General features: G+C 47.6%; 15 protein-coding genes across 15 annotated transcripts in view; 10 read left to right on the top strand and 5 right to left on the bottom strand.

The window, feature by feature from the left end:
• The window catches only part of YMR155W (uncharacterized protein), a gene marked incomplete at both ends in the record, with an annotated part of 1,807 nt that extends 541 nt beyond the window's left edge, over nt 1-1,266 (bottom strand). Inside the window, 4 exons of the mRNA XM_031152968.1 lie at nt 1-131; nt 178-1,013; nt 1,066-1,137; nt 1,186-1,266. The exon at nt 1-131 is cut by the window's left edge and continues 3 nt beyond it. Of these exons, the coding sequence (XP_031002749.1) occupies nt 1-131; nt 178-1,013; nt 1,066-1,137; nt 1,186-1,266 (1,120 nt within the window). The remainder of the gene's footprint in view (nt 132-177; nt 1,014-1,065; nt 1,138-1,185) is intronic.
• Nucleotides 1,267-1,768: 502 nt separating this feature from the next.
• On the top strand, nt 1,769-3,308 carry TMS1 (Membrane protein; the record flags this gene model as incomplete). Its single annotated transcript, XM_031152967.1, has 3 exons — nt 1,769-1,819; nt 1,869-1,948; nt 2,006-3,308. The coding sequence occupies 3 exons, from the start codon at nt 1,769-1,771 to the stop codon at nt 3,306-3,308; spliced, it is 1,434 nt and encodes a 477-aa protein (XP_031002742.1).
• Nucleotides 3,309-4,126: 818 nt separating this feature from the next.
• TOK1_0 (Outward-rectifier potassium channel) lies at nt 4,127-6,803 on the top strand (the record flags this gene model as incomplete). The annotated part of the gene is made up of 3 exons (XM_031152966.1): nt 4,127-4,299; nt 4,361-6,407; nt 6,483-6,803. Coding segments are annotated over 3 exons (2,541 nt in total), but the record flags the coding sequence as incomplete, so codon positions are not given.
• Nucleotides 6,804-7,333: 530 nt separating this feature from the next.
• On the bottom strand, nt 7,334-9,086 carry fol1_1 (Folic acid synthesis protein; the record flags this gene model as incomplete). The annotated part of the gene is made up of 3 exons (XM_031152965.1): nt 7,334-8,330; nt 8,381-8,589; nt 8,703-9,086. Coding segments are annotated over 3 exons (1,590 nt in total), but the record flags the coding sequence as incomplete, so codon positions are not given.
• A 436-nt stretch (nt 9,087-9,522) lies between these two features.
• LHYA1_G008043 (putative nitronate monooxygenase) lies at nt 9,523-10,772 on the top strand (the record flags this gene model as incomplete). Its single annotated transcript, XM_031152964.1, has 4 exons — nt 9,523-9,535; nt 9,594-9,855; nt 9,927-10,572; nt 10,626-10,772. 4 exons carry the CDS (start codon nt 9,523-9,525, stop codon nt 10,770-10,772), a joined length of 1,068 nt encoding a protein of 355 aa, XP_031002746.1.
• A 2,439-nt stretch (nt 10,773-13,211) lies between these two features.
• APO1_1 (Aromatic peroxygenase) lies at nt 13,212-14,578 on the top strand (the record flags this gene model as incomplete). The annotated part of the gene is made up of 3 exons (XM_031152963.1): nt 13,212-13,460; nt 13,518-13,717; nt 13,768-14,578. 3 exons carry the CDS (start codon nt 13,212-13,214, stop codon nt 14,576-14,578), a joined length of 1,260 nt encoding a protein of 419 aa, XP_031002745.1.
• A 961-nt stretch (nt 14,579-15,539) lies between these two features.
• Nucleotides 15,540-16,254, top strand: LHYA1_G008041 (uncharacterized protein; the record flags this gene model as incomplete). The annotated part of the gene is made up of 2 exons (XM_031152962.1): nt 15,540-15,743; nt 15,874-16,254. 2 exons carry the CDS (start codon nt 15,540-15,542, stop codon nt 16,252-16,254), a joined length of 585 nt encoding a protein of 194 aa, XP_031002744.1.
• Nucleotides 16,255-20,186: 3,932 nt separating this feature from the next.
• NDT80 (Meiosis-specific transcription factor) lies at nt 20,187-21,626 on the bottom strand (the record flags this gene model as incomplete). Its single annotated transcript, XM_031152961.1, has 1 exon — nt 20,187-21,626. One exon carries the CDS (start codon nt 21,624-21,626, stop codon nt 20,187-20,189), a length of 1,440 nt encoding a protein of 479 aa, XP_031002743.1.
• Nucleotides 21,627-35,587: 13,961 nt separating this feature from the next.
• Nucleotides 35,588-37,363, top strand: LHYA1_G008039 (uncharacterized protein; the record flags this gene model as incomplete). The annotated part of the gene is made up of 2 exons (XM_031152960.1): nt 35,588-35,606; nt 35,685-37,363. The coding sequence occupies 2 exons, from the start codon at nt 35,588-35,590 to the stop codon at nt 37,361-37,363; spliced, it is 1,698 nt and encodes a 565-aa protein (XP_031002755.1).
• Nucleotides 37,364-50,184: 12,821 nt separating this feature from the next.
• Nucleotides 50,185-51,215, bottom strand: styx-a (Serine/threonine/tyrosine-interacting protein A; the record flags this gene model as incomplete). Its single annotated transcript, XM_031152959.1, has 2 exons — nt 50,185-51,051; nt 51,108-51,215. 2 exons carry the CDS (start codon nt 51,213-51,215, stop codon nt 50,185-50,187), a joined length of 975 nt encoding a protein of 324 aa, XP_031002756.1.
• A 573-nt stretch (nt 51,216-51,788) lies between these two features.
• On the bottom strand, nt 51,789-53,129 carry spo7 (Sporulation-specific protein spo7; the record flags this gene model as incomplete). Its single annotated transcript, XM_031152958.1, has 1 exon — nt 51,789-53,129. The coding sequence occupies one exon, from the start codon at nt 53,127-53,129 to the stop codon at nt 51,789-51,791; it is 1,341 nt and encodes a 446-aa protein (XP_031002754.1).
• A 914-nt stretch (nt 53,130-54,043) lies between these two features.
• LHYA1_G008036 (putative cardiolipin-specific deacylase, mitochondrial) lies at nt 54,044-55,624 on the top strand (the record flags this gene model as incomplete). The annotated part of the gene is made up of 1 exon (XM_031152957.1): nt 54,044-55,624. One exon carries the CDS (start codon nt 54,044-54,046, stop codon nt 55,622-55,624), a length of 1,581 nt encoding a protein of 526 aa, XP_031002751.1.
• Nucleotides 55,625-59,524: 3,900 nt separating this feature from the next.
• LHYA1_G008035 (UNC93-like protein) lies at nt 59,525-61,310 on the top strand (the record flags this gene model as incomplete). The annotated part of the gene is made up of 4 exons (XM_031152956.1): nt 59,525-59,818; nt 59,906-60,220; nt 60,314-60,957; nt 61,013-61,310. 4 exons carry the CDS (start codon nt 59,525-59,527, stop codon nt 61,308-61,310), a joined length of 1,551 nt encoding a protein of 516 aa, XP_031002753.1.
• Nucleotides 61,311-62,264: 954 nt separating this feature from the next.
• Nucleotides 62,265-64,150, top strand: LHYA1_G008034 (uncharacterized protein; the record flags this gene model as incomplete). The annotated part of the gene is made up of 7 exons (XM_031152955.1): nt 62,265-62,588; nt 62,637-62,772; nt 63,075-63,274; nt 63,371-63,676; nt 63,762-63,811; nt 63,900-63,946; nt 64,041-64,150. Coding segments are annotated over 7 exons (1,173 nt in total), but the record flags the coding sequence as incomplete, so codon positions are not given.
• Nucleotides 64,151-68,706: 4,556 nt separating this feature from the next.
• Nucleotides 68,707-69,190, top strand: part of end3 (Actin cytoskeleton-regulatory complex protein) — a gene marked incomplete at both ends in the record, with an annotated part of 1,324 nt that continues 840 nt past the window's right edge. Inside the window, 2 exons of the mRNA XM_031152954.1 lie at nt 68,707-68,946; nt 69,002-69,190. The exon at nt 69,002-69,190 is cut by the window's right edge and continues 840 nt beyond it. Of these exons, the coding sequence (XP_031002752.1) occupies nt 68,707-68,946; nt 69,002-69,190 (429 nt within the window). The remainder of the gene's footprint in view (nt 68,947-69,001) is intronic.

The raw sequence follows: 69,190 nt of genomic DNA, 5'->3' as shown, positions 1-69,190 counted from the left end.
TGAGAAGACGTCCGATAAAACTACAGACAGAGAGAATGGAGACGTGCATCGCCTGACGCTTCTGAACAAAGTCGTCGGTCACAGAATCATCGTAGTGGCGCCATAGGGCGTTGGCATCGTTGCCAATATTGCTATCACAAGTTAACGAGATATCATGAATAGATGGACATAACTTACTTTATAGTCATCAGGCCAATTCCCGTGAGAATTCCCATCAATGAGAATAATTGCCAAAACTCGAGCATGGAAAGCATTTGAAGACCCCGAATATCTACACGATGGGCATGATCCTTAATAAAAATTTCTTCAGATACCACGCCATCACCACGGACTGAGGAGGAGGAGGATTTGGACATCAAGGAGGAAGTCTCGTCTGTTTCGGATGTGGGGTTCAAGTCCTCGTCAGGTGCTTCGACTTCTACGTGATGTTGATTTAGGGCGTCTCCTTGGTCGAGGTGCTCTACTACAAATTTGGACGTACCTGGTTCTGGCTCTAATGCGTGCTCTCGTCGGTGCTTGCTATCCTCCGACTTTGTTTTGTGTAATCGATTGCCTGACGGAACGGCGCTGTAATGAGAGTGTGGTAGTACCCGGAGGAAGAAGAAAGAGACAAATACCAGCCCAAAAGTTCCACAGGCCAATAGAAAGAGAAAGTCTCCAGTACTTCCTGGCATTACAAACTGCTTGAACATCGAGAAGAAAAAGGCACTTAAACCGAATGCCGCCAGGGGAAACCCTGTAGCCGTCCCTCGATGGTGAGGCCAGTTCAACGCAGATGTCTTGACTGCAGCAGCAAAAGCTGCACAACCGCCCAGACCGGTAAAGTATGAGAACATGCACAGTATTGGTACTGGCATAGATTCGAATCCTCTATCGTATGCTTGGTGTAGGGGAAAGTAGCCCGCGGCGAGTAGGACGGCGCCCACCATAGTAGCAATTCGTGGTCCTTTTGCGTCGACCAACATGCCAATAGGTATTCCCAGCGAATACATGCCCAGGTTGGCAGACAATCCCTATCTATGTCAGTGAATGATCAATAACTGGGGTGGGGGGGGATGCTCTTACAATCATGTTCTGCTGGGTTGACGAGAGCTTGAGCTTCTCGGCGAATTGAGGACCCCATGCCGAATACACATACTGATATTGTCAGAACTAGCTGCTGCAAGTCAAAGTGAGCGAACATACATTGGTTCCGCAGGCCAACGAGATACAGGTTGCTGCAATACTCGAGACAATCCTCGCGGTGAGGTGCGACCTGTCCGACATGATGATAGCTGGAAGGGAAGGGTGGGATTGGAATGTAGTCGAGGTGTCCGTTTCAGTTCTTGATCATTGCGGATGGAGTGGATGTGGAGCTGGATTCCTCAAGATTGAAAAGCCATCGCCACTCGGTTTGGGAGATTCTGATGGTGCACAGGAGGGAGCTGAAGATGAAGAAGGTTGGTTGAACGATGTGTGTGGAACAAGAAGGAGTAAGTGGAGGTGACAATGTGACGATGCGTCGCCATACTCCATAATATTCAGAGGATCCTAGCATTCCGTTATCTGCTTATCGGGTAAGTAAGGGTAATGGTAGTAGGCTCGGCTCGGTAGGGTAGGGATAGGATGATCGCGGAAAATCGGCATTTACCATTCACGGCCTAGCGTAAACCTCAATAACTACGCAGCCGCATCGCCTCCACCATCAACAGCAAACTAACTGCTAAACACCACCTTGCCTTGCTCTGAAGCATTCATTGCGCATCTCTATCAGACAATATCCAACATTATGGGTGCTCTACTATCAATCCCATTGTTAGCCATACCCAGCGTAGGCACAGTAAGTCCTCTTCACAACTCAGCTGTTACTAGCCACTGACATCCCCCAGCTCTTGACATTCGGAGCAAGCTGTTGCGGTGCAGCTACTTGCTCAGCAGTATGTAGTGCTTGTGGTAAATGTGGGAATAGGTTAGTAGTTATACAGGCATATACATACATCTTACCCTCATACTGACTACTGCCTAGCGTTGCCACTCGTATCGCATATGCCCTCATCCTCCTCGTCAACTCGATACTATCATGGATTATGCTCACGCCATGGGCCATCAAGAAACTACAGCATTTGACCCTGGATTATATGGAGATCAAGTGTCCTGATGGGGACTGCTATGGATGGGTCGCAATACACCGCATCAACTTTGCGCTCGGCGTCTTCCACATGATAATGGCCGTCCTATTGTTAGGAGTCAACTCTTCCAAGAATCCTCGAGCTGCCATACAGAATGGATTCTGGGGCCCTAAAATTATCGCCTGGTTGGCTTTAATCGTCGTCTCGTTCCTGATACCCGAAGCGTTTTTCATGGTCTGGGGAAACTATATCGCTCTTATTGGGGCTACGCTCTTTTTACTACTCGGCCTGATCCTCCTTGTCGACCTGGCGCATACATGGGCGGAGTACTGTCTTGAGCAGATTGATGCAACTGATTCTCGGGCCTGGAGAGGAATCTTGATTGGATCAACGCTGGGAATGTACGCTGCTTCGTTGGCTATGACAATCGTCCAGTACTACTTCTTCGCCGGCCATGACTGTTCTATGAACCAAGCTGCTATCTCAATCAACTTGATACTCCTCATCATTGTCTCGGCGGTCTCCGTTCATCCTGCCATCCAGGAGTACAACCAGAAAGCTGGCCTTGCACAATCCGCAATGGTCGCAGTCTACTGCACCTATCTGACCATGTCCGCTGTGTCTATGGAGCCAGATGATAAGAACTGCAACCCTCTCATTCGTGCGCAGGGTACAAGAACCACCTCGATTATCATTGGTGCTATTGTCACCATGTTCACAGTCGCCTATACCACGACCAGAGCTGCTACGCAAGGAGTTGCTCTTGGGGGCAAGGGCAAGAGCATCAGACTGCCAGAAGATGATGAGCATGACTTGGTCACCCAGCAACCAGACAGCCGCCGTGAAATGCGCGCGGCGGCTCTCCGCCAAGCTGTTGAGGAAGGAAGTCTTCCAGCAGATGCCCTTTTGGACGATGACGATGATGAAAGCGACAGCGGTAACACCGCGAAAGACGACGAGAGAAGTTCGACACAGTACAGCTACGCACTTTTCCATATAATCTTCTTCTTGGCGACTACCTGGGTCGCCACACTCCTTACCATGAACATTGAGGAATCGACAAAGGACGGAAACGACTTTGCACCTGTTGGAAGGACATACTGGGCCAGTTGGGTCAAGATTGTTAGCGCTTGGGTTTGTTACGGTATCTACACCTGGACCCTTGTGGCACCTATTGTGCTTCCCGACAGATTCGAATAAGCGGATCAGAAAACGTTTTCTATTGATTAGTGTACTTTAATTGTTACTGTATTTGTTCAGGCATGGAGTTATGATGGGCTTTCTGGGCCGAGTTGCATTGCATATGGATATGAATAAGACATGGTCTCGATATCTCCTCTTGCAAACTTTGCAGGTGACTGATCTAATATGCGCCTATCTTCCGCTCTAACGCCTATCTCCACAAACTAACCACAGAGCGCCACTAAGTATATATCTCAGCTGTGCTTTCTTTACGTTACTGTGGTAGAAATTGAGATCGTGTATAGTAAAAGTGGGGAGATCTCATATTACCTACCTACGTATGCTTGTAGGTAGAGCATATCATGTGGCACGGAGTAACGGAGTACGAAGCTTATTTCACCCACATTTACAGGGATGCTGCAGGGAAGGCACGAAGCTTGACCGATGGCCCGCATCGGTGGCTCGGGTGGTTACGCAGAAGCTTCCAACCAGCTTTTTGTGGCTTGTACATCACTCGCGCGCTCCGCAATCTTCTGTCTGCACTCTCATTCCTTCTTCTGTACATATATACATGGTCCATATTTTCCCCATTTAGTAATATATGTTTTCGTCTGTCATCCGTGAATAAAGAGTCCAGCGGGATTTTTTTGGAGCAGCTACCAGGAGACTGAATCGAGTATCTACACAACAAACTCAATAATTACACTGCAGAACCCACTCTCTTCGATCCAGTAAAATACCTAGGCATTGGAACCGGGTGTGCTGGCCAGGTTCATGATGCATAGATTCGCAGTCTGGAATCGACAAAGCCAGGGCGCTCAAGGACAATAACCACAATGGCGGAAAACTCGGGAGTGGCGACAGAACGGAGCGACGACAATGCTTTGACGAGCCGCTTCACAGATGATATCAACAGGAGTACGAGCAGTTCGAATACACTAGAGAGAGAAGATCCGATAACTCGGGTTGGGAGGTTCAAGTTGAGGGGGAAGACGGATGATTTACCTCAGTGGGTTCTCCTGTACCTACATTGCTTTGAAGGAGAGCGAAGGCTGACAACTCATTTATAGAGACTGGTGGTTTGCATCAACCGCCATTCCCCTCCTAGCTGCAACACTTGGGCCCTTAGCCAACGTTCTATCCATCGCAGCCCTAGTGTCCAAATGGCGGGTCACCCTCCCAGACAACGGTCAGCTACCCGAAGGAACGGATGATGCTGGCATAGATATACCCGATCCACACTGGGAGATTGTTCTGAATGCCGTATCCCTAGGCCTTGGATATTTCGGCAACTTCTGCCTTCTGCTGAACTTCACAAGACGTGTTCGATATATCATTGCGCTTCCCGCTACAATTATAAGCTGGTACATGGCTACGGGCATTCTGATTAGTATTATTGTGGCTATGAATAAATATGTACCGCCCGTTAGGCCAGGAGAAACGTATTCTCAGGGCTTCTGGCACGCTATTATTGCTGCCTCGCTATATCTAATTGGCTCGATGATTCTGATGGTCAACATGCTGGGGTACTTCTTAGGGCATTATCCTCAGCATTTTGAACTAGATGATGACCAACGGACGCTTATATTGCAGACCATGATGTTTTTCTTCTGGCTTGCCGGAGGCGCTGCTGTCTTTTCTAAAGTCTGCGGGTGGAACTATGCCGATGCCCTTTATTTCTGCGACGTCACTGTGCTGACTGTTGGCTTCGGTGATTTCGTTGGCAACAACAATGCTGGTAGGGGATTAGTCTTCCCTTATTCGGTTGGGGGTATCATATTCCTGGGTCTCATGATCAACAGTATCCGGAAATTCACATTAGGGATGTCCAAAGATAAAGTTATCAGGAAGCATCAACTCAAAGAGAGGCAGAAAACGTATGGCCGCTCAGTCACGAGTGAGAAAGAGCTTCGGGAGCGACTCGGCTTGCCTCCCCGCAGAGATCCAGTCTTAGATGTCCGGCGGTCTTCTTTTGCTCTCACCCGGAGGTCATCATCTGTTGCCTCCCTGAAGAATAGACGGGAGTCTCTCGAGCAATATGGTCATTTTGACATCCACGGGCGTAGTATTACCTTTCATGAAAAAAAGAAACCCACAGGAGGTGGTGGGCGCGGCGGTGCAGGCAGAAGGCACAAATCGCAACCGGCTCTCAGTCGCGACGCGAAAATGCAACAGCGAGCAGCAGGAAGAGGTCCTCAATCGCGACGCGCATATAAACGAGAGAAATTACTTATGCTGAAAGAGGAAAAGGATCGTTTCGATGCTATGAGGGACATACAAGCACGTACCCACAAGTTCGAGCAGTATTTCGCCCTTAGCATGTCTGCATTGGCATTTAGTATCCTCTGGTGCGTAGGCGCGGTGGTCTTTATGGTGGCTGAACGCCGCATTCAAAACATGTCCTATTTCGAATCTTTGTATTTCTGCTACGTCTCCCTTCTTACCATTGGCTACGGCGACTTCAGCCCCAAATCCAATGCCGGGAAACCATTTTTCGTCGTCTGGTCACTCATTGCTATCCCCACCATGACAATCCTTATCTCCGACATGGGCGATACTGTCGTGTCTGCAATCAACCGTGGCACTTTCACGGTTGCAGATTGGACGGTGATGCCGAAAGAGGGAATTTGGCGTGATTTTCTCGAAAGTCACCCTAAGCTTCGTTCGTGGTTGGAGCGGAAGACGAAAGAGCGGCAGGCGAAGAAGAGGGTTGAACATGGTTTTGAGCTACAGAATCCGGATGAGGAATCTACACTTGAAGGAAACGGGCACGGCAATAATCCCCTCACGCTGGAAAACCTAGCAGAGGAACGACCAGAAGCCACCGAACATGAGTTAGCGAGAAAACTCGCACTCGCTATTAAACGCACGGCGAATGATTTGCGCGTTGATCATGCGAAGAGATATACTTATGAGGAATGGGTTGAGTTCACGCGGCTGATCAAGTTTAGCAGCATGTCGCCACAGGAAGTGGAGCGCGAGGAAGATGAAGAAGGGCTCGTGGAGTGGGATTGGATTGGAGAGGATAGCCCGATGCTGGCAGATGTTACGGAGAGTGAGTGGGTGCTCGATAGGCTTTGTGAGAGTTTAAACAGGTATACCAGGAAGCAGGCGGCGGTATGTTCCCTTCTGCCCTGTTCACTCATCCACCGTCTCCAAATTAGATTCTAGCGGACTGATTGTTTTGATTAGAAGGCAAAACAACTCACACTTCAAGTCGACAATAAAGACTCTCACCACCATCATGGCCACGGCGACGAAAACCATTACGATCATCCCGAATACCCCGCACATCCCGGGCGCCGTCACCCAAACACTAATAGTCCGGTCCTGTCCCGTGGTCCTTCGGGCGATATCGAAGTCTTGCCTCTAAACAAGGCCCGCGAGCGAAACAAATATAAAGATAAAGAACCAGAGAGGATCATTAATATCAATAGGCAGCTTCCCAGTACTAGCGGCAGCGGTGAGAGTAGCGGGACTGCTGTAAATGATGGAGATGAGATTACTATGCTTGAGTAAGTAGGAAAGGAACCGCGGAAGGAGTTAGAGATTGGGACACCGGGACGCGAGGTTAGAGATTGGGCGTTCAAGGCTAATTGATGATGGGACGGGCAGGGGTATGTGAGGTGTTTACGGTTGGCGTTTTAGTGAGTTTTGGGTTTTGGTATATGGATTTTGGGCCAGGGGAGAACTATGATACTAGGGATATGGAATACAGGATGCCCTATTAGGGGAACGTACCTCCGTATATTTTCGGACTAGACACGATATAACAATAACAATAAATATTCTACAATAACTGGTTCTTGAGCACGGTAATAGTATTGCTATTAGTAAGAAGAGAGAGACTGGTTCTGGTAATGGGTCGGATGGGTGGTGTCGCTATACGGATGGATAGCTTTGCTGATGATGCTGCATATGCTAGAGAAAATGTCTATTAAATGAGGCAATGGTTTGGTCATTTTTCAGTTTGGAATGCTCATCCGAAGATCATAGCTTGTATATTACCGAAATATACAAAGCGATGAGACCGCGTACTTCTATTAAGATCGCACTCTCCATATTGCATCAGCCACCTTAGCCACTTTCGCCATCTGCCCAACATCATGCACCCTTACAATATCCGCACCCCCCTGTATAGCAGCCGCCACCGCAGCAGCAGTTCCCCAAACCCTATCTTTAGGATTCCTCACATCGGTCAGGGTGCCTATAAACCGCTTCCTACTCGCGCCCACGAGCCACGGCAACCCTTGCAAGCCAGGCCAGTCACGCAGCTCATCCAAGCGACGCAGTATCTCCACCGCGTGCAAATTCGACTTCGCGAATCCGATTCCTGGGTCTAGGATTATGCGCCAGCGACGGATGCCCGCTGCTTCTGCTTCTTGCACGCGGGCTAGGAGCTCGGTGGCGATGCTGGGGATTAGACCGTCGGGCGAGTAGGTGGTGTAGATACTTTGCTGCATGGTGGTGGGGGTGCCGCGCATGTGCATGAGGATGACGGTTTTTCCTAGCCGTGCCATGAGGGGGAGCATGTCGGGGTCCATGGCCCCGGCGGAGATGTCGTTGATGATATCGGCGCCTGCGTTTACGGCTGCTTCGGCGACAGAGGCGCGGTATGTGTCGATGCTGATTAAGCCGTTGAAATCGGGGGACTTTTTGAGTAATTTGATTGGGGGTATGGCTCGAGATATCTCTATTATCGCTTTGACTTCTTTGTTGTTTGGCGCGCTTGATTGGCCCCCGACGTCGATGATTGTGGCACCGCGGGTAGCGGTGAGTTTAGCTGTCTCTTCGAGGTTTGGGAGCATCAGTTCTTTGTTGTGAGAACCGATACCTTTATTGGAGAAAGAGTCTGGTGTGAAGTTCATGATTGCCATTATCTGAGTCTTGCGCTCGGAGGACAAAGCTCGGATTGGTATATGCGAGTCTCCCAAAGCAGTGAGAGTAGTCGTCTCGGATGTGGGTGGTGGAAGGGCGTTTAGATAGTCCACTGTGGTTTTCCACGGCGATGCAGGGTTTAAAGCCTTTGCTGGAACGAGCCTAGAAAGGGTTAACATCAAGTTGATAGAGAAGGGGAAACTTCATCTTACTCTGCGAGTGGCCGTAATACGAATTCTCGCTCTAACATGAGTGCGTGAGGGATTTTCAACCTCTCATGGTCTACCACTTCATCGTCGTAGAGTAAGATATCAAGATCGATGTTGCGAGGACCCTTGTCAATCAACTTTTTTCGGCCAAGAAAGCGCTCGATACCCTGAAGGGTATCTAGAAGCTCGATTGGCCCAAATACAGTTTGAACCTATCATAATGGTCAGATCTATTTGAAAATGACATCTCTATGGACTGGAGTTGAAGGCCGTGGTTCATCGAGTCCTTCGTGTCACGTGTGTGAAATGGGGGCTGAAAACTCACTTCGCAAACACCATTGGCGAATTTGTCTTGATCGGGCACATACATAGGCTCTGTTTCCCAAAGACTACTTGTTCTCAAGATCTTGATTCCTGCATTCGTCATTTCATTGCATGCTTGCTCGATCCAGTCTATCCGGTTTCCCATATTACTCCCAAAGGCAATGTATGCTAGGTGGGGTTCTGCTTCTGCTCGTGTGAGTTCAATCGGCTCGGTTGAGAAGACCTGGGAGTTGGGGAGGGTATGCTGAGTCCAGCTTGAGATTGCAGTCTTCACATCCTGGGCCAGAGAACTTTCATGCCGCCTCGAGGGCAAGGAGGTCAAGTTGTCGATGCCGCCTCTGGGCGATTGTGTTGGACGGACATAGCTCGATGCCAAGGCTCTCACCTTAAGATGAGGTCTTGGGTATATTCTTCTCATTGACCACCAATATTAAATAGTATAATCTGGAAGTCTTTCATTGATATTGATAATGTAGAGTTACGAGGATGATTTTAGATCATATTAGTCAGCAGACATCACGTGTGCTTAGTAGTCCCAATAAGGCAAGGTAGACTAACGTAGTCACATGAGGGAGGCTAAGGTACGTATTCCGCCAAGGCCGAGGCAACTTCCCCAGATAGATCATGGTTGCCGGTGCTAGTCGCTAGTCGAAAGTCCCTCTTTCCTTCTGATAAATCCCCTCACACATTCTATTTGATTCCCTTCAGTCCTTCTTCATTACTTGTTCGGTACTCTTTCATACACATTCTCTTGCAAGCAACTCCTCCTTTGTTGCTAATCACGACAACCATATCCGTCAAACAAACACAACATCAACACCATGGCTTCCCCACGTATGTATCACATGCAAGTCCTGATTCTTCAGCATACGCATACTGACAAGAATGCCAGAACAACTCCGCACAACGGTCACTGACCTCCTCAAGATCAACCACCCCGTTCTTCTCGCTGGGATGAATGTCGCAGCTGGCCCCAAGCTTGCTGCAGCTGTCACAAATGCTGGAGGCCTCGGTGTCATTGGAGGAGTGGGCTACACACCAGATATGCTCCGGGAGCAAATCGCGGAATTGAAGTCGTATTTAACAGACAAGAATGCTCCTTTTGGTGTCGACTTGCTCCTCCCACAAGTTGGGGGCAGCGCACGGAAAACCAAGTAAGCTCTCACATGCCGAGGTGGCAAACCCTTGATTACAACACATTTGCTTACATTTCTCTTTTTTGCAGCTACGATTACACGAAAGGAAAACTTGGTGAGCTTACGGACATCATCATCGACAGCGGTGCTAAGCTCTTCGTCTCCGCCGTCGGAGTTCCTCCCAAGGCTGTTGTCGACCGTCTCCACAAGGCCGGTGTCCTATACATGAACATGATCGGACACCCAAAGCACGTTAAGAAATGCCTCGAGCTCGGTGTTGACATTATCTGCGCCCAAGGAGGTGAGGGAGGTGGACATACTGGTGATGTTCCTACAACGATTTTAATCCCAGCCGTTGTAGAACTTGTCAAGGGCAAGACCAGCCCAATGACTGGCAAGCCCGTTCAGGTTGTTGCTGCTGGTGGTATCTATAATGGACAGACTGTTGCTGCTGCTCTTATGTTGGGCGCCAGCGCTGTCTGGGTTGGAACTCGATTCATTTTGACTGATGAAGCCGGTGCACCAAAAGCACACCAGGAGGCAGTCCGTACTGCAGGCCATGATGACAACGTCCGAACCATTATCTTTACCGGGAGACCACTACGAGTACGGAATAACGCGTACATTACCAACTGGGAGGAGAACCGTGCGGCAGAGATCAAGGAGCTCACTAGCAAGGGTGTCATCCCAGTGGAGCACGACTTTGAAAATTTGGGTGATGATATTGACGATGATGTAAGTTGCATACATTTTAAGTATATGTGGATTACGATGTTAACATGGGACAGACAATGGACAATGCCCGCCCTTGGTTGATGGGTAAGGCTGCAGCGGTTGTCAACGAGAAGAAGAGCGCCAAAGCTGTTGTCGATGAGCTGGTTGGCGATGCAGTGGAATGGATCCACAAGGGAGAGAAGTTGGTTGCGAAGTTGTAGATGGAAATACGTCAATTTAGCGAGTTTAGGCCATTTGGAAAGTGTATATATTAGACTGGTTATTGCATTTTCAGTGCCTAGGTGGCATTATCATGAAATATATTTCCGTTTGACAGAGTCTTTATATCTTCATACTCAAGTGAGTGATTTGGCAAGGTGGCTTCGTCATTTGTTTATTAGAAGAGAGAGCAAGATGGAAAACCTGCTTCAGGAGCCTTGTTCGCAGACTTGATATATGATTGTCGCTTAATACAGGATGTGTTCTCATCTGTGCAGTTCGTATGATATACTAAGTGTGGTGTCTGGTGCGTGGTGTGTGTATATTCAACTATCATACGACGAATTTCCTATTATCATGAGCTTTAGGTTGCGAGCTCGTCCGATTTATTTTTCTTGGAATATTGATTTCGGGCAAGCTGAATCTCGTTATTTTACCTAATTGTCAAAAGTTTCATCGTTCAGTGGCCTACGCAACATAGCTTCTTAATAGATGAATCAAGTCGTGGAGGCAGTACAATAGGAAAGAATATATATACCAATATTTCTCGAATGGAAAATCTGTGCGACGCAATCTTCTCGGCGCAACCTTGGTCTTTGATTTTCGTGGCAGAATCGGAGGCCCCAGCTTCGCCGTGCCGAACGAAGTCTTTGAAATTTGTTTCGGAAAGACCGTTATTTTTCGAGAAGAGATGGGCATGGATGCCCTCTCCATTCGCGACCTGCGGTCATGATATTCACATGGTGTGTTGTCTCGCCGCTGCGGAAAGAAACTTCAGGCAAGCTCCGAAAAACATGGAGCGGATTCGGAAGGTTGATTGTGTTCTAAGAAGCTGAAGATAACCCCCACGGCAGCTTGTGTACTGGGTCAGCCCCTGATGGCGACGAAGTGAATGGCATGAAACAGGTCTTGGAGCAGGGTCAATCATGGCGGGTGCGAAATGTCTAAGATAACGATGTTCGGGAGTGGTGGTGGCCATGGAAATCATTGATCTGGCGGTAGCGCATGTGGGAGTATTCAGGTTGGGAAAGCTAAGCTGGGAACTGCTGATCATGTTACGATTGGGTGCAGAGCAGATTCAAAGTAAGAATCCCGAGGCACATATCAGGCAATATGGGACGAGACGTCAAGGCAGGGTAGGTTTGATTGGATATGTTCCAGTGACGGAGTTTTTGTCTCACAATGAGGACAGGAATAGATATATTGAGTGTGGCTGTTCTGTGACAGCGGAGACGGTAAACGCGAGAGATGTCTCTTGTATTTCCAGTCTCTGCTTGCGACGCACATCACTCTTACTTTTTCATGGATAGATTAGTTACTATACGTTTTCACGGTTGCTTATACTAGATTCTTTGTAACAGAGAAAAAACATGCAGCAAGAAACAGCAACCGGTCTATCTAAAACTGGATTGGTCATGCTTCTATCTCAATCATTCTTTCCAAACCTTGATCTGGTCGAAAGTCCTTGGCAACACTTCCATTTTAGGAAATACTTGAGGTAATGCCTAGACGTCAGATATTCCCCGCATTCTTTCCGCCACACCCCTCAACTAAGCTTAATCTAATGCGCGGTATCTTGACGACCCGTAAACTAGTATGACTCTCAACGATCAAGTAGATCTAATAGTACCCACTTATTTATCTCTGCCGAGGCTCTCCTTGCCTACACTTGAACACCTTCACCCATCATGATACATAAGTGTATGTGTCTCAAGTGTGACACCTCCTCTTAATTCTCCAATTGAATTGCTTGATTTACTAAGCCGAGGCTAAGAGGTGGAACGGCACGCCTGTTGACCAAGCTGAATGTGTCACTTTGAGGTTTTCGTAATATGGTCCTTTTCGGTTTCCAATTTGCGGTACTGTACGTAAATCATCCATTGACAGTAACCTTTCTTTTGATCACAATGCACCTGTAAGGAAATTCATTGTGCCCTTGAAAGTCGATTTCCGATTTTGTTTGGAAATGTTGAAGCTTTTCGCCGCTATATCAGGCTTTAACAGGCAAGTAGCCCCAGGTAGTACCAACCCGGAGATTTCTTTGACCGGGCCACTGATGTTGTACTTCTTGGTCATAAGTCCGTGACAGAAGAGGGGCAATAGTGTGTTGATTTTTTATTGGTTAGGAGCTCGAATTCAAGACGTCTCCTCGGCCTGGGGAGTATACAGCGCCATTCTGCTTCTTCACGTTTGCTTGATGATCTTTACAATCCTTGAACATATTACCTTGCTTCTTGCTTCACCCCGCAAATTGTAGAACGGTTCACGATGAGTTTTAAATTGAAGACTAAACAGGTCATTCGGCATTCCAATGGCGGGCAGGCTAGAGGTCGATATGGAGAGTATATCTATACCCGTGGTAACCTTTACTTTCCCCCCAGAAAGCTATTGTCCAACCTTAGCTGTTATATACTTCCTTCTTAGTTTCTTGGTCTTGTAAAATGAAGCCCACTATACTTTCTTTCGGCGCACTCGCGTCAGGCGTTGTTGCTTTCCCTACCGTCTTAGATCAGTTACAAAGATCTTCAGCGAATGAGAAAAGACTATTAGGGATTACTCCAGGCTTCAATGCCGCTGCACAGTATGTCTCAACGACAGGGGCTCATACGTTTGTTCCTCCAGATTTCGATGCTGGCGATGTTAGAGGCCCTTGTCCTGGATTAAATGCCATGGCAAATCATGGCTATTTGGTATGTCGGTATTTTTCAAGTGTTGATCAGCGTCTCGTTTCTAATACTTTATTGCAGCCTCATAATGGTGTTGGTGGTCATTTGGATTTCATCCAAGGCACACTTGACGTATTTGGCATGGCCGCAGACATGTCTGCTTTCCTTACCGTTGTGGGCGGCACGCTTGACGGTGACGGTCTATCCTGGTCAATCGGAGGACCTGTACCCAGCGCCCTCTCTCTAGGAGGACTTCTCGGAGAGCCACAAGGTATCAGTGGGTATGTCAGCCTGTTCCGGGAAAATTTGATTCCTTGCTGAAACAATTTAGATCCCACAATAAATACGAATCCGACGCATCTCCCACAAGGGGTGACTTGTACCTCAATGGAGACGACTACAAGCTCCAAATGGACCAGTGGGAAGACCTCTATGCTCGAGGCCAGGCCAATGGTGATAGCTATACTCTAGATGTGTTGAATGAATTCCGATCGGCCCGATGGGACTATTCTCTAAACAACAACCCGTACTTCTTCAACGGCCCTTTCACGGGTGTCCTTGTCGCCCCGGCCGCTTATGAATTCATCTACCGATTCATGGGCAACAAGTCCGCGGAAAACCCAGAAGGCTACCTCAACGGAGATGTCCTGATGTCCTTCTTTTCCATGACCAAGAATGACGACGGCTCCTTCACACATACCCCAGGCAACGAGCGCATCCCGGACAACTGGTACAAGCGCGCTATCGGTGACGAATACAGCATCCCACTTCTAGCCCTGGATACTGTTGCTGCAGCTCTCGAATACCCCAAGTTCCTCTCCGTGGGCGGGAACACCGGAACGGTCAACTCGTTCGTGGGGGTTCTGCCGGAAGATATCACGGAGGGGGTCTTCAACGCGGCGACACTGACGCAGGGGAATAACCTCGCTTGCTTCAGTATGCAGTTCCTGGCCCAAGCTGCGCCGGATTTGATCAAGGGCTCGGGCGTCATCTCTGATATTCTTGGCGCCGTGACCCGCTTGACTGGAGCTGTTTCGACAGCTATTTCGGGACTGTCTTGTCCTCAGTTGACACAGATTGACGAGAGTCAATTTGATCAGTTTCCGGGGTACTCGGAAATGAAGCCTGATGGAACTTATTAATGGAGGCGAGTTGATTCGCTTCAGGCTCGCAGAAGATGACGAATTCAAAATTGGAAGATGGTAGTATCAGATTGATTATGAGGATTTTATGATGACTGGTTGTTTACTATTCTATAATGAGTTTTGAGTAACATGTAGAGACTATACAAGCTTGAGATAATACATATATGAGATATACCAATCATTCTGCAGTATGACACAAGTCACATAAGAGTGGAGATCTAGTGGATGAAACTTTTCGATTACTTCGACTTGTTTCTGTCACTTACTCAATGATTCAAGCAAACAAATTAGACCACAGAACATCCTTCCTGATCCAGCAAAACAACGGTCGCCCACCGCAAACTACATTCTCTATAGACCAATACAGGACACCCTCGAGAGTTGGTCCAATTCCTTTATGTGCTCCACTTCCACTTATATATAGTGAGAAGGATTTCCTTTCAAGACGTTGGGGTTCTATATTGTCTTGTAATTATGCTAATAGATTTTGGGGCCAGATTACATACCCTTATCTTCACTACGTGGCTATGTAAGGCTCTTGTCTAGGGCATTGCTTGATAATCGGGCGTTCCCTAAACCCCCCTATCTTTCCGAACCTTATGGTTGGAGGGTGGAGAAAGAGGAGGGGTGTCAGTTCCGTCTTCTTTTCAAGCCATATGGTTCTGCCTCGTATTTGGCCATAAGGCTGTGGCATTGTTTCCAAGCCACTGCTGTGCCCTAGGTGAATCATTACCTCATCCGCTGGTGAGCCAGGTACAAGTCAACAATGGATGCATCCCACACCAGATATCGCCAATTGCAACAAAGGTATAAAGCTTAGCCCATCTGTCCGTATAATCGATTTCCAGCTTTGGGACTCGAACTTCTACTGCTGTCCGTACAACTTGCTGCTTCACATTCGAGTATCTCATTTGTATGATTGTATATGTTTTTAGGCTGCATAATACGTCGTTTAAATATGGCTAACAATACGCACTTCTTCCGACAGCGGGACTCGTGGCAATGGGGACAGTACCATTTCCTAGAGGATGAAAATCGCAACCCGGATGAGGAATTCGGAAAGACGGGGGCGAAAGCTTCTCATGCACTCAAAAACCTCTATCCATTAGCAGACTTGTCAAGTAAATTACTTGTTGCGGGGCCGCAGCCGGATCACTCCTTAGTATTATTGCTATCCTTTGGGTGTATGATGGCAGACCCAATCTATACCAAGCTTCCAACGTCACAAATGCGATGCATTCGCTGGCGAACTATATCACCACACAGATGCGTGCAAATGACTCCCTAATCAGCAAAATGCATCGTTGATCGCGGCGAATCAGGCAGTTAATGGCCACGTATGGGTCCAGAAGCAGTTCATCACGGTCCGCTGGGCTTGGCTGACTCTTCCAACTCTATCGCTCATACTTGCCTGTGGATTCCTGTTGGCTGCGTTTGTAAAAACTCGACAAAGTCGAGTGGGACTGTGGCAGTCTAGTCCGCTTATATTCCTCTTTCATGCTCAACTTCCAGATGAAGCTCGGAAAAGGGAGTGGAAGGTTGACGAGTTGAACACAGCAGATCAAATGGAGAGTGCCGCTGAGAAGTTGTGCATGAAAATAACGAATGGCGATGATGCACCGCTAGAAGTGTTCTTGAATAGTGCAGTACCGGGACGGGCGAGGGACATTTAGAGCTGACTGTATTGCTTTCGGCTTCAATTATCATTGCTACATCGCTTGCGAAGCTCGACACAATCTTCCTCCCTCCTTCGTTAATCCTCGAGAATTGTGAGCTGACCATGGAGTCTGATATGCTCGCAATGACCCAGATTCCGAGCAATAATGAAAACATGGTCACACGAAAGTCCTGAATTGAGCAGAGTTCCCTCCCCTTTTCACTTCAACGGTATGCATGCTTCAGTGTCCATTGGGATCTTCCACTAGTAAAACCACGTCTTCGATAAAGAAACTAACTATAACATTGAAGAATGGAAAGAGTTTGAAGGGACTGGCAGTTCTCTTACCATGCCTCCCGCTTTTCAAGGGTGAGACAAGACATTAGCCAATGATCTTTTTGAAAAACTTCGCGAAAAGGATGATGGGTACATTTAAGCCCTTCTGTTTTGTAATTTCGATTCAAAAAGAAAGACGGAGTTCTGGAAATTGTATCCACCCACGTTGTCGATAAAAATAACGTTCCATGACAACATAGGAGGATGCTCATTGGAAATAAGGCTACTTATAATATCCATCTCGTCCAACGGTGTTCATTTGCCCTCTAGAGTTGTAAAGCACACCGACATCAAGGCAACTGCATTCAAAGAGAAGAGAGACGAGTAGCAGCTCTCATCATCAACCTCGCAGTTGACCGCATTTCGTGCATTTTGCCGTCACGACTCGAAAATGATCTCTGAGGAAGAGTCATTTTTCCAGCTTTTGAAAAGGTCAACTTATAAAAGGTGCTCACCTCATTCACAAAGACCACAAGCTAAGAATATAGTGCTTGTCTTCCGCCTTGCGCTTCTATCTTGCTCCGGCTTGGGCAGTTGCCGTAAGCGCAGTTCCTATTCCTAAAGCCCTCCGAGAATCCCGGTCCATTATGAAGGTCAGATCGAAATGTTCATGATACATCAGGGTGTGGAACCGGGTGTTGGATCTGAACTCCGTCAACGTATGTTCTGCTTGCTATCCCGTATGATTCGTTTGATGAGAACAGCAGGTGTTCGATAACCTTTGCCTCTTTGCCTAATCAAACGGGCAAAACACTTTAAGCTGACCTCTCTTGCTTCGTATTCAGAAGATTCTGATAAGGCATGCCCTGAGATTGGAATTGAGCATCGGAGCGGCTTCCTTCGAAGACGACGCGAGTCGGCCTTGTGGGTGTTTCTGTGGTTTGCTTCGAAGTGACGGCCGGGGTCAAAGGCTTGCTATTTACGAGACAGATTAGCAAATGCTAAGCAAGTCATAGCTTCCAGGTTAAAAGAGGCTAAAGATAGCACGTATAACAGAATAACAGATCTGAAAACAATGACCAGTCTTTGGGAAGTTTTGCAAATTCAGAGAATGCTAGAAGATTTGAGCTCGATTTGATCTCAAGAGCGAGCAACATGCTATGCATCAGGAGACAACTCGAGTAGATGGCAGATTCTGATAGGTCTCACCTTATAAACCTAGAGACCTCCCTAGGCCTAACCTTCAAGACACGACTCTAATCCGTCATCGCCATCCCAACGGCGCGTCAAAAGATCGTAAAGTCATCCATCCATCCATCGCAAAGAGCAATCGAGATCCTCGCATTCACGATCCCAGATAAAAGAATAAGAGTCTTCCGACACAATAAAAGGGCTGGAATTGCAATAAGCCGTCCAGAAGCTACCCACACGCGTATGTAAGCATCAACCTTTCAATCCGCGCACGCATCGCTCGTCGCAAAGTTCCTTCTCGAGGTTCAAGATACCGACCGACGGGATGATGGTTGGGTGACACCAAGTCACCAACCCAACCATATCATGCAAGTCTACCAATCAGGAAATCTCAATGCAATGCAACTTACTCCTCTTTCCCTTTCGTTGTATCTCTGCTCGAAGCCATTTCAACAAATTGTTCCTACTGGACTCTCTAGACTGTGAATCTCTCAACTTCAATTGCGATTCCTATCACTATTATACGAAAACTCCAACGGTTTTTTTTTTTTTTTTTTTTCGACAAAAGGGGCTGGTTCTTGGAACAGCCCCTTTTCGCGTTTGAGCGAGCTTTGCTTCAAGCATAAGGTAGCCGTGCTGTCAAAGTGCTCGCCAACGGCTTTGCAAAAGCAACGAGAAGACGATATCATGACGGGGTCTTGTTTTCGCGCGCGTTGTATTAGAGATTGCTGCTATGCATCCTTACATTTCATGGACTTGATATGAAGTACGTAATCAATTAATCTCAACTTATTGTTGCCGACCAACGAACGCCCCTTTGCGCTTTCTCAATGCCTACCCAGATCAGATCCGATCAGATGCACCAAGCTGATGCTATAGCGTTAAGGAAGGACAAAGCAGGGCTTCTTGGGCTCGATCGAGGGAACTATACCTACTTACTGTACCTCTCTCTTCTTTCGCTCACCTCTGATCACTTACCCGGTTCTTCACGACTCTTACGTATACCTCCCTAGGCTTCTTCCCCTACCCTCCTCGATCGAACAACCGTCTCCACATGCATCTGCATATCCATCCATCCCTTCATCTACAGAAAGTAACACCTCCTCGACCACCCAACAAACGCACGCACGCACTACACCACGAAAGGCGCCCGGCCCTCCTCCCTCCATCAATCCTCCTACATCCGAATCTTATCCCAGAATATTTTACTTCTATCTACCACTTGGTACCGAGACGAGGAATCGAGAAGAGAGGCTGGAAGGCTTGAGGTGGAGTTTACTCGTATCTAGTCTAGTCTAGCTTGGTGGCTGCTTGTGTGGGGAAATATAAAGGAAAGAAAGGATGCTGGTATTGACGTCGTGAGGAATAATTTGCGCTGGGAGGGTTAAGGGGGCCGGGATGATAGGGTGTGGTGGGGGGTTCATTGAGTGCCTAAGTATGGGCGTATAAGGGTGTTGGGCTGGATTTGCGGTTCAAGGGACTGAGTGATTGATAGATTAAGCAGATTGTTTGGAGATTGATTGATTGTTTAGAGAGTAGAAAGAGTCATGGCTATGAAAGGAATGATAAACGATTATGAAATAGGGGCCAGCTGTAGTCACGAAAACGTACACAGTATCTTGAACTTCATATACCTGGGCCCGTCTCAGATCTAGAGTCTTTGATCAATCAGCATGGTTAACTACAGATATGTACGTACGTACATGCATGAATCTACGCTACGCACTGACAGAAATCTAGGTATGTTATTATAAACTGGGTATCAACAAGCCTCCTGAATTTGATTACGATGCAGCAAATGTACTATCTCTCTTTTCATCTTCTCTTCTCTTCTCACCCACTTCATTCAGCAACATTCCACTCATCTGCCTCATATAGTACCCCCATCTCATACCCACAAGTCAAAACCCACCGACGAGCAAGGCGCGACGTACAACTTCAAATCAGCGCGGGCATTGAACAACAACATCGCATCGCATCGCATTGCATCTAGGAAATCCTTCACCACGTCCCCTCTCGGATTCCATTTTCTTCCATTCCACTCCCACTTCACTCGCGCGTCCCATGTATGCGCTCCACATGCTGGATTGAACAAAGTAAAAGTTATAAAAATGTTTAGCCTCGCGAAGCAAATGAAGAACGAAAGCACTTTTCTCTCTCGCCGCTAGCCATGTTTCCATATCCCTGAAAAAAAAAAAAAAAAAAAAACATCCCATGACCATTTGCCGTGTCCCGTTTCATATGACCAAAGCCTGATGTTACCAATCAAGCATAACGTCTGGTATCTTGTTCCTTGCCTTGCGCCGTTATTCCCGTTTGCCCATTCCCAGTCTCGATGAAGAAGGAAAACACATTTCAGAGGAAAAGAAATCGAATGACAAGATTAGGAAAAGCATATTATGATGTGATGTATCATGTAGCAGACAACTTCGAAGGTTTCTGCAACGGGTTGTATTTAGGTGGAGTGAGGTGAGGTGAGTGCTAGCTGATGTTCAGCTCTTGCTGGATCAGCGATGTTGGGTAATATCCTTTGGATTCTGCGGTTCCCTCCCAGCGCCCACAATGCCTGTTCAAGCTATCCTGTGTGCTTGCTAAGCTGGGGAGGACGTAGCCACCTTGACCGTACTCCTGCTTGACCTTCGACGTAGTATAGTCTGACATGCTGGGAAGTTGATAACGGGCCTCGTGGTGGCTTCCTTCGTAGATCGGGCCAGGGTAGTAGAGGTAGCCGGGTGATTCTTCAATGCTCTTTGCCTCTTCAGCGGACAGCACTGGCTCCATTGGAATTTGCAATGGGGCGATATGCGCCCGGTAATGATGTGACCGGTTATCGTATGAATTTCCGTAGCTAGAGCCCGGATGCATTGAGGATGTACCGGACATGTTCATGTCGCCTGGTGTTCGCGACGTTCCGGCACTTGGAGTATATGAGCCAGCACCTCCGGCGCCGCCAGATCCAGGTCCAGTGCTGGCGTTGCTTCCTCTTCTTTCACTCTGATAATGACCTGGCGATCGACCACGGACGACCATTGGGGCAGACATTCGGAATGCGATTTTCACGAAGCGATCTGGGTGCTGCTGACCTACATCCGCAAATAGCTCGATAAGGAGATGATAATACTGCTGCGCAGCTCGTCGTTTGCCGTTATTAGCTGTAGCATTCTTGAATTGAATGCGCTCAAACGTCGCCTCCACTTGCGGTTGGTTCGGATTTTGACCGAAACCGGGATTATCATAAAGACTCCCTCCCCGAGAAGAGCTTCCAAGCCCGCCATCACCATACATCCCATGTAAAGCTGGAGGTCGTGGTGCCAGCGTGACTCGACCTGGCTTTTCCTGGGGCCCCTTGTCTCGTTTGGGGGTATGTTGGACGAGTTCAATGGATTTTCCGTCCCTTCCATCCACAACTGCAGCTATCGACATTGCAAATGAATAAACCTGATATCCTTTATGTCCATTCTGCGCAAGAAAGATGGTCCCAGTTGGAAGTGCTGGTTGAAGGGTGTAAGAACAGTTAAGAGAGAAGTAATTTCTTCTGTAACATGTCCAATCGCCGTCTGCCTGGAAAAATCCCTTGTCAATTCTTCCGAAGATCTCTGGTCTTAAATTTTGCCCATCTCCAGTCTGGATCTCATAGATCAATTCAGTTGCATTCAAGGGGGGGCATGCAGTGCCTCCAAGTGAGCCTTCCATATTGGTTGGACTCGCGAAACCACTTGACGACGGTGACAATGGCACACCGCGCAGTCCTCCAGAAATTGAGGAGGGAGATCTTGAGAGCAGATCCGACGTTCGTCGGAGCTGTGGTGTTGTACCTGTGTATAGGTCCCGGGTTGCTAATGGCGTCCCTGGATGAGGTAACGCTGGAGAGCGTGTTGGTGGAGCCAACCCAGGCGATGCGTTGCTGTATCGATATGTCATTATTTATCTTGCCCACAAAATGAATGGGGTATCATGTTACAAATAGGGGGGAATTGACATACAGTGAGCTTAAGCGCGGTTTAAGATCAGGCATGAACACGGAAGAGCTCGGCGAAAAGTAGCTGCTGGCTCCGCTGGAGTACGTGGAGCCGCTCAGGCTAGGTTGATAAATATTGTTATATGACGAGAACCCTAATGACGACGATGACGAGGAGGAGTTCTGTACTGCAGGTTCAATAGAGTATACAGGGCTTTGGGTTCCGGAGTCCGGGTTAAATCTGAGCTATCAGTCAGCCACAACAGTACATGACTGCAAGACAACATTAAAGTTCAACAGGAACACAGAATTAGGGCCACAATCGTTCATCGTGACAGTGATGCCCAGTTGGACTGCATATGTAGGACAGCCAGCTCAACCGTTCGTGGCACAGGAGCGGGGGCTACTCGCGTGATCCAAACAGTTGCGGCAGTGAACTGTCTAACCGCTGTGAGGCTTAAGCCGTGCCACGCTTGACGAGAGAGTGCCAGGAAGGGTAAATTCGTGGCATTCCATGCATAGGCCGGAGCTTAGGCGAAGAGAAGCTCGAGACTAAGTGCATGGGTTTGTGTTGAAACGGGGCAGAAGAGTACAAAAAAGGGTGTGGATGTGCCTAAATGCAAGCGGCTTTGCCACACGAGAACAGACAGCCAATTAAAGAGGCAAAACTCACCGAACATCATCTGTCGCTGGAATTTGCATGTATCGAAGCCCCATGTCAGGTAGAGAAGATGGATGGGAGAATTCCTGCCTCGAAGAGCTGTCAGGCTCAGACTCCGTCCCGATTATACAAGAAGGTGGTTGGCCAGAATAAGCGGCTAGGTCATGGATGTTACCAGGTTGCGAGCACATGAAGTGATTGACCGTTAGATTGGGAGGTGAGAGAACTATAGGGTATGGTTAGTATCGGTCATAAAACAATTACCCAACAGGCTGGATCTGGTCGGCAAACGACGACAACGAGCGTAAAGGGAATGCAGCGAATGAGATTGCGCATAGTAGGAGGGAATAAATGACCAAGAAGGGTGTAGGGGAAATATATGATAAGGGAGTAGAGATGGGGAAGGGGAGTGGGGGGGGGGGGGAGGATGAGGAGATACCCTTGCACTAGAGACAGCGAACGCAACGGTCAATTGCCAGGGTCGCGGTAACTGTCGTACACGACATCTACCTGAGATCCCGTTTGACAGAAGACGCACACACTCGATGTCCTTTTGTGAGATGAGACCAATGGGAGAAAAGAGGCTGGCCGTGTTGTGTTGTGTGCTCTGGCCAATAACGACGGTGATACTGTACATGCGCAACAACAAAGAATTGCATGTAGAATATGGACTTCTAAAGACAACATGAAGCCCTTGGAATCGTGCAGAGGGGAAGGGCTGAAATACGAGAGCTTATATATCGCTCGCACGCACGCAAAAAGAAGGCAGCAAAAGGATCTGACTTACTTTCAATCATTGGCAGCCTTTCTGCGCGCTCTCATTCGCTGACTCCTGTTGCTATTCCTCCTTGGGTCTATTCGACGTACCGGAGACCCTGGGACCAACAGACTGCAGTGTGGGTGCCAAGCGCTAGTTCGGAGTAGATGAAGGTACAAGCGCGCTGCTACAACCAGCCTGCTGGAAGGAGTGTTGATACTGGTGTTAGGCTGGCGTCGGTTCTGTTCTGGTAGCTACAGTAGCAGCTACGGTAATAGAGAGCGTGTGGTGACGCTGCACTGGGGCAGACGGGCAGCCGGGCAGACAGGCAATTTCGGACCCCAAAAGGTCTCCCCCGCAATAAGGACTGAATGAGGCGCGTGCGTGGAGGGGAACTTGAGAAGGGGGGAAAGGGAAGGGGAGGGGAGATTTGGGTGCTGAGGATCCTAGCGGAGGATATAGTAAGGTAGGTAGTGGCCGCGGACCGAGAGGCTAGGAGTAGTCTTTCCTTTCCTTTTCTTATTTCCTTATTTCCTAACCCACTCGACTCTGTCTCTCTCTCTCTCTCTCTCTCACTCACTCACTCACTCAAGTCCTTCCCTTCCTTGGTGGACGGGTAGTGAGGCACCCGAAATGGTGGGTGTAGTGGTAGCGGACAGGGACAAGAAAAAAGACTTTCGCGGGTGTCTAGACTTGGCCTTGTCTGTCGCCTCGGATAGGATGCACAGACTGGACTGGATGTTGGACCGGTGCCGCGATTGGTCGGAATAGAGTGGAAAAACGGATTCGAAAGGTGGTGGCTTTTGAAAATCGACCAGGACGAGATGTGATACCCACAACTCTATCCGTAAGGGGCAAATCGATCAATTAAAGATCCTCGACCGCGCGTGCCAGAATTGCAGTGCAGCGTAGTGTTGTGTTGTGCAGTTGCAGTCAGTGCAATGCAGTTAGGAAGGAAGGAGATGGGATGGGGAATTGAATCGAGAGTAGTAGTAGTCGGGCAACTGCAATACTGTACTGTACGGTACTGTCCGGAGGTACAGTAATTCGATCTGCTGGGAATGCGAACGCGAACGCGATGTTATATGATGCGATGCGCGCTGCGAATAATCCCCCCCTCCTGCACGTAGCAAGTATCGACGACCTACAGGTACGAAGGGCTACAGAAAGCGATACGATACGATACGATACGATGCGATACAGCTACAAACCCGGTCCTTGGTACAGCACGTACAGCCTTCCTTTGACTGGCTTCAGTTTCTCGTCGTGGGGTAAGGTACCTAGGTAATTTTAGAAGCTCCCGTCGCCTACCAGACAGAAAGGTGCAAGGTGCGGCTGTGAGTGAAGCGATGTGATGGCGCAGAATGACGATGGGCTGGCTTGGGTTGGGCCGGGCCGAACAGGAACAAGATTCAAGAAAGCCAGATCCTTTTTCTTTGCTATTTTGGGGGCCAAATCTTTCGGGTGGATCGATCTGCAAAGCCAACAAAGATATTTTTATGTGGGAAATGCCCGCCCCCGCTCCTTCGAGTCCGTCCTATTTCCGTTCCTTCGAAACGGTGATTGCGAGGATTGCAGTGCCGTGCCGCCGCGCTGCACGATTCGAGGCTCTGCCGCAATATGACCTCCTGGAGTACGGGATTATCCTTGCTGCCGCCACTGAGACTGAGACTGAGCTGACTGCACTTGGAATTTTATTCGCGGTCTTAGGGCCGAGTAAGAGACGCCCGGGATGGCTGGCGATCAGTTATGAGCTGAGTGAGGTCTGCAGATGCAGATGGGGCCTGGTGCCGATTTGACCGGGGGGGGGCGTGAATTGGCTCCGATGCAAACTGAAGGTAGAAAGGTGGGTGTGGATTTGTGGACTGATCATAAGATACACGGGTCCTTCTACTAGACTTATTAATCCTGGGTTTCTAAAAGGTGCATTGCAGCAGAAGGGTAGCGTAGCTAACCTATTTCACCACTGGGCAGAAGTATTGTGTCGGATATTGAAATGGTCGATTGAGGAAGCTCGATGATTGAACACACCAGGTAGGTAGGTTGAGAAATGTCTTCAACATTCAAGAATCTGAAGCTATCCTGAAGCATGCGGGCTCGATAGATTCACCTTAGCTGCTAAGCGTTTATGGTTCCAATTTTGGTCCAAGAGTGTTGCAGTGGGCTATTCGAGTGATGCTAACTTTGTAAGCAGCTGATGTTCGAGGTCTCAGGACTGAGATTGACTTTCGCTTTCTTACTTCTCTCTAATAGAGGGAATGTCGATTGAGATTGAAATCGGATAGGATGGGATGGGATGAACAAAGATATAAGAATAGTGACTTTATTGCCACTAACGCCGTCGGTGTCAAGGTGGAGAGCTTCAAGCTTGGATGGTTGGAGCACGTGGATGGATCAATACGTATTTTTGGTGGTACATATCAGCTCTTTCCCCTCTCCTATCTTCATTAAAAGTCGACGTGATCTTCACGATATTGGGTTTCCACTACCTTGGGACTTGACTTGAAATTACCGACGCCGGAAGCACCGAGAAAAGAAGCTCGTACAGAGAGCAATAATAGTATCGGATCAACAGGAAGTTGTGCCCAGCCAGGCAAGCCAACACCAAAAACAGTAGTCGTTTTCTTTATTGAGTTTGGACTCGACTAAGCTTAGAACTGTGGGGGAAGATTAGACTCGAGGCCAGTCGAGTTCCTATCTAGTTTTAAAGTTTAATTGACAGCACGCAACACAAAGATTCAGATCTGGTCAAACCTAGGATTCAAGGCGAGGCTTTTCTCTGTATCTAACCTGCAGCCAATCGAGTCAAAGGGGCAAGCATGAAGCCGTTCCCTCATTACGTGCATTGTCCAGAAACGAGCTAGAAAACCTTCCCAACTGAGGTTTCCATCCAGGATCACAGTCTCCATTCATCTCAAAGCCGTCTCGATCAGAGGACCATGACGAATGCTGATCTGCGAGAATACGAGCTGTCACTTTTCTCAGGTACAGCTTCGGAAGCTGCCCGAAATTTCACGAGAGCCTCAAGCCTCAAGCTCACGTAGCATTCGAGAGGCGTGCAAAGAGGAGCCAGTGAGGAGCTACTCTTCATCCCAGATGCCTACAAGCCACCACAGGCATTGTGCAAGCCCCCAGAACTAGCGCAAGTGTGGCAATATGTCTGAGTTTGATGAGCACTCACTCAACAGATCCTGGATTGTGCAGTCTGCAGACTGTCTTTACCGCTTCGAGTGATGATGCCTGACGCGCGCATATTGTTATTTTGGATGTGTGTGTTAGATTTCCTAAACATAGCCTTGGAATTAGGGAAGTGGAAGGAAACAGCCGTCTGCCACCCAAGCTTCTGAACTAATGAATGTACCTTCCAACCACATCGTTAGCCCCTTTTCTAGTCAGTACACTAGAAGGAACTACCTCCGGAACGTCTGGCAGTCCGTGAACTAAACTTGGAAAGCTTCAATAGGGGAATACCCAGATAGGTGAAGACTACTGTAACTACCAACTCTGGTTCGTACCTACGCTAATAGGAGAGCGATTTCTTAGGGCAGGTACCCCGCAGCAGCAGTGCAGCACTCACCATATGACAGTCTAAAATAAGCAGTGACTTGCGGCAGCGTTGAGGCATTAAGCTTAACTGTCTCGGCGAGGAAGTTTGGACCACCCTTGTCTATGGATTATTATCGTGGGAAGCTATCTCATAGTCCACTATTTCTGCTCCAGGAGGTGGCTTTCCTGGCATCTCCAATGAGGACTCTTGTTTATTTTCGTCTCCGCGATAGCCCAGCCTGCGTTTTTGAAGCAATCGTCGCGTGCGGAGCGCCAGCCATGCACAATGGCATCAGCTGGCCCAGTCAGCGAGGTAATCGCGCATTCTAAAACAAATCAGTAACATTCTCCCACAGACACTAGAACAACTATATCTTCAGCAAACTCTACAAGCGCCACCCAGGGGGGAAATAGAGAGCCAACATCTCTGCGCCAATGAGCTGAGACATCCACTCTTTGTTGTCTTACTATCCCTGAAAGAATTGGAGAAAAGCAATCTATCCCAGCCTCTAAGCCCGATGTGCCCCTCTAAGTTATGATTGGACTCTATACTATATATTAAGAAGCGTCATAAGCATCACCACCATTGGACGGTAGATGTCATAATTTCCTTTGGGTGCTACGGATTGTAGAGAGATCACTATGCCGTTTAATTCCGTCAAAGCAGCTCGATATTTGAGGAAAGTTAAGTAAACTACCATCAAATCGGTTGATTAAAGAGGGGTGTTTCCCCTCACCGTAAAGTTGGTGCATGCGGATCGACCTCCGGCTTGAATTGGCTCACTTATCGCATGCTCAAGAAGCCAAGACAATAGAATTGTTCAAAAGAGCTTGTAAAGGGTCCCTGCAGCTCTCATCCTGGAAACGGATGCCTAGGACTTTCAGCCATCGAGTAGCCGATGGTCACGCACGCATGATATCTTCTGCAAGGTGCCGAACTCTGAAGCTTTCCCCAGTACAACCCCGCAAGCCACGTGTAGATGCTGCTGTCTGGGCTTTTCTTTTTGTGAAGAAGCGCTTCGGAACAGCATAAACTACCAACCAAACCTATATCTCTACTCCATTATGCTAAATAATCTCCCATGGATCAAGAATCTGGACCATTTCATCCTACCTGACGCGACGCTTGATGCCGAATGATCCCTTACGACCTGGTCGTCTGCTGGCAGGGCCAATGCGGAAACCAACAATCGATCGTTCACTGAAGATTCGATCTAGACCTCTTTAAAGACAACTCGATGGTGAAGGACGTTGATGTTTGATCAAGCAGACCTGGCCTGATGGTCTGAGCAAACTGAGCAAACACGGACCACCTGCTAATTGAGAATCCCGACAGTCCGGGCCGAGACTGGCAGGGCAGGACAGGCAAGATCAGCTTAGCTTTCGACTTTTGCTGGCGGCAACATACAACATAAGGTAGGTACAGTACGTACCTTAGTGGAAGACAAAGACAAAAACAATCTTTTTCTCGAAGGTTTCGCGGAAACATAAGCATACGATAGACAATTACCGGTAGTGATGACGGTTCGCAATTCGACTCCCAGTATTTGACTGGGTTGCACAGCAGCGGCAGCGCCTCGGCTGTGATGCTGTACTGGTGAGCGATCTTGTCCGCTGTGATAAGTCATTTTTTGCACCCTTGTTCCAAATCATCAGCAGTTACACACCACTTCACATAGCCAATCAAGCTGCTGCAGGCTACGCCAGAAGCTGCAATGCAACCCACGCTCCCGAGAACCCTCGATCGCACGTACCCTGGGTCAAGCATATGTAGGTAGGTAGGTATTTATCAGTGGCAGTCCATCCATACATACGTACATACATACATACATACCCTCATGGTTCAGGACTCACCATCCGAGTCTAGAACTGCGGGAACTTTCTGTTCTCGAATTCGCAAAACCTAAAAGCACGGAGCGGAGAGGAGCTGAATCCCGGATATAAAACACTTGCATTCGCTATGGCCGATGCAGATACTCGGGCGGTTAACGCCAAGGCTGACAGGATTACCTCCAATCACATAGGAACTACGGGATACTAATGCAAGACATCGAACAGTGACAATCGACATTAGCGTTTGCGCTGACATGGCATGGGATAGAGTGAAAGACATGTCCAAAGGACGGACGTGCTCAATGTCAGCTTTGCCGTGTAGTAAGCCAGATCGATAAGACGCTAATAATAAGATGGGAGACAAATGGATAGCTCGCTCGCTCGCTCGGTCGTAAAATTGATAAGTTGTGAGATTGTGAAAGTGAGGGTGTGGTAATGCAATGCAGGGTGGGTGTGAGTGTGGGTGTAGGTGTAGGTACCGTACCTTCGTACCGTACAGGATGAAAGGTACGTTGGTACAAGGTTCAAGGAGGAGGAGTGGAGTTGAGGTTGACCCGGCCGCACGCTCGAGCCATATCCGCGGGGATGCTGGGATCTGCGCCGCTAGTCCCTATTCTCACTAGTGCTCTCCTTTCATGCGCGGGCATGGCATGCATGACACTAACACTGCAAGCTCTAGCTGCCAGGAAGCTTCCAAGAATTTAGCCCGTACGGATATGTACTTCGTACTTAGGTACTTATAGTAGTACCTAGGTATATTTAAAGGCTAAATCCTGGAGACGGAATCTCCTCCGATCTACTTCGATACTTGCTGGAAGTTACCTTACTGTACATCTCGGTCGTCACGCATTCATATGCTACTGTACTGTACGGATGAAGTCGTTGACAACTTGACTTCGTTTGGCTTGACTTGACTTGACTTGACTTGACTTGACTTGACTTGACTTGACTTGACTTGACTTGACTTGACTTGACTTGACTTGACTTGACTCGACTCGACTCGACCTTGTTGCGGCCAGCCGAGAACGAGAATGGCTGGCTATTCCTATTCCAATTCCAATTTCCAACCACTTCTCTTCAATCTCCCAACAACGCGGACGAACGAACGCCTCTCTGCAATGCAAACCCACAGATTTGATTTACCTTGCATCACCTTCACTCACCCCACCTCACCGACGTCGGCCTCTCTTTACACGGACACAGCAGCAATAGCTTCATTTTAGTCCCAAATGGGCAGTCTGACGACAACAACAACAATAACAACGCTTCTCACCCACCAACTCCATTAAATAATCCTCGGTGCCGTTGTCTCGGGAATCCAATTACCTCGCAAACTCGAAACAACAAAGCCAGCGAGCCTGTTCCGAAGCAACCAAGGTACGCACGATGGCGAGATACAGATCTCCGGCCAAGCATCGTTTATACTAGGAGGTGTCACGGTAGGTGGTTATTGTGCTCATTCCCATTGTCATTATCTGCTTGTCATGCGGCTATCTGCGGCGTAACCCTTACACCACATCTATCCTTTGGTATCCCTCTTCACCCGGAGCCCGTGTCCGTGTCTGTGTCTGTGCTGGCACCCCTGGCTAGGCATAAGCATCTGCTCTATCTTTGCTATGGGGGGTCTGGGACTGGGGTGTGGAGTCTGGAGTCCATATCTCTTCCATATCTCCATATCTATCCCACCTGCTAGAAGCTCATCCCGCGCCCCTTATCCCTAGCGTCAGATTGCTCCCCATTACCCACCAAGGTATCCTTCCCGTCGGAGAGGGTGGATGATGCATATTGCAATATGATACGCAGAGGCCATGTACTGGATTGCCTCCTGGCTGCACCCAAATTACCGATAAGGAATATTACAGGTAGGGTCCTGATGCTGTGCTTACATCGTTCTTCTCTGATATTGTATTGGTCCAAGAGGCTGGGCCCCTGATGCGCCTACCCGTCCTTCCACCCTGGAACCCGCTGCCAGCAGTTTGTCAGGTGAACAGAACACGCAGGAAGTGGAAGCAAAGTGAAGTGTCTCGTCCAAGTTGGGTTGGGTTGATGAATACCCTCATGCGGACATGCACATGCATATTCATGAATTCAGGCTTGAAGCATTCTGGTCGTCCTTGAAGAAGAAGATGCAGCAGAAGATGCGTGAGAAGGGTCTATTGTTGGATGGCTGAAGGATGTCGTCACGGCCCCACGCATCGCAAGTGTGGAGCGCGATGGCTGTGCTGTAAGTAGATGCGCTGTCAAGGGAAATGAACGCTTGGGTCGGGAGAGACACTCCCCGTTTCACAAGGCTGACGGTTCGTGACTGTGGGGGCCCATGAAGATTGGTGGGCCAGCGAGCTAAGGAGCAAGCTGGGGGCAGTGGGGTAACACTACCTAGGTAGGCAGGTACGGAGGTACTTAGCTTGGCCTGGTTCCTAGACATTAGGAGCCTAGCCTACCTACCTAGCCATGCCACCTACCTAGCCCACACCTAGTCTACCTAGCACAGCCACTATTCAGGACAGGAGGTCGAGCTCTGACGTCGACCTCTACGTCGACCACTACGTCGACCTCTACGTCTGAGGCTGGGAATAGCACCAAGACTAGAAAGGGGGCTGTGTTGTGTGCCTCGATGGTTCACGGTGATTACCCATCTCGCGTCAACTCCATCACTGTACGCTAGGCCAGGAGAGTGCCGAGATTGGCACTACCGGCACTTGGGAACCTAGCAGTTCCTAGCTAGTAGCTACGGTCGTACATGCAAGTCACTCCAACGGCTCATGGCATCCCTCCTCTCCCGAAGCGCGCCAGAAGTTTGCTAGTTGCAGACTAAGTCGTCAGCCGTGTTTGTTCTGATCAATGAAAGACGTTTGCTTTGTTTGTTCGGAGACTCCGAAAGCCAAAGTATATAGCCAGTCATCCTCCCAACCATGGTATCGGGATTCCTTCCCCCTCTCTTGCCAATCTTTATCTCCGAGCTCAAGGCAGTGCTTGGTCGCCTGATCATCCTTCTTTCCCGCACCATCAAAAGAGGAAAGGAGCCTTGAGTCACGAGAACTATCTCTATCGGGCAATAGTAATGAGCCTCGGAGAATTGTATAGTAACTTATAGCTTTGCGCCCCTCAGCACAAAGCCCGAATACAGGCAGCTAGGCAGCCCCGCTAGCTGTGCTGTATATGGAACGTTACTTTGCTGATTTTCGTCTTATCATGAAGGAGGAACTTGCAGATAGAGAATCAGCTTGTCTACGCCACTGATCCTATTGGTTGTCACGTTCCCACTACCCCTATCTTACCTGGAGTGCCAATTTGGTAGATCTATCGTTCAAAGAAAAGCCTGCTTTTAGCCTCATTGCGAATTCCTGAATTGCTTTGTTTTTCTGTTCTACGTGCCGAAGTTACGGAGCACAACCTGGCCTAATACGAACCGGCTTTGTTGTCAATAGTCTCCCAATGAAACTCTTTTTGACGTCTCCATTTTGAGTCCTTCTGCATGACAAGTCTGTTTTCCATGGCTCTTCTCTTCCTTTAGCTTTGGCTTCATGAACCACATGCCCATGCCATGATTCGTGGCATATTCCATCATCACATTCGCACATGCTTCGGTCATCCCCTGTGAGTCACCGAGTTCTCCTTTTCTTCCTTAGTCTCGAATTGTGAAGTTTCCCAACAATGATGCTGAATAGACTCGTGAGTCCGTTTCCTGGATTCTCTGCAAGTTTCCGGGGCTTTTAATCCTATCTGGCACGATCCCAGCAGCTGACATGGCCCCAAAACAGGACCGAGAAGTGAGCCTGGCCTCCTTTCCAATCTTCGAATTTTCTGCCAGCGATGCAGCCTCCCAATCTCGAGTCAACATCTGTTGTATTAAGTCTAAGTCCATTTTAGACTCGAAATTTGAAAGCAAAAGAGGGAAAAGAGAATCAGTATATCCAAATACACACGGGAAATAGTTTCGCTCTGTGGAAATTTCAAATAAGCTGTACGTACGTTCAAGTGGACAGATACTTCAGCCTTCACTTATATAGTATATATCATATATCGAGAACAAGCAAACAAACAAACATATACAGCTCGCCAGATCAGATCTAGATTGCCTTAACTAGCTTCTTTGAATACATACAATACTTGGTTTCTGTCACCTAGCACTGTACTCCTAACCTAATACTCTCAGGACATTCATTATCACAAGTCCAGTTAGCGAGTTATATATACATAGATAGAGAGGTTGATATATAGATAGCAAATATTCTATTAGTAGTAAAAAGGGATATTTAATTTCAACATTGACATACGCACGTACCTGCAATCCTCGCATCTGTTTGATTCTCCGTATAGTATATACACACGGTATTCAAAGTCAATTATATATTCGCGGCTCTGGAATTCTCTTCCTGTATAGTATAGTATTCTATAGACGCACACATATCTATTCCATCTATAATCTAAAGACCCCGAGTATTATCCAAACCTATTATAAACTCTTCCCGGACTTGGCTTTTAAAAGTTTCAGAGCTGGTAAATAATATATATGAAATTCTCTTTTTGTTTTTGCTATAGCTAGACGCGCGCGAGAAAGAATTAGGAGGGGGAGGGAGGACGGGGAGGGTCTACTAGTTGTAGGAGTACTTATACCTCCCTGTATGTCCTTAACTGGACTTCTGTGCGGTGGTGGAGCTGGGAAAGATAGCTATAGAGAGTACGGACGAGGTAATCAGTATAGCATGAAATTAAAGCTAGGTTTTGGGTTTTGGGTTCCGGTCCTTGAATGGGGGGGGGTTAATTGTTTTCACTTGCGGGCTTGAATTGATATACTCGTAATATTAAAGGATCTAGGAAGTTTTTAGGGGAAGGTAGATACTATAGGTAGGTAGTCAGGAATTAAACAGTGGTTCTTTTATTCGTGTTGCAAACGTGCTGCCATGGCTTAGTTCTATAATTCTTAAGTTTGCGGATTATATGCGGATACTTCATAAGTTGTTTGAAGACACCAGGTCTCTAGTTAAGGGTGAGAATATATATATAGACCTGTATCTTACACTTTAGACGTTTTTTGGTTATTTTAGCTTCGTTACTAGATTAATGTTGTTATTGATGTCTATGGAAGTAAGTAGAATGCTACTAAGGGGAATTTAATATGTAGTGCTATGGACAACTATAGTCTATGTTCGCTTTTACTTTAAATGGATACATCTAGTTAGTTATAGAAGAGAACTTAAGGCTAGACCCTACCTATATACGAGATAAAAGGCGCAGGTTAGTTGATATATATAGTTAGCAGACGGGTTGACGGAAAGACGCTAAAGGTCTGAATAGTATCACTTTTAGCTTTTGAAAATTGTCACGAAAAATGCTGATCAGCTGCTTTGTTTACAAAATTTACCAATTCGCTGGTGTATTGGCCAATTCTATAATTGGAGAGTAAAGCGAAGCCGATTAAGAATCGCTGCCTTTTCTAAAATCCTTCCTCTTCCCCTTCCTCCCCGAGCCAATTCTTGACAAATCAAACCCACAAACGATTGAGTCTCCTTAGGAACTGAGGCTAAAAATCTTCACGCACTGGACTAAAACATATAAAGTTCTCAAAGCTAGTCCCGAAGAGTTGCCCTCGGCCTACATGTACAGCTCATCTTCTTCGCTGCCCTCCTCAAAGCCCCTACACCGCTCGCTCGCACATCCCATCACACCTAAAGCACTTCTGTCTGACATGAATCCATTCCCCAACCCCAGCTCCGAGGCCCCTCTCGCGGTAGAATTTCATATTTAGAAACCCCTCGCCTGGTAGCTAGTACATGTCCTTCTATCTTCTCGATTCCCTGTAAGCAGTGAGGCTGGAGTACCTGCCCGAGTAAGAGTTTCAATTTTATTGAGCAGGTTTCCAATTGACGATTCCGGCGCCGCGGTATGAGTTGAGGGACAAGGTCTTGTGTTGGGAGGTGAAAGTGGTTATTTCGCTGCGGATTTGGAAATCCGTTTGGGAGAGGGGTAAAAGAGGACCGGACGTCGGGAGGGAGCGCCTGATAGTTATGATGTGGGGGGGAGTGAGGAGTGTGTAAGTTTGGTAGCGGATTTCGAGGGAAAGTGTGAGGAAGGTGTATTTTGCGCGGTTTGGCGAGTGCCTGTAGGGATGAATGGGGGAAGACATGGTGGTTGGTTTTTAAGCCGAGAAAGAGATTTTTGAGAGCGAAAGCTGCGAGAAATAATCTCTGAATTTGGGGTTCTCAGAATGTGGGTAGTGTATCGAAGTTAGGGGTCCAAGGTCCTAAGCACTGGTTTCTGGCGATACATCAGCTAGTTAGCTTTATCTCAAAAAGCAACAGAAATTAGTTTTGACTCTCAAGAAATACAGAATAATCAGCTTGCTCCTACCTGCTCTCGCTTCATCAACGTGCGGAAATATGTCTTCAAACCTGTGCAGAGTGCCCCCGGTATACTAGAGCCTATCCGAATCCAACATCTAGCATCAAAGCTTTGCTCGGTCCACGCAGAGATCCGCCTGCAGATATACGACATACTAGTAGTAGACTTTCTCCGTAGCGGTTCTCGCCGCCAGTGTAGAGTACCAAGCGTTGCCTACAGTTGCATGTCTCTCTTCTTCGAACTGTGCGCCTGGATTCGTAATCGGGGTATCAGTCTTGTATACGTTCAATCGCTGAAGGAACCGTGGTACAATTGGGACTAAATTGTTTAGAGAACTCAGGACACGTTGCTCGAGGAATGATGATGGTTTGTTATTCATCGCGGATAGTTCGTACAAGAAATAGCTAATGGTGTATTGGAAAAATATGATGAGATGTGGTATGTGAGGGAAATCATAAGTGCAAGAAAGGAACAAGAGGGATATCCAGGCTTCTCTATATAATCAGAACAAAAACAAGCATCTCGAAACGCTTATTCGAGAGCTACTAGCTCCTTGATATATGTATGTAGGAGACTTGTCTCGGATGCTTCAAGTTTTCAGAATCAAACATAATATTTCTTGCACTTCTGAGACCTTGGCTCTAGTCTTAAAGAATCTTGCGAAGCATAACATTCGTGACTGAAGATATGAAAGGAAGATATTTGAAGCATAAGGTAATCATGAATCATTCAAGATGCTTGTTGTTGTTGTGAGAAGGGCCCTGTTGTGAGTTAGGTGAGTCAATATGGATCGACCGGAAAAAAGTAACGCCGATGTGTCATCCCACTTGACCTCAACTATTTACATACAAACTCGTATGTACTCGTTCCTACAACTTTAAGTTGTTGTGGAGAGAACCATCTTCTTTGTTGTTCCCTCCAAACCTCATCGATGCCCAAAAAGCGCTTCTCGACTCAATACGCAAAACCTCAGTCTACCGTCCATCCTTCACTCAGTTCATCTTCGAACCCCTCCACCCGTCTGTACCGACCCCACATACCAAACCCACCTACTAACATTTCTTTTTCTAGACAACGATGCGCCACCCTCCGTAAACGAGCTCATTTCGTCTCTCAGAAAAAGCAATATTTCAACAGCCTCAGCAGTCCCCTCTACAACCATAACCCCTACTCTGCCCCCACACCTACGCCAGCTGCTCTCTCAGCCTGAAACGCCTCCCCCTCCACCCCGCGTCCGCGATCGCAGGAGGATCGATGCGAACGGCAGGCGTCTTCCGGCAGGACCCGCTGCTCCCCGAAGTTGGGCACTCGCAGGATCCAGATGGACCCCATCGACTTCTGCGTTGAGGACAAGGGGAGATGAGCGCTTATTTCCTGCAGAAGTGGAACACCTCCCTGGGTTGCCCGCAGATGGCAGCGATGGGGGGCCGAGAAGGCTGGACAATTCATGCATGAGAGTTATTGCGCGTAACTGGGAGTTTGTTAAGGAATACGAGAAGAATTACCTTGCAGATTTGCCGACAAGGTTGCGGATCCTACTTTTGAGCAATATTGCGGTGTATGGACCGGAGGAGGGCATAGGGTTGGAAGGACTGAAAAGCCTACTTATTTTACCAACTGCTGAAAGTGGTGTCACAGTCAATACAGACCGGAATGAAGGATTCTACCGACTCGATCTCTCAGGCTCGGTCGGACGATCGGTCTCTTTCAAGCAGCTTTCAGCACTGCTTCAGAAATCTGAACAGCCAGCTGAAGATCTCGAGGACGAAGTCTCATGGGAGGAGGCAAGTATCTCTCGATCTCTCAGCCCGCCAATACCACACCTCACGCACCTATCACTCTCACATCCACCATCCACAATATCCTGGCCGAAATTCCTGACGTTTACCAAGCACATCCCAACACTTACACATCTTTCCCTTGCATACTGGCCCGTTCCATCCTTAACTCCAAATGCCAATACCACAGTAATGGCCTCGAGTATTAGAGGAGATATACAATATGGAGGAACGAACTTCTATTCTCACAGCCTCGATAACGACTTCCGTGAAGCAAGTCTGGTGCTACACAGATTAGCAAAGAGTCTGTATTCGCTGGAATACTTAGACTTAAGCGGTTGCGCTGATTGGATTCGAGCCCTTCGATGGACTAGTGATGAGGATGAATCAGGCGGGAGTCTGAATTGGTCTTCTCAATGGACCAAACTTCTGGCTCTCCGTGTTCATAGCGGGATAACTCTCTACAAGGATAGCAAATTTCCAGAAGTCGTGCGGTATATTTCAGCCGTTGAAGAAGCATTTGCGATGGAGGATATGCTCGCATATCATGCAAAGAAGGGAGTTCGTGTTGGGAGACAAGTTAAGTGGATTGAAGTTGAAAAGGATGATTGGACGGTCTACAAAGATCTTTGGAAAGAAAGGGACGATGGGGAGAAAAAGAAAAGAGATGCGCTTCTTACACTAGATCGGGATTATCCTCCGTGGCGAGCTGCTAATATACGTGCTGATGAGGAGATTCCGAGGGCGAGGCAAGTGGTAAACACAGCCTGGGAGGACGACTAGGAGAATGAAAATTAGGATGCGGAGCATGCTTGAACAAAGATATCTTGAACTTACCAGGATCAGGTATACAGATATAATCACTGGAATACACTCTTTTGTGGTGTTTCTCGCCGCGGCTTTCCACAATTTGGTATCTGTTAGGTTGGCAGATTAATCGTTCTTTAACAGCGGCATCCTTCTAAATTAAAGCAGCGAGATCTAATAATCTACTCGTACCGAGCCGAGCCGAGCCCAGTAACTATAAATTTACGAATTCAAAGACATGTAATCAAGAAGTTTCTTAAATATGTAGATGCTAAACGGGTTATATTTCCAGCTTCTAGCAGATACTAGTTTTGAGATGCTGGTGTTTGTACTTGAGTATCTGTTCCAAACGGTTCCTTAAGCTTACGAGCCGCTGACCTGCAGTCAGCCTCAATTTGGGGTCCATATGCACCATCCAATTTGGAGGGTCAGATAAGGCTACGAAGGTAACACATTCTCTCCTTCATTCTTTTCATCATTCTATTCCATAATTCGCGATACTTGCCCATCACTCATAGCTTGGGGTGATCGGCGCGTATGGACCCGGTGACCGCGCTGGGAGCCGCTGGATCAGTCGTCGGAATCGCGAGCTTTGGTCTCCAGCTCTGTCAGGCTCTATACCAGTTCACGGCCGAGGTACGAACTGCGGATGAAAGTTTGGTTGCAGTGTTAAGTGGAATCCAAGCTACGACGCTCGCGTTGAACCAGGTCCACGGGTTCTTGAAAGAAGAGGTCGAGCATCTGAGGACCAAGAACCAAGCAACATTCTTCACCCCGACATCGATCAACGCCGTCAAACAGACAGCCGACGAGTGCTTAGTCATCTTCTGGAAAATTGAGGCGACAATAGCGCATCGATCGCGTTCAAATATCGAGGAAGAACTAATAGCAAGACTAATCGAATTTAATGAGAAGCTGGTCAAGGAGGAAAAAGCTCCGCCAATCATTACGGATAAAAAATTGACGTCCATGTCAATATGGAATCGACTACGATGGTAAGGATAATGGGTTCCTGATATCTTACTTTCCTGTCCAATCGTGTTTCATCTGATGTACTTCGCCTGTTCATATGCATCTCCGAAGATAGAAGGATTATCTTCTTTCACTTTTAAGACCCATCAGGCCAAAGCTGACCCCCCCGTTATCCAGGCCAATGATAACTTACAAACTGGATCAATTCAACTCTCAATTGCAATCACGGCAAGCAAATCTCAACCTCATATTTACGGTGGTGTCTTTAGGAGCGCAACGGGTGAAGCCGTAGGTACTTCCATATCTCTTGCTTTATTATACTTACTCTATCAGTAATCACCGCCAAGAAGACTTGGAGTTTGTTGCACAAACATATGCCAAAATCCGTCGGATGGCAGCCCAAGGGGAGCTCCCCCACTTTGAAACCATTAGGGAATATCAAAAAAAGACGAAAGACCCTTACAAGCGCACTCGCCCTCGATTAGAGAGCCCAGCTGATGACAAACTTCGAGCTGATAGTCTCCCCATCGGTGTCAATGCAAATATCTTTCGACGATCAAGTCCCTCACCCAGCAGACATCTTTCTCCTTTGAGATATCAGCCTGTCTCCCCAAGAGGACTTGGAAGTTCAAAAGACTCTCCGGCTCGACGTTACGTTGATGAGCCTGAAATTGGGCGTTCTAACCTGTCAAAAATTACAAATAGGAGCGTCGACGAAGCTATTTTCGTCAACACCTGGGTAGAAACTGGCCTAATTGATCCAGTTGTTCAGCTTGATAAAGTTTGTATACTAAATTGCTTTGATATTGCATCAGCTAATCTTTCCATTCAGTCTGAGCGAAAATCAACCGAGGATTCTATCAAGTCAGAGACAGCAGCACCAAGTGAGTAAATTCCCTGCGTGCTAAACTGAGTAGAAGCAGCGATGCTTACATCTTATATAGATGCAATGGTCTCTGGTGGACGCTCTGAAGATGATTCAATACATCAATATGATGGTATTCATCATGTCTATGAAGAGCGGATCACTAGTCCGATTTCACCGACAGAACCTTCAAGTGGCATTGGGCACTCCTCCAAAGCAAATGCGCAAGACAATAGCCCAGCTGTTCCAGTTGATGTAAATGGTGTGGATCCTGTTGCAGAAAACGCAAATGAAGAGGTCCCGAAACCTAAAGACACAAAATCTGAAACTGTAAACTATGCCATGAAAAGTCCAAGCAAAATCTTGGAAACTAAGACGGTTGTGCTGGTCGAGACGGTTCAACCCGAACTGAAAATTTCGCCATCGTTGGTGCCACTACCATTTATCAACAACGAATTGCAGACTAGAGACAGAAACGAAGCAGATTCGGTTGCAAAGTCGACGGGAAGACAAACGGATCTTTCATCGTCAAGCGCTTCACGACCCGTGAAGGACCATGTGTTGCCAGAGACCAGCGCTGCCTTTGAAGTAAAAGACTCTTTTGCAGAGAGTGTAAGTACTCCTATCATTGGTAACATTTAGCTTGCATTGTCTCTAACCACTCAAAAGCCGATCCTTTTTGCCCCCGAGATTGTATTTGAAGCACCTTCCCAAGATGGGCTGAAATCACCTTCCGAAACCCTTTCGGATGTGACCGGCTCGGTTCCTGACGAGCCAGGTGACAACAGCAGGGCCTTAGTTCGATATGTTCGAAAGCAAAGCTCAACAGAAGAGCAGAACTCCGAACAAAACTATTCTTTCAGGCCTCCATATCAATCCTCGGAAAACGTACCAATCATAGAGGTAACATCATCTGAGTTCAAAAGAATCCGCCGAGAGAAAAAAGAAGAGAAGAGAAGAGATGATAGAAGAAGATGGGCAAGTCCAGCAAGTCAAACAACTACTAGTGAAGGTACTCGTGCTATGACGACTAGCGAGACATCTTCTCAAGAAAGGATTATTACTTCTCGGCTTGAACGCCTTGGTTTTCTTTTTCCCTACTTCTTCAATCGTCTCTTCCGCGGGAAGGAGATTTCTTACGATTCATCTTCGGAGAAAATTGTTACCAGGAATGAACGCACTAGGCTTGATTCCCGATTCAAATCTATCTTCCGTGAGAATGAAGCTACTTATAACGCAGCTGTTAGCGCATATATCATCAGAAATGGAGAAGGCCACCAAGTACCCCACTCAGGAACGTTGAAGTTGACCAAACAACAAGTCAAGAATCTAGAGTCTCAGTCCTCGCAACAGCCATGGTACAAACTTTTCGCATTCTTAGACGATGAAGATAGGGATGCTTTGAAGATAATTCTTTCGGGCGGAAAGAATAGTGAGGATTCTATGAAGAGGACAATCATCCATTTGGAGAAGGTTAGAGAAAATCGCTTGAAGTTCTGGAAAGGGAAAAACCAAGCAGTGTTTGCCTTGATCACTCATAGGTTTCCCGAAGTACCATCAGTTGGAAACTCCTCGTCCCACTCGCTACTGGATGACTTCTATCCCCCATCAATTGGGAACAAAGGAAAACAACGCCAGAAGTCACCAGCACGAAATACTGCGTACAACATTGCCACAAATACAGGACCAAATACTACACCAGAAGTACCTGGTGCGCCTCCTCGCCCTGTTCCCGATGCACCAGGCCTCGGTATACACCTAGGCCCAGCAGCAGCAGTGTCAGGACAGCAACGTATTCCTGGTAGTTTTCCACCTCCCCCGCAGCCAGGTGCTCCCCCGCCTCCGCCGCCCCTAAAGCAAAGTTCAATAATAATCCAAGATGTCTCCCACGGGCCATTTCTAGACGAGGCTACTTGCCGAGACAAATTGACTACTTATATGTTCTACGGTATTCGAAAGTCTCTTCGGACGTCTTCAACTGAGGTCCCAACGTGGGCTAAAAGTGACATTACGGAAGAAAAGCTATCGCAAGCTGATATTCTGAAGCATATCAAACAGCTCGACATGGGCAGCGAGACAGTGTTACAGAAAAAGTCCGAATTGGAATATTACCAGCAAAGACAAATTACGTATCTCTTGGATAGTCTCACAATCAAAGAGAAAGACCGGAACTTTGAGTGGCTACTCGCTCAACTTGACAGAATTCAGAAGCCGATCCAAGGCACAAAAGGCAAGCAAGAAACTATGGTCATGCTGGTGTTTCTAAAACGTGTCCCTTTACAATCGTTGAATGCTATAATCATACACCAAAATCTTGAAAGGGTAAAGTTAGGACCTCAACCAGGGCCCCAACAGAATTTCGTCAGATCTGGGCACCAGCAACAGCAGCCACAGCAAGATCAGCCTCCTGGTTCAAAACCTAGTGTTATCAAGATAGACAAGAAGTCATCAACTTCCAAGTCGAAAAAAAGGCGAGACGACTCGTCTGTCGATAGTGACACGGATAGTAGCGACTACACTTCTTCACTTTCCAATATCTCTCGAAACCTTCCAAGACGCTCATCAAGTCGCAGGAATAAGCGTTACACCGAAAGCCGAGCAAGAAGCCGATCACAATCACGATTTGGCAAGATCAGTACAGGAAAATCAAGACCGGGCGGTCCATCAACATTTCCTGGAGATGTACCTTCTGTTGAATCTGGTGCAGCAGCTTACGAAGTTGAGAAGATGAAAAGAGAGGCTGATATGCGCCAGTATGGGATGGGAAGAGCAGGCTCTGCTACGCGCCATTATTCAAGACCGTACTACGACTACGGTAATGATCCAGTACGAAGATCTTACATTCCCACAAGACCACGATACAGGGAAACCTCTCCAGCTCCTGTGGTTATACGTGAACGGAGAATTCGATCTCCATCGCCAATTCGGTACACTGAAGGGAGAGCACCGAAATACCCAGCTACTAATACAACGGCTCGAAATGAGAGGGGGGAATGGAGCAGCTTAATATCGCGCGGCCTGAGATGGGCCCGCTTGCAGCTAATATGCGATATGCTGAGGAAGATATGCGACTGGATATAAGATCTGGATTACAACGGTTTGGACGTATGTACTCGTTATGTTTATCCCAGTGATCGCGGACTTAATTTTCTACTTCACTGGAAAACTCGCTAATTTCAACGACTTCCAGGTAAGCCAAATAATGCAGAAGCTCCTGCTCCCGCGGATAAGAGCGGAAGGGACATTGTGCAACGTCTACTATTAGAATGGACACCTCGGAGTGGCGAAGAAGCCGGCGAGGAAAACGAAGAGTCAAGCAGCGAAAGGGATGAAAATCCCCATCCTCATCATCCCGCTAACCTCACCAGCCCTCGCTCAACAACCCCAACCGCCAGATCCCCCAGCCCCAAATTAAATTCCCGCCAAGCAACAGTAGACGAGGTCATGGATGAAGCTGACCAAAAGCGGCCGGCTCCTCAGCCAAACGACGTCCTTAGTGAAGACGGCAAAATGATCTTCCCCGAACGCGGGCGTCAGCGCTCCCCAAAACCTTTCCTCAAGCCGCGCGCCCAAAGCGAGGGCGGCGACGTGCTGTCCTGGTTGGATCCCTCGTGGGCGAAACATATCGTGGATACGACGACCAAGGACCTCGAGCCTTCTAACCGGAGAGAGATCTTTGATTTCGAGCCTTCTAACCGGAGAGAGATATTTGATTTCGAGCCTCTGGGTTTTTCTAGTCCGCCAGATGTCGATCCAGTTGCTGCTGCATATCAATTAGGGAAAATTGACGCTGATGCTGAGAGATTTGGTGTCAGGGAACACATCCCTCCTCCACCACCACGACCCAGAATTATTGAGCGGACGGTCCCGGTTAATGGAAGAGACCGCGAGGCTGATTGGGCGAGGGAGGTTAGGAGACGTCAAGAAGAGAAAATGGGTTGGATGAGGGAGATGGAGAGGGCGAATATGATTGATAGAGAGCGAAGGCGTAAGGCCGAGGAGTATATCGAGCGGCCTCGGGTGTCTTATAACCAGAGCACGCTGGATCGCGAAGAAGCCAAGATGCGAGACCTGGAGCGAGAAGAGAGGTTTAGAGAACAAGACGAGGAGATCCGAAGGCGAGGTTCTATGCCACCACGGCCTGAAGATGCTTATGCCAGGGCCTATGAGAATGAGAGAGCAGACCCTAGAGTAGTACCTAATTTCCGCGAAAGGGAAGAAAGATATCGACCTGCAGATCCTTTTGCAGCCCCTCTTCGGTCGAGGCGTCTATCAAGACGGTATGCGCCGTCAGATGATAGCATTGGAGGCGGCGGATGGTGAACGATATCTACGCTATAACTGAAGTTATGATATACAAAGCAAACAGAACTTTAGATACCCTCGCAGTATTATTATCCCTCGAGACCAGCATCCCTACGATGGTTGATGACTCTATTAGCATAGTGACCACGGAGGGAGAGCAGCCAGCAAGCCAATAGGGGTTCGCTTAACCCCTGAGACAGTCTCTTAGCTCCTCAAGAACGCTTCAAATACTGATACCTTCTGACCTTAGAAATAGCTTAGAAATAGGAGTAACACGTCAAGCTTCCCTGATTGGCTGTAGCTGTAGTGAGTCTCGTCTCTAAAACTACTCAAAACGAATGTAAATGCTCAAACATGATCCACCCAGAGCACTCTCCGTATGGCATGTACTCCCCAGCGGCAGCTGAAATGGTACCCCTTGTCTCCGTCCCCATCTTCGCTCGAACCCCCCGCGCGTCCACTCCCCAATATGACGCCCTAGTACAGGTAGCCCTCTAGATACACACATTCCTCGGAAAATATCGGCATCCGAAAGTTGGGTTGTTGTCAAGGGCTCCACTGCTGTCAATCATATATGGTCAGTCAGATGTACGCGACGAAATTTTACTTGCTTGATCTGGACATTTCAAGTCCCCATGAAGTGCGTGTCCGACAAAGACAACACGGCCCGTCTTCTCCAGAGAAGCAAAGTATCCACGGACTACCGAAGCAAGGTCGGCAAGTGCAACGTCCTCCGAGGATCCAAAACCGAAATCGTGGCACTGTGAAGTGGAGACTATTGGTATTTTAGTCCAAAGTAGGACTCTCACGACAATAACAGTGACACATGGTCAGTCTTCAGGGCCTGAATATCCATCATCTATGACTGTGCTACGATACCGCGATGACATTGTTGAGGAGCCATATTTTATTTCATAGTGAGTATCCCTTACAAGGAGAATTTGAGAAACTGGAGTCATTATTAAAGTTATTCCCTGTTATGAAACTTTCGTACATGCCTGCATGTTTTCCTAATGAGCACTTTTGTGCATCTCTGATATCCATGATATATAAGACCGCCGTATGTATCCATCGATCACGCCCCAATCCAACTCCAAGAGTCGTCACTACTGTTTTTTCACCTTCTTCACGAACCTCCCATTATTCATCCTCTCAACCACTTCAGTATCCTCTTCCTCCTCCTCCCTGGCCCTCTTCCCACCCCATTTCTTCGTACCCGTAGCAACACTTGCCCCAGTATCCTTCCCCGTCTTCACTTTCTTAACAACCCTCTTGACCTTCTCCTCTACCTCCTCATCTACATCCTCCAATTTCCTCTTCGCAGCCCTTCCTGACTTCACCACAACGCTAAAACCACTGTTCCCCACATTCTTTTTTTTCTCCTCCTGCATACCTTTCTCATGCGCTTCCTTCATAGCCCTCGCCTCACTCCTACTCCGTTCCTGCAGAACCGGCGGCGGAGCATTCAATTGTTTCTGCGCCTCCAAATCCTCCACTTCTTCGAGGAGAGCGTATCCAGCTGCTTGCGCTGCAGCGGATTTGCTGGACTTTCGATTTGGCTTGTTTGGGACTGCGCCAGCGCGTTTAGTGGCTGCTCTCTTAGGTGCTACTGCCGCGGGGATGTTGGAGTAATTACGGGTGCTGGCGCGTTCTTTCTCTGGCTTTGGTGGTGGAGCTGGGGCTGCTTTGGCTGGTATTTCGACAAATGATTGAGAGACTGCTGGCTTGGTGGCAGCTTTCCTAGCAGGAGGTGGCTTCTTGGTCATCTTTGGCGCTAGTCGGGGGTTGACTGGCTTGCTCTCCCCTGGTGGTGCGCTACTAGTCGATGCTTTGAAAGTCTGTGGTGCGGTTTCAGGTCTTTTGACTTTACTGTCCTTGGCTACAGGTGGTGCTCTGGTGGCTTTCGGTACTACTGGAGGATTCGCGGCTCTGGTATCATGACCTGCCTTTTTGAAATAAGGTTTGACTGCAACTATTTGGTGTTGCTGTGTAGAGCTCGAAGCCGTTGCTGTATCTGATGGTGCATTACCTGGTAGTGCAGCCTTAAGACGAGGTTTTGCTGCAGAAGTAGGCTTTGGAAGCTCCTGCACAGAGCTAGACGTTGTTTCAGTATCTACTGGTGCAGTCTCGGAAGATATTCTTTCTGGGACACGAGAGTGTACCGGCGGCTGCGTGAGTTCAGAGGGCATTGCGCTGTTTGTGGGATGAGCGTGGGAAAGATTCGTTGGGGAAGTGTTTGGCGCGTGCGCCCTAGCCGGGGAGTATCTTGCTTCTCCAGTAACTAACTTTTGAGAGAAAGAAGAGCCGTTGACAGTAGTGGTAGATACTGTAGGTTGAAGTCTCGAGAATGAAGCGGAGTTTGGAGTCGGCTGCGGTGTATTGGAAGTGCTATCATCAGTGACAAGAAAAGGCCTGTCTGAAGTAACAACAGTTTCTGCGTTTGGCTTTTCCTGGGCATATGTAGATACTTGTGGCTCCAAGGTAGAGATTGTAGCAGAGCTCGAGCGTGGCATAGTCGAAGAGACACCAATGGTACCAGTTATCGCAGCTTGTATTTTGGGCCCTTGGGGGGTGATAGCATAATTTTGTGCCGTGTTAGGATAATTGGTGCCCAAATCAAAACCGCCAACAATATTCGGCCCCGGTAAACTGGCAGGAAATCTTCTTTGGAACATGGGAAGTGCTCCTGTTGGGGTTGAAATTGGTATCGTATCGTGTTCCAATTCTCCAAGAGCGGCTTTACTAGGACTAGTCTTCTCATACTTGATTGTTGGTGCAAAATTCTGCCGCCCATTATTATTAGACGAGCCATTGGTTGGACTTACTGCTCGCTCTAGATCTACTACCTCTGTAGTATTTTGAATAGCTGTGTTGAGGGGATTGGTCGCCCATGAGGTTTGCCGTCGTGCAAAAGGTGAAGTATCAAAGCCCTGACCACTATCTTGGCTGGTGTTGATTGTTGAACGAGAGTTTGCTGGTGTAGCTGAGGTAAAAGTATAATTTTGAGGAGGCAAAGTAGACAAATTTTGCTCTGGAGGCACACTCGTTATTGTGTCAAGCTGTGGGGTATTGAAATGTCGCTGATGCAAATTGTTCTGCATATGAGGGGAAGCAAAAGTAGATCTGAATAAGTCGGAGGGCATCTGTTGGTGTTGTTGATGCTCGGAATTGGCTCCCTCAAAGATAACCCCAAGAGCAGCAATGAGAGTATTGGCTGGAAGCTGCGACACATCGTGATTTGTATTAACGGGAGCAGAAAGTGGAGTAGAGGCCGAGTTGTGGGCGCCTGGTAAAGACCGCATATACGCGTTGCTATTCTGGATCGTAGCCTCAGCTTGAAGCCTAGCCTGGGAAAGTCCATATAATTGAGGTTGAGCTAAACTATGAAACTGATTTGTACTAGTCGAAGTTGATGAATACAGGTCATGCGGAATATGAGTCTGTGCCGAGTTTAGGATTTGCTGCTGGTGAGGGCTGTTCGAGTTCATGCCCGGGTAGTAAGTATGACGTCCAGGTTCGTTCACAACTTGGCTATTTACAGGATGATTGAATACGGTAGACGGAGCCAAACTACCCGATACAGGTTGTTCCATAAATGGGACCGGTTCCGACTTTTGTCTCGGGTTCAGTGAGGGCCGAGTAGCCGCAGATTCAGGAGTAGACTGGATACGAGAACGAGGAATATGATTCCAGGCGGCAGTTACCGGTATAGGGGTTGTTGGCCCCGGAATGACACCCCGGTGTAGGTACTGATGTGAAGCTACATCTTGTTCCCTGTCCTTACTTCCGATAGGAGAAATTGTAGTTGTAGGATCGAAATGGACTGAAGGCCGATTTGGCGGAGCTACTGTGGCCGAGGCAGTACTCGTTGGTGATCCTGTGTAATGGCGAGAGTTTTGATGGTGGGGGTGGTGTGAGCTTTCAGGCCGCATATGTGACTTAATAGTAGTTGAGTCTGCAACTGGCGGCGCTGAGACTGTTCCTTGTTGTCGGGGTTGCGTATTGTTTGTAACATAACTGGATAGATGTGTCGCAGACCGTGGTAGAGATGGGGTACGTTGGCTACTGTGGGTTTGAGTCAAAGGAGGGCTTGTATACTGAGTTCGTGGTGTTCCCATGGATGGAAGATTGGGTGCACTAAGTGATTCGAAGCCTTGGGCATGGGCCTGTGACTTGGGTCTAGCTAGTTGAGAATTGGCGACTTGCGGACTTGGCTTGGTGCGAATTTGAGGAGTATCACTACCAGTTCGAGGTTTCCTGGGGGGCTCAGCAGGCTTGCCTTGAACATATTCTGAAAACCTTCCTGGGATCACGGAAGTATCCTTCAATGGTTTGTTTGAAGTATGTGATGAACGAGCTGTCGATGGCATAGGAAGTGTTGCGAAGACGCCTGGAGGCATACCAGGAGAGCTAGCTGGAGATGACGCATTTGTAACTTGCTTCAACTTCGATGGATTAACCTTGAACATTACCACCTTCGTGGGGCCATGCGTCTTTTTCTGTCGCCGAAGCAAATTATAAGGAGGTGTCTTGAGGTCCGTGTTTTCATCAAACTCGGCCAGACTGGCGAACTTTTTTCGGGGGCTCAACTGCTTCTTGTTGCGAGTGCCGAATGATCCCTTCGGGCGTCCTCTGCGCCTCTTCTCTCTAAGAATATCGCGGCTGGAGGTAGCAGTGTGAGATGATACAGCGGCTAGAATGTCTTCATCTTCGGTGTCGGAACTTTCGCCGGTATCGTAGTCTGAGTCTTCTGGGGAAGTCCCTTTTGGAGGAGCTGTGTCCACCTCAGCGTCTTCTGTTTCCGAGAAAACCGGGCGACCGAGAGGTCTCTTATGTGACCGTTGGGTCTTTTGTGCGACAAGAGGGCGTGAGAAGTTCGAGAAAACCGCAGGGTGTTGATTGAAAGAACTGGCAGGAGGCTCCACAATCACCACATCCTCAGCTTCATTATGTACAACATAGTTCTTGTTTCCCCCTTCAGGCTCAGTTCCGTCATCAACACTGTCTTCTTCGTCCAAGTCATCAAAGTCGAGATCAAAGAAAGTAGTACTGGTGCCTTCGTATCCCTCAATTCTCAAGACAACTGCCATCAACTGAAGCTCAGTTGGAAGACGTTCGCGTCCCTCATATCCAACATCAAAATTCTCCTGAACCGGTAAGTGATAAAGGAAGCGCTTGGTGAGTTGAATGTCTGCTTTGCTGATAGAGAATGTAGAAGATTGTCCAAGTGAGACGCGGCCGTATTCCTCTTCCCAAATAGCTTCCCACTCCTCGGCCGTGTTTTGAGGACTGCTCATTAGCAATGCAAGTTGCCGATGTCTAATTCGCTCGAGGATAATATCTTCTTTCTCACTGAGCGCCAGCTCCTGGTCATATAGCTTGGCAAAATCTTCGTTCTCTTCACCCGAGAGGTCTAGAAAGTCGCTGACGCATTGTAAAGACATGCTTCTAGTCAACTCGCGGAAGACGATGAGCTTCATGCCGTTTGAAATGCTAACCCATTGAACATCGCTTTCTTCGTAGGCTTTGACGAATTCTCTCGTCTCCATTTGGCCCTCAGTGTTCTTAACATCCCTCGGAACCCATCCATCATACTCCTCTTCAACAGGCTCCCCACCATTCGCCGGATACCCCTTCAGAAAAGGAGCGCGTGGTGCAACTTCATCACCAAACAAGCGATTGAAATTCCCAGGCTCCCCAACAGCCTCCCACCTAAACCCCAAGCCTTTCTCCATCTCGTTCGCTGGGCGGTGCACCAGCTGTAGCGGCTCTTCTTCGCACTTGTTACAAGAATACGAATCCTCCGTATCGTTTTGTGGATATGCCTCCAAAGGAATGGTAGGAAACGCGGCAGGCGGCAGTGTTGGATCGTATGGAGTGATAGGGAGAATAAAGACGGGTTTGGGTGGTAGGTATTCGTCGATCTTGTCGTCGTCGCGATATCGAAGTGGGCGACGCGTTATAGATCTTAGCTCCATTTGTTTTTGAAGTATGTCGAAAGCAAAGCAAACAACGCGTGTGGATTGTCAGTGCTAATGCGAGACAGCATAATGTGATATTGCGGTTGGACTTGGCACAATGGATTGGTGAATGGCAGATGTATGCAATATCGAGACGGCGGTGAATTATTGACTGTTCAAATATGAGCATAGGAAGTGGGTAAAGAGGATTTGATAAGTTGCTAATAGCCTTGTAATTCACTTTTGTGACTGCGGTACGGGGACTCTTTTTGTCGGTTCACAATTGAGCAAGACTTGGCTTCGTTCATTAAAAGTGAAATCCCTTCAAATCTCGAATGAATTTCACAAGATGAAACCTCAAAGAATGGTGGCAGAGAAAAAGCGCCCCAGTGCAAACATTCAGATCCCATTAAGAGCACGCATGTAGTCACTTGAGAGTAAAATTCACAACCACAAAAGCTACTCACATTGATAGAGATTTTGAAAGTGTATTTTGTAATGCATTCATTTGCTACTAGCAAACATGCACCTACCATAAATTTGAAATGGAGCCATCTACGCCATTTGGGGTATTTAAAGGAAAACGCCGTTATCAGTACACCAGGTGCAGTCCCCCAAACTCCATTTCCATAACCATATTCCTTCCCACCTGATGTGACCCATGTCGTACAATATACAGCTCTCTATGCCATAGTTCACGTGAATGGAACGAATGTAGTGCGTCCCATAAATCTTGCCTCGTCATCAGCATCATCCAGGTCCATGCCCTCATCATTTATTTCGACTTCTTCCCTGCCTCTTTTAGCTTTCGACTGACTAATTCCGTTGTTGGTTCCATTCAGCACTGTTTGGGTCAAGGTGGCACCTGCAACCGACCTTCTTGCCTCCAAAAGCTGCTGGTAGTTGAGAAGAAGGTTCTTCATACTGTCGTCAAAGGCGACACAGAAGCGCCGAGTTTGGATATATTGGATCGCAGCAATTAGGTCTAGGCGGTACATGCTCATGAGATAGGCTGCTACAACCTCAGCCGAGCGTTCATTGCCGGATTCGCAAAAAACCAGCACCTTTCCCCAGGGTGTTCGAGATTTGGTACCCTGACGAAGGCCAGAGGGGTTATGCTTGCGATATTCTGAGATGAGGTGATTGTTGATAGTTTGAATGGCTCGAGGGAATGCCGCAATGAGCTCCTGATAGTCTGCGACGTCGATAGCGGCTGCTTCAATGCCTAATTGCCGTGCGATTTTCTCACCACTCAAAAGTCTAGCATTCGCAGATCGCGAATCTCTAATGACCAACAACATGGTGATGCCCTGTGTTTGGATGTATGTGATATCGCGAGCTGCAGACGACGGACCCAAGTGAAGGAATGAGAGGATGGGTTGAGCCTTTCTACGCCAGTCGTACTTCCAATCCCTTGTCGCGACTGAAACATGATCTCCTTCAGTCACGCTTTTAAGGATAGCTCGATCTGCTCCCTGGGCAGAGGTGTCGTCGTAGGCGGGCAGGACAAACTTCTGGTCTTCTGGAGCTTGCGGGACGTGAATATGAGGGGGCGATGGAGGCTGCATACAAATATTAGCGCTAAATGTACTTCCCCGCGTGGGCACTATCTACTTACACGCCATGAGTATGCGCCTGAGGGGGTAGCTCCGACGAGTTCAGATGCGGTCACCATATCGTATCCAGATCGTGGGTAAGAGGGTAGGGTTGGTTCACTGGTCTTCATGTTGTACATGGTTGGCATTAAATTCTCTTGTCCCAGCAGACTCCGGAGGTGCTGTTGTTGACTTGGATCCATATGTGGCAATGAGTAGCGGTACAGTATATTGCAATCGAGTTTCGGGCGCGGAAGCGCAAGGCTGAGGAAATATCAGGTACGAAAGGCGATTCACTGAATTTCAGAAATGCGATACAGTTGCACATGCACATGCGCACCGCGCTGTAGCTGGATGGCTTGATCCAATATTTTAAGAATCATCTGGTTTGCATTTTCTTAGAAGAGGGGACACTTTAAAGAAACAACGATGAATCGAGGTCAGAGGACTAGTACTAGGCAGGTGCTAGCTTAGTCAGCTATTCTGGTTTCGGTCGGTGCATTTTCTAGCACCAAACCAGGCACGTGCCTTAGTCCGTATGCAAAGGACCACTAAGGTGCAATGGTTTCTTTATTGATAGTCTAATGAAAGAGGCTCTATAGAATGGACAGGCATAGTTCAACCTCTATAATGAATCGGTCGAGTAATGATGGACAGTACAATATCTGATATTATCACAACACCTGGTGCACTAATGCCTACGTCTACTTAGCACCTTTACTAGACCCAGGCTTCCTCGACGGGGCAGGCTTTGGCTTTAGTGATCTCGTAGAATCCCCATCACCCCCCGAAACTCCATAACGCTCGCTATCCAAGGAAGAAACACTTGTATAGCTGTTCTCTCTTGCCAGAGGAGAATGAACGTCTGGAGTTACAGAGCGAGATCCGGAAGGTGAAAGCTTCTGAACTCTGGTTCCAATAGCAGCAGTACTCTTCTTTCTCCTTCGGTCCGAAGCAGTACTCCCTGCGCGACTGTGTCCTCCAGTAGACTCCTCTGGCTCAGCACTAGGCGTGGTACTTCGTGAAGAGTTCCTGGAATGAGAGCCAGACCGAATGCTTCCGCTACGAGGTCTTTTCTCAACAGTCCCATGTCGATGAACAGAATGATGAATCTTCTCAATATCAGGTGTCTTTCCACGCTTGAAACCCCGATAGCCTGTCCACCATAGCCAACCTCCCTCTTCCTTGGCAACCTTCCTGTCTCTTGCTTTGAAGATCTTCCGCAATCCTGCTCTCCGTTCATTCTCTTTCTCCCAGTATTCCGAGCGGAATATATCCCAGTTCTCGCGGAAAGTTGCAGAAAAGGGTTTCGGCAATAACAAAAGCTGCACATAATCCCCGCCGTCTGCCAAATCCTCCTCGTGACCAAGATCATCGTGCTCATTTATGTTCGGTAACACGTTATTTCCTCCATTCCGTTGCCCTTTCTCCGAATCCTTTAGTAGTGTATGGTCAACAAATCGATACGAGGTCCCGTTGTTGCCAGAAAACAGTCCATATGAGAACAAGAAGCCCAGCGTAGATATGATATCACTCCACCAATGCTGTTTGATGACCACCAGTTTGCAGTTGAAGCCCCTCAATCCCCTATTCGTAGTAAAGACCCATCTCCTGGGATATCGTATCCCTCGTTCCCATTGTCCAGTAACCCAAATCAATATTCCGGTGAAGATGCCGCCCATAAAACAGACCTTCTCAACCACCTCCACCACCCAGTATACGGACCCTCCGACACCACTGCCATCTTCGCGCGGTTTAAGAAACAATGCGTATCCAAAATATATATTCCACAGCCCAAGGAGCATCAAGAAGAATGTGTGCTGTCGTCGTCTAGTTCGTAGTTGGAGCCATTGTACTCGGAGCGATGCTTCGAGGATCAAGAGGTTGAGGTAGATTTGTGGGGGGGACGAGGGTAGAGATGCTAGTGGATCTGGCACTGACGGCGAAGTCTGTGATTCTGTAGAAATGATCGGAGTGGTTGAGGAGATATCGTATCTATTCTCAGGAGGAGGGGCGCCTTTGACTAGTTGGTCTAGTTTCGACATTGCGCGCGAGGTTGAGTCTTGGCTATTTCATGGTGGATGTGCGATTCTGGACTGCTATGATATCATCTTGATGGTTGTAGCTTCAAGAATATGTATTCGTGGGTCAAGACTGTTACTGTGAGGTTGAGAGTTGAGAGTTGCTATTTTTGCAAAACTCGTTTGTTGTTCTACGATGCAAGGTTGAAAAGCCGCGGTTATGAGTTCAGGATGGATGGGGGAGGAACAACTTTCTTTAGGAACCCTAGACATGTGCCTTCACAACAAATTTACTATATGTACAGGTACGCAGTGGTCATTTTTATTTTTATTTTTAATCATTGCAGTACTCAAACTCGAGTTGATAACCCCTGGCCCTTTCTTTCGCATTCGCTTTCACAGTGCTCGGAGTAGGAACTTTTAAACTCCGCTGTCGCTGTTGCAAGAGTCGGCCACCAGATTGAGCCGACTGACACGTCCACGCAACACCAGCAAATCCGCGGGTTTTGAGCCGTTCGGAACTGATGTGTATAGTGACTTTCTATGCGGAGTATAGTGTTGCCAATATTGAACTTATTTGATACTGTACCAATCACCTTTTACCGCTTCTTCGTCCGCCAATTGGCGATTTCGTTGAATCGCCACAACACCATCTAGGTACAACAATATCATCATCGATACTCGGGTCCGCAGGTGCCACGCACTTAATGACTGCCTAAGTCCGATTCCAAGACCAAACAAATTTCATTCACACATAAGACACGAGAGGCAGTCCTCCTGCTTCTCAACCTCCATCTTCCACGTTGTGTCCCACTCCCAGTCTGCCGTCGCTCTTGCGATCAATCCCCATCAACGCATGCGCCAGACGAACTGTGATAACTCACTTCAAACACCTACGGCTTCCCTGCACCAAGCCCAAAAGGAATACGTATTCCACCATGTCTGCTGAGAACTCCGATTCCTCTAATCGAGGCCAACAGCCAATGTTGGCCTCGCAAAGAGCGCAACCAAAATTGGCACCTGTGAAGCCAGGATACTTCCCTCTGGGGTACAAAGCTGCAGTCGGTCAATGGTGGGCGAGCATCTCACCCGCAGTTGCAGAACACAATGTCATGTCCTTCGTCCCATATCTCCAGAAACCTCCTACCCATACACAAACTGGATCTGCACCTGTATCCGCGCAACAATCAAGTATGTCCATCAATACGGACCCTGAGCGAATTGCAAGGCCAGTCAGGACGAATTCTATAAACGATCCTTATGGCCCAAGATCGTGGCACTCGAAACTCGTACAACTGAGTGGGAAGAACAGAGCGCTGAATGAGTTCTCGGTGCAGAGAGATAACGAGGATGTGGAGGAGAACTTGGTGATGCTACATGGTTATGGAGCTGGACTTGGGTTTTTCTACAAGAACTTTGAAGGATTGAGCAGAGTAAAGGGCTGGAAGATATATGCTCTTGATATGTTGGGAATGGGAAGAAGTAGTAGACCACCTTTTAAGGTACACGCCAAGGACCAAGCGGGGAAGATCAGCGAGGCGGAGAACTGGTTCATCGATGCACTGGAGGAGTGGAGAATATTGAAGAAGATCGACACGTTCACACTGCTCGGACACAGTATGGGAGGCTACATGGCAGTAGCATATGCTTTGAAGTACCCCGGGCATCTCAATAAGCTTGTCCTGGCCTCACCAGTCGGGATACCTGAAGATCCATACGCAGTACATGCCGCAATGCCAGAACCAGGAGACTCAACAATGGCATCTGAGTTTCTACAAGACCAAGAAGAGGAAACAGTTCAGCACAACGGCAATCTAAAGACCAACGGCGACAACAATAACTTCCTGAATGCTCGCTCAAAAGCAGATGTCGGCCGAAAGCCCACCGAAGCAGCAGCACCACCACCCCGTCGACCCATCCCAAAATGGCTCTCTTACCTCTGGGACGCCAACATCTCCCCATTCAGTGTTATTCGCTGGACAGGACCTCTAGGCCCACGCTTCGTCTCGGGCTGGACATCCCGCCGCTTCTCACATCTACCTGAACAAGAATCTGAAGCCCTGCACGACTACGCCTACTCCCTGTTCCGCCAGAGAGGTAGCGGCGAGTACGCACTAGCCTATATTCTTGCTCCCGGCGCATTCGCCCGCAGTCCACTCATCCGACGCATTCAAGGCGTTGGCCGACAAAGTCTCCCTACACCGTCACCTACCGCCACATCTCCTTCCACTCTCACCAAAGAAACCGGCATTCCAGTCATCCTTATGTACGGCGAAAACGACTGGATGGACGTAGCCGGTGGATTCGCAGCTGAGCAAAAACTCAAGGAAGAAAAGGCTAGAGCACTAGAAATCGCGAGTGCAGAGGAGAAGAGGAAGGAGAATGGGAACGCAAAGGTGGTGATTATCAAGAAAGCGGGGCATCATCTTTATCTGGAGGGCTGGGAGGAGTTTAATGAGATTATGAGGGAGGAGATGGAGGAGACGAAGAGGCATAGTAAAGCTGCTGCTGCCGCTTAAAGGGAAACTATGATGTGATCTTGGGACTGGTAGGGCATGGAGGCGGGGGCGGGGATGGGGATAGGGGTGTTTAGGCGTTTGGGATGAGAGATGCTGTATAGCTGTATAATAGATCGTAGACCAGAGACACTAATGAGCGCTATACCGTACTAGATAAACAGACAAACGATGAATACATTAACTATTCCTGCTCCTCTACATTGATATACACTCCTTATAACACCTCACAAGTACTAACGGACGTCTTCCCTCCTTTCCAACCCCAAATCATTCAGGCTTTCTAATCCAACTTCATATACATAAAATATAACCTATTATCTCCCCACGTTCCCCTAATAACCCGAAAGAAAATCTTAACAACATTATAAATGCACGAACCTACATACCTACACAGGAGCAACCTCAGTACGTGAACGCAACTCCAAGTGATGAATTGAGAAGCGAGGTAAATAAAGTGAGGTGATGATGAAGAAAGGGAGATACGGTTGGTAGATGCTTATGCTGTAAATGTACTTTGTTGTAGAGTAAAGTAAAAGTAAAGTAAAATAAAGTACATACAGTAGTGCTAAGGAGGCTCTAAGCGTATTTGCTTATCCTAGTAATAGTGTGATAGTGTAAAAAATAGAAGGAAGAAATTGATGATATGCTATGGTATGTATTCGCACCAACTAACGCTTAGCATCCTTTCCCCTCTCTTCTAGCCCTAGAATTTTGAAAAGGAATGAGATGGATGAAGAATGGCCCGGAAATTGCAAGTCGGAAGAATAGTACCTATAGAATGTTACGCAGCAGATGAAAGAACGACAATTGCATTTCATGCTTGCCTTAGATATGCTTCTGAAAGTCCAATTTGAAACGCGTTTCAAGGTGCTTATTCGAGCACTGCAGTGTGGGAAGGACTTGCATATGCATATGCGGATCCTGGGGGATGAATGGGAAGACTTGCATATGAGAAATATGAAATATGAGGAGGTAGTACTCGTATCGCCCACTGGGAAGCGGATCCCGTTCCTTGCAATACGATGCGATCGTCCTGTCCCATAAAGGTAACCATTCGTGCCGAGCAAGCGATCCTGAGGCTGAGCCAGGCCAGCTTCGTTTCCCCGCAAATTAAGAACCGCAGACTTAGGAGGCTGATGGAGGTGGAGATGGAGGCTTGCCTTCGGAGGTTTGTGGTGGGGGCAGAGTGGGGGCGAAGCCAAGCTTCGGATGTTGGAATGGGTAATTGGTAAAGTAAGCCAAAAATCCGTAATATGTATGTGAATGGTGTTGGCTATGGTGAGACATTTTTGGTCCAGCCTTGCTGTGTTGGAAGTAGAATTGACCTACAATACCAACTGAAGTGGCAGTTGCAGTTGGATAATACGAGAGCACCAACAGTCCATTCGTTGTTGCGAGTGCTAAGGCATGGCTGCTTCGCCGTGTTCTGACTGTTATCGCCCCCTATATGCCGACTCATTTATTTTAGAAGCACGGCGTTGATTGCCCATATATAGCGTTCAGTTAATTAAAATCGGGAGACTTGTATGAAACTGCCACAATATGCATCGAGGAAAGGAAAAGTTGGTCAAATTGCATCTGCCATGCATAGACGTAGCACGGCATTGCTGTGGCATGTCAAATATCGCCTAGCTACTCCTACTCCTATATGGATGTAGCAGAGAGGCGTGATGGTATGATGTCCATCTTGTGTAATATTCGGTTGGCGAAAAGCGTCTCATGGGCAGCTCAGCCTCATCCGATGTAATCCTGCTGTATCTATTCAGAGTTACAGCAGAGGCCATGAAACTCTTCGCACTACATCTGCCAGATGCAAATTGTGGAGATTGAACACGGGTTGAAGCATCTAGATATCGCCTGGCGAGGACCAATGATGGTGAAAAGATTTCTTCTCGAAGCTGTGGAACGCAATCATTGGACATTTGACGGCAGATGTTTATGTCGTGGAAAGGGAGGGACTGTACGACTTGTTGGAAGAAAAAGATACTGACTGAGGTTGGTATTAAAGGGTTTGAGGTATGAGGTATGAGTTGTGCGAGGGATGAAGGGAAATATAAGGGACTGTTCGGATGCAAAGGAATGGGATGAACTGCACACGCACTACCTCTCGATACCAAATGCATGCAAATCAATAAATGCGAACCCAGCAAGGTGGTTGGTTGTCCAAGCTTCTCGGTCCCACCTGTCAACTTTGACATGAGAGCACACGACATCCCGAACCAGCACATGGCGTTTCTGTATCTTGTACTGCAGGCTGCAAATACTAATTCAAGGCCTATCTATGGACAGTAGCAGAACAGAGCGGTAATTCATGTAACCAGCACTCAGCATCCACATCCAAAGGGACATGCACATGCACATGAAACCAGAAAAGTACTGCTGTAACCTTGCTTACGTGCCGTGCCGAAGAGCAACAGCATACAGTACCTTCCGTACCTACGGTATCTTTATCGCGTGGGAGGAAGGTAGCTTTGGAGGCTGGAAGTCATTTTTATGTCGCAGGCGAGGCAGGCCACTCACTCCACCGCCATCTGTCGATGATAATCAATTGTGGGCCAAGTGGAAGTGAACCCTGCAGGGCATCAATTGGAATCTTGGGCTTGAATTGGCGGTGCATTGCCAAGATATGAGTACTTCCAAGTACTATACAGTACGGAGTATAGAGTAGCTGCATTCGGCTTGCCAGGGTGATTGCTAATTGGGCTATTCGATACGAGTTAGGAGCTTACTTGCCTTGAGGTTCTTAACAGATTCCCCCGCAGCCGTAAAATAAGCGTGTTAGAACCTATCTAATAATACGAGCAGGATGATAGAGTTGTCCTACTCGTTGTACGAGGTGCGACTCGACAAGAGGGATGGAATTTGCCCCCCACAATGCCATGTGTGGTTGGTTGACGCCGGTGCAACCTTGTGATTGGTAAAACTTTGGAATCTTACCAAGTAAAATGGCACTTTGTGAATATCCAACGCCATAGATGAGATGGACGGCGCTGCGCCAGAATGATACTGTACCTCGAGAAAAGGGACCCAGATAGCATAGCCAGCCTGCCAGGCAGGTGGATCTGCTAATTAGTAAGGTACTGTAGACTGCCACTCAGAGCTTGCGCATTGCAACAATTTGGCCTTCCAAAGTTCCATGGAGCTTCTCGAACCTGTCTCTCAGTTAAATCGCAACGATAGGTGTGAATTCACAAAAACATCACACGTTACATGGACCAGCCCGGCGATATGCAACCAGCCACTGGGGTAAGATCCCTCCGTCGTCCGTCGTCCGTCCCAAGGCCAGTCAGTGCCTGAGCTTAGCCATTCACACGCCTCAGCCGCGATATAGACCAGCCAGGGCCAGGGTGATAGCGTCAAGACCCCAGCTTGTTGCGGAGAAGGCCCGTTTGTTTTTCTCTGCTTCTAGTGAGAAAGTCTTATCTTTATCTCACTCTCTTGCCTTGATCCTTGCATGTAGACGGCTATAGACCATACTAGACCCTGTAACCTCACCCTACCTCACGTCCCTCACGTCCCTCACGCGAAGGAAGATGAGAGGGCAGGCCAGGCGACTATATTATTTCCAAACCTCCCATTTCTGCTGACGGCCTTTCTCTCTTCTTCTTGCAGCCCAGACAAGATAATCGTGCAATACCGACAGTGCGGTGCAATTGCGATCCTACTCTTCGCCCGGATCGACTCTATCTTACACCCCGACTCACCAAGCCACATTCACCAGCCTCCAAGGCTGTACGTATATGACTCCAGACAGGCTTCTTTTCACACTCAACCTCGGGGACTTCAACGATAAAAGAGAAGAGTTCACCCAACTCTTGGAACACGACCACACAACCCAGCATCTTCATTACCCTACCCTATCTGGCGCTTCTAGATCTCATCTTCGCATCTTCCCATACCATGGCTTCTGAAGTCCCAACCTCCGCTGCTTCTCCTCAAGTCGAAAACGACTACAAAGAGCCTGTGCATGACAATGTAGATATCGGCGACACTGCTTTCGTTGTTCCCGATCGCCCTGCTGGTTGGAAATGGCGCGCTCGCAAGATTGGCCCTCTCACCATTCCCTGGTATGCCTCGCCGCGATTCCAGCTGATCATGGTGTCTTTCGTTTGTTTCCTGTGTCCGGGCATGTTCAACGCTTTGGGTGGTCTTGGAGGAGGAGGAAAGACGGACGCTACACTGGCCGATAATATGGTTCGTACTACTCATGCGTACATATGCCACTTGCGCTTTCCCTATACAGTCATATTCACAATGCTGACATTAATACGTTGATTGCAGAACACGGCTCTCTACTCCACATTCGCAGTCTTTGGTTTCTTCGGTGGCACATTCGTTAACAAGCTTGGTGTCAAGGGCACGCTTGCCTTTGGTGGACTTGGATACTGCATCTATGCCATTTCTTTGCTCGCATCAGTACATGCCGACGTCAGCGGTTTCAACATCTTTGCTGGTGCCCTTCTTGGAGTATGCGCTGGTCTTCTCTGGACTGCCCAAGGAACTATTATGATCTCCTATCCCAAGGAGAGTTCCAAGGGTAAGTTTTTTGCCATTTTCTGGGCTATTTTCAACGCGGGGGCTGTTATTGGGAGTTTGGTAAGTTCCGGTCCTCTCTTCCATCGCGTCTACATCCAAATATGTGTACTTGCGCTTCATACACTATAACTACATCCTAACATTTTTCGCCAGATCCCACTCGGTCAGAATATCCATGTTACAGCCAACAAGACGGTTGGAGATGGTACTTATATTGCCTTTATCATCCTCATGTTCCTTGGTGCATGCCTCGCCCTCCTTCTCTGCAACGCCAACGATGTCATTCGTCCCGATGGATCCAAGGTCGTTCTAATGAAACATCCTAGCTGGCAATCGGAATTCATTGGTCTCTGGGAGACCCTTCGACATGAGCCCCTGGTCGTCCTCCTATTCCCCATGTTTTGGTCCTCCAACTGGTTCACAACCTACCAACAGAATAGCGTCAACGGTGCCCATTTTGATACCCGCACCAAGGCTTTGAACAACCTCCTCTACTACCTTGCTCAGATCGTTGGTGCTATTGTCTATGGCGTATGTATGGATATTACCTGGGTCCGCCGTTCGGTTCGTGCCAAGCTCTCCCTCGGTCTTCTTTTCGTCCTCACCCTGGCTATTTGGGGTGGTGGATACGATTACGCCAAGGGATATACTCGTGAATCCGTCAACACAGATCCCAAAGTCGGACCAGTCACGGACTTCAAGCCTACCGATTGGAAAACGTCTGGTTATGCCGGTCCCATGTTCCTTTACTTTTTCTACGGGTTCTACGATTCCGTCTGGCAAGCGGCTGTTTACTGGTACGTAGATTTCCTCCACCACAACTGTAAACGAAACTTGCTAACAAGAAACCAGGTACATGGGCGCACTCTCTAACTCTGGTCGTCGCGCCGCCAACTACGTCGGATTTTACAAGGGAATCCAATCCGCGGGCGCAGCCGTCATCTGGTCTCTCGACTCCCGCAAGATCTCCTTCATGGCTGAGTTCGCCTCGACCTGGGGTCTCCTACTCTTCTCCCTCGTCTGCGCCACGCCCGTCATCTGGTTCAAGGTCAAGGACCATGTCACCGTCGAAGAAGATCTGGTTGGCACGGGTGAGACGCTTGCTGATGTGCTACCTGAGGGACATGCCGAGAAGACTGGCATTGCATGATTTACATAATGGGAAGTTGGGATGAGAGGGAGTGCGGGGATAATTTTTAAATACCAATGTTTTCACCATGTGCCCGTTCATGAATGGGGGCAATCATTGGGTCAATTTATGCATCGTATCGGCGTTATGATGGAATTTCTTAATGATGTGATGGCTAGGCTTTAGTACTACGGTACTATAGTACGCTATGAATGATACTCTATGAACTTAATATCCCCCTCTCAGCTTGTTGATCTGTGAAATTAGAAATGTGATGTGAGTGATTCTTAAATGTACTGTCCGCTAATTAGCAAAATCTAGACTCGGGTTATTCAGCGTTGCAATTTGCGTGTCTTCTGCATCTATCGGGTAGTCCTGGGGTCTCTTATAGTATTGGCACTCTAGTTAAATTCTCATTCGTTTCTCCATACCACTAGCAGACATCCAGTGGTAAGACAATCAATAATCAACCTGACTATCGATTCTTATTGATCAACAAAGTTTTTTTATCATATTGCAGTTGCTGAAGTGGTTCAATGCAATCTAGGACAAGACGCTGAAATGTTTAGCATGTGAAGTTGTCCATCTCCAAGTCTGAAAAGTAGGATTATAATTATCTCGTAATGAAAAAGTGTGCCGATGGGATTACGTATAGCTTTAGTGGTTGTTGTCCCAAGGCTGGGAGAGGTGCTCTGCCTACGTACTTACTATTTGTAGAAAAAGGGGTGTGGTCAAAAAGGGGTTCGGATAGTAGAACTAAGCGACATTTGCACGTGGCGGAGCGGGATGGGGAGAAGACTAGCCTCTATTTAGCCTCGGTTCAATCACGCGGGGTGTGGGGGGGACACTAGGGAAATTTGAAGATACCTAGGTAGGTAAGATTGCATCTAAGCAGATGATGCGTCTGTCTTTATTCGCCCAAAACAAGCGGCAATTGAGTGAGCTCTTCTCTCACATAGTTGGGTTCATGAGGAGATGTTGTCTTCAACGTCAAGGGTCCCGTTAGGTTTTGCCGCGATTGTTTGCGTTATCACGATAGTGCTCCTAGTCTACAACACCGTCTTCAACATACCTGTTGCTTTCTCGGTAGTAACTTACGGCCATCACCTCCCTCTCATAGCGACTTCGATTGGAGATCTTGGCTGGGTCACTGATCCCGTCTTGAACGATGGGGGCATCTATCATGATGGTGGAGGCGGTGCTAGTACAAATGGGTACCATGTCCAGATCTTCGCTGACTCGGCTACGAACTCAAGCGGCTTTAATTTTGTGCACAACTCTGTTGCTTATTTTGGCTATGTAAGTCTTCTCAAACCATTGCGCCGCTAGTACTAATGTCATGATCAGAGAGAGCCAGGAAATCCCATAAAACAATATCAATTCGGTATGAAGGGACTAGAAGGCGAAGCCATATTTAGCGGCATTGTACCTGTCGGACCGGAAGGGAATGAAACTGATGTTGGCCCTATATTTGCCGTCTGGAGTAAGAAATCTCGAACAGTTTTGACTCTCATTACGCCCATCTCGCTTCAACTAGGAAGCAAATCCTGCAATATTTGCTTTGCGGGATTAACTCACGGATATTAATACATACGACGGGTCGGCTTCGTAAAGATCATTTTCAACGCCTCTATTGTTTTAGATGTTTGAGACATTTAGAGAAATTCTATGTCCAGATCATGTCATAGACCTGAGTTCTTTGGATCTTGTGAAGCAATTAGTGCTGTATTTCCATAAGATGATGCCAATCTAGTAGGAGCAACAGCTGACTTTAAGAACCCTTAGTGTTGAGCGGTATGACCCCAATGCCGGACGGGCAAACTCTTTTGGGAGTATTCCCGTGTTTGAATGAAGGGACTAGCACAGACTTCTACAACACGATGGTGCAGATGAACGTCACAGACCCCGAGACTATTGCACCAGGAGAGAGCCCTCCGTTCAAACGCCTCGGTAATGGAAGACTTTTCTACGCGAACGAGGTATACGTAAGTAATGAAAAGGGGAAATCTACGATTCAAGATGGCTTGTTTGATTGAGAAATTCTTTCGGCAAAGCAATTGCTGACTTCGTGTTGTCTATAGTATGGTACTTTTGCTCTAGAAGTAAAGCCTGATGGATATCTGTATTTGTACGGCTCCGATGTGACGGGGATAAAGTTGGCCAGGACACCAAGTACGCCTAGCAGCATCGCAGATCGGAATCAGTATACTTATTATAACTCTGCGACGAAATCATGGCAAATAGATCCTCTCACCAAAAATGATGCAACAGGAAATATCATCACCTGGAGCGTACCATTGATTGTAGAAGGCCCTAAAAATGGAACTTTACTTGGGCCAAATGTAGGTGATGTCTGGTATGATAACTACCACAAAACGACAGTGATGGTAAGCGTTCGGACACATATTTCCTGTTGGAGATGTTTCACCAAAAAAGAACATGAAGAGATTCTGACTTCCTTGGGTCTCATAGATGTGGAACGATGCGGGTATAGATGCGACATTTTGGTTCAGGTACGAAACGTCTAGAGCACTACTTCTTCCTCCCCCAAAATCTCACATTCCTTGTACTTCAATCTTCTGAAAAGTTGCTGACTCTGGGGTTATGCAGCTATGTGGAAAGTGGTGAGGTAGAACGCCCTTGGAGTAAGCCTGTCGGTAAGTCAAAGTCTTGAAAGCAGTCCCATCTGCTGCCAAAAGTCTTCCAATCTTCCATGCGTGTATGTGAAATTCCGTTATTAACTTCTTACAGCCATTTGGACACCGCCAATTCCTCCTGAGTGTGCTGCCGCACCGGAGCTCAATTTCAATTACCAAGGTCACGCGCACCCTGGATGGGATCCGACGGGCAAGACTCTTTTGGTTAGTTATGCTAGTTGTGCAAATTATGTCAGTATGGCGAAGATTACTTGGCTTTAGAATTCCACTTGCAAGGAAGTTATATGATAGATAATCTAGAGTTAATTCAAACCTTTCCCCCTTGTTATTGCTATGCGGCCTAGTGCTGCTAATAGGTCAAGTCGTCGCTTCCGTTAAATTTTTATGGTTGTTTCAGCTTTTATACGTTACTTTACTCCTTTTGCCTCATCGAAGCCCCCTTTTTGCAACCGTTGTTCGTCATTCCTAGTCCCTTGGTGTCTAGAAAAACAAAGGATTGCCAAAAGAGTATATGACTCACGTGATTTATATGACTCGAAATCACTTGACAGCTTAAGTCACAACTCTGTCTGCCGTTCCTCTTTTTGATGTCTTCTCTTTTCCCTTACTTAGAATTGTCTCAATTTTCACTCTCATAGTTTAAAGGTCACTCAGCTTTAGTATCCCGGACGGAGGTAACTTTGATACCTGGAGCTCCCCACTTCCTCGAATTATTCGTTCTTACACATTACTAAGAATAAAGACAATAAATCCGAAGAAACCTAAGAAGACGAATTGACGCATAACAGATTTGGTGCCCTAAATATTAACGCCGTCTTTTCGGTGACTTCTACGAACTTTCAGTTCCTCACAATCCCGACGTTGTATTTATAAGCGCATGCACATTTGTAATCCACCATTGTGCAAGATACGATTGCAGCACATCGAACACAACACCAAGGAACGAATAATAAAATCCGAACAACATACACGTACGTCATTGTATAGCACCGAGATTTTTTATAGCAAAAGATTTCACGATGGAGTATAATTATAAGGACTCAGCCGTGCTGGATTTGAAGATGGAGCATCAAACAACGACAAGCGCTAGTTCTATAGATAACCATGCCTCACTCAATGGAAATCGAACAATCCACCCAATCAAAACGAACTTCAAAACCCAAAGCCTCATCATCTCGGGACATCCAGCAACTTCACATCTTATACAATATAACCAGAACCCGCTACCTTGAATCAAATCTCTCAATTTCAATAAACCACCTAATCGAATCCAAAACCCGACCTACTGTCACAAAAATCGTATCCTTAGGTCTAGGCAGTTTTAAATCCGCAGACCAAACCCGGAGGATAAAACAATTAACAATATTCCTCGCCATTGCCACACAACTACGACTCTATAATCCAGAAGTCGAGATATACGCGCAAGATCCATCATTTTCCAAAAACGACCAGACTTTCCTCCAAAGCCTAGGCGTGCATATCCTCTCCACCCCCTCAGCAACAGAATTAGGCGAAGCAGCGCAATATATCGATGAGACAACGCTTGTATACAGCCCCTTCTTGACGCTAGAAGCCTACCAGCTATTGTTTTGTACCGAGACGGTCGGTTTGTTCATCGGGGATGACTTTGATGCACTTCGTGCCAAATGGCCGAAGCACAGTTCGGGACGCAATGAGGCTGAGTTGTTATTGAGACGGTTCGTGCAGGGATATCGGAAACGGGTGATAGGTGGTGATGATGAGTTTTGGGATGTGAAGGATAAGCCATTTCCCATGGCTATGTATTCGGCCGTTTTGCGTCGTTATCAAAACAAGCAGCGCCAGGCCAAGCTTTGAAATTTTAATTTATATTACCTTAGATACCATGATACATACTACATAATGCAAAACACAATGTTAACATTCTTGAGGTTCTGGTGCTAGTTCCTCTGTCGTCAAAAGACACTACTGCCTATTCCAACTGCCCACATCATTACCGACATGTCCGCAGTCATGGTGGATGTTTCATTCGTTTTTAGTTCCCCTATAGAATTCAGTAGTCATTCTAATCTATATGAATGTAACCTCTACCTGTATTACTCTGACGAGAATCTTCTCGCCGTCCTAGAGAAGGACTATAATTCCCGTCCGGAACTTTATTTGCAGTGCTTTCACCTCTCCCAAACATCATCGCGGCCAAGCTCACAATCGTGGCTATAGGGTCCACAACCCTCGAGAAAATCATGAAGCTGCTAAGCAGCCCAACAAAGTTGTGTTGCGCGAGGATTAAACCCACAAAGGTACATCCAAAACATACCACATATACCAAGGCCGGCAGGAGTTGTAGTCTCATATTTCGCTTGGTCGACTGGCGGTACAATCTCGTGGATATCGTCACTGCAATTAAGATCTCGGTGCCTAACACGACATATCGAACAGCGTCTCGTGTGGGGTAGTACTCGGCAAATGTCAATGTCTGACGGATGGGGATCTTGAACCATTGAACCAACACAAGCATGCCATACATAATTATGTATCCAACTGCAATTCTACTTTCATCCGTCCATCCTCTTGCATGAATGGAATAAGCGAACCCCCAAACCATGCCGGCGGGGGGAAGATCTAGCTTCTCGTCAGATATAGAGCTTCCATTGCGAGGCTGGACTTGGCCGTATGAGCTTGGAAAGAGGCCCGCTGCGCGGCGCATTAGAAACAGTGATGCCAGGGTGATACCAAGCCATGCCCCTCCTGTGGATCCAGTAACGATGGCCGTGGCAAGTATAGCCTCCATACTCTTGAAGGCGGTTTCCACGAGCAAGATAGCAACGTTACCGGCCGTTTGTACATGAACAATATGACCTCTTGGGGGTCTCATATATGAGTCAAAAGCTGGCCATTCGTCGATCCGTCCGATAGAGAGGCTTAAGTTATCAAGAGGCGTGAGATAATATCGTATCTCCTCGCATTGAAGTGCTTCGTGAAGCCATGTACGAGTACACTCGACTTGGTGTAACGTGCTTCGTTTGCTTCGACCAACCATATGGACTTCTAACACCACCTCTCTGGACACTTTATTATGCTCGTGAACTGTACAACTAGGCGTTGTGTCATTCGTAATTCGAAAGTTGCGTTGATTGGCGATCTGCGAGTCTTCTGGCATCGAAGTTGGAGGGCAGCACAATATAGACACTATATGCAATGCAGCAACCCAGTCGACGACCTTGGGTCTATGATTGGCTTCAGAGCCGCAAGATTTACAGTACTCGTAAAGATGCCGCGAATGCTTGGTGATGCAGTGCGTGAGTGCGTCGACAAGTTGTCTCTGTAAATGATTTGGAGCAATATTTGGGCGCTCATCTTCATCTTCTGTCCACCTACCTCGCCAATGGGGATGATCAAATGCAGCGGCAACATGGTTCCATACGACGATATCCCAGTTGTTTCTTTCTGTTGAACTTGCTGCATATAATACTCCAGCAATTGTCGAATATCCTGGGGGAAGATTTGCAATTGAGGTATTCTGATCCCCCATGCCGAAATTCTGATACATATTTGAGTTAAAAAATAAGAAGACATTGTGGGCGTTCAAAGCGTGGGAATGTTCAGGGGTTCATTATTTTGATTCCTGGGGGCAGAAATTATGGAGGAACCCTTGTGTGATAATGATCGACACCAAGAACTTACAGGACTGGTCAGTAAGGGTAACACGAACGAGCATAGAGAATGTCTTAAAAATATCGGCGTACAGCTCAGATGGGTACACCTCGCATATGCGGCGCTTAATCGGTGGTCTCCTCGTTTTGGGTGGGGGGGGGGGGGGGCCGATTATACCAAGGAACAACAAAAATAACTCCAGCCTAAATTATCGCCTACTGGATTTTATTGGGAAATTGATACCAGTTTATGAATGCTGCATACAGAGGTTACTGGATAACCTTCGCATATATCAACATGGTTTTTGCAACATCTTGTCTAGAAGACAGCATAACGAACTTTCGCCTAGAAAGGGGAGTAACGGTGGGGGGTAGGAAAGACTTCTTTAGCATTCGGCTATTAATAGGTTCACTTCTGACAGCCTTCTACTCTACACATGGCTGAACTGTGTTTGTGAACCCTCTAACTTAGAGGGAAGACTACGCAGTGAAATGAGGCTAGCAAAGCTGTGCTCTAGATGCTGAGGCTGAGATCCTGATATGTTGCGAGTAACTAAGTCAGATGGACTGGAGTGTTACTTGCATAATTCCAGACCAAACGACCACGTTAAAAGCAAAAGAACTTCCTTAAGACTGGGAAATCGGTACGACAAATCCAAGCACATACGAAAGGACGAAGAGTTGAGAAAAGCAGCAAGGGGGGCAGGTGCAACCCACCACGCTTTCCATGAGGTTGAAGACGCGAATGTGAGGACTTCTCACGGATAAGTGACATGCGCATAGAAGAAGTTTCAAGGATATTAATACACTACACGCACTTGTGCATATTGTAGAAATTATTGTCTGGATGTTAGAGAAGATGGAGAGAGCAAGAGCGCTGATGCTTTAAACCCTTAATGACTAGCGCCTGCCAAGCCCCGAGGTTTCCCCACTTGCGAGCGTCAGCTTCGAAGCTTCCCCAGTCCAGTCCGGCCAGCTCCTGCACCACTGATCGCCGGCACTGCAATCCAGAATTGCAAAACACATCATCCTGTACAGTCACCAGTACCGCTATCCACAGTACTTCTGGATTGAGGTGACCGGCTATTTCGCCGTGGGAGAACCAGGGTCCCAGCCTTCCGGGCCAACATGTCGAACAAGCGCATCGAACAGAGCGAAATCGAGAAATACTGGGAAATATTCGCGTCTCTCTCAAATGGCGGTACACATCTCACAGGTTCTCAAGCTGCGCCTGTGTTGAAGAACTCTCAATTGCGGGACGACCAGCTGGAGCGGATATGGGATTTGGCCGACGTTGACAATGACGGGAATTTGGACTTTGAGGAGTTCTGCGTGGCTATGCGGTTGATTTTTGACCTTGTCAATGGAGTATGTGATACCTGCGAGTCTTGGATGAAGGAGCAGACTTCTGACAGGTTGATAGGAATATGCGGACGTACCACCACAATTGCCAGACTGGCTGGTTCCCGAATCGAAAGCCCATCTAGTACAGGCGAATCGGGCTCTTACAGGGAAACAAGTTCAATTTGAAAGGGTTGAAGATGAAGATGATTCCCCAGGGCTGAAGGACGGCTTTGACTGGTATATGAGCCCGTCTGATAAGTCAAAATAC

This window comes from Lachnellula hyalina, assembly GCF_007821495.1.
Source record: "Lachnellula hyalina strain CBS 185.66 chromosome Unknown contig00153, whole genome shotgun sequence".
NCBI lineage: Eukaryota > Fungi > Ascomycota > Leotiomycetes > Helotiales > Lachnaceae > Lachnellula > Lachnellula hyalina.
This window is presented reverse-complemented; position numbering and strand designations above follow the sequence as displayed.